Raw genomic sequence first — 72,089 nt, 5'->3', positions numbered from 1 at the left:
ATGGCTCAAGCGATGTCGACAGTCACGACTTCATCGACAAATCTCTCACAGTGGGCAAGGTCTTCATCAATCTCAACGATGATGTCACCAAATCCAACATAGATCTAAGTACAAAGTATCATCAGATTTATGCCATTGAAGATCAAGAGGAAACATCTGAGGCTTTCGACAGTTTGGGAAATCCATACGTCGATCCCACCAATCTGTGCCAAGGCCTGGGCAACAAATACGTCGGGCCAGAGCCGCGAGATAGAGTTCAACTTTCGCAAGCAGCGTGGGACAGAGCCGCGAGAGCTATGAACGGTACAGAACCAATGGCTACCACGGCCACACCAGAGGAATTACAAGCATATCAATATAGGCTCGCACGAGCTGCTGTGGAATTGGAAAACAGAGACGGTGAGTTGAACGAGGAGAAAGGAGGCGGCTTACGCATCCGAGCGGGAGAAGGGCAGATCTAAGTCGACAATCTAGAACTACGGGTGATAGCCACCGGGAGGCGCGGAACAGAGCAAGATCAAGGCTGCAACACATACCCGAAGCAGAAAGAGAGCACTTGGTCCAAAACCTCGACATGTCCTTTATGTCGATAGATACAAGAGGAAACATCATCCCTAAGACACCAGAGGCTGGGTATATGGCAACACATGCTTTTATCCTTGCATCTAAACCACCTCCAGGTGATCCAAGGGAAACACTGTACAATATGGCGGTAGCAGGAGTTTGAGCTATGGGGACAGCGTTTGTATCAACGCCTCCCGAAGGAGCGGCAAGGCAAAATAGTCCACGACTGCGGCGACAACGGCGGCAAGACCGAAGGACCAAGTGGAGCAAGAGACACAGCAGCACAAGCAAGGGTCGACAGAGCGCGGCAAAGCAGAAGGGATCATCGGCAATCTCCAGAACTTAATGACGAGGATATGTGCGGCTTACCATGCTTCACGAGGAGAGTCCGAAAAACTCGAGTCCCCTCAGGATTCAAGTTACCCGATAATTTCAAAAAGTTCGACGGCCTCCAAGATCCAGAGGATTGGCTAGTCGACTATCTGGAGACGGTGAAGCTGACAGGAGGAACCAGGGCAACAGCTATGCAAAGCATCCAGGTACATTTAAGTGGAGCCGCACGATCTTGGATAAAGAAACTCGCTCCAGGATCCATCGACAGCTGGGAAAGTTTCGAGGATGTGTTCGTCAAGAACTTCAGATCCACGTGCAAAAAACCCGCGTCGTTAGAGGAGTTGAGAGCATGTCGACAAAAGCCAGATGAGCCAATGAGAAAGTACATCCAAAGGTGGAATATCATCAAAAACTCGGCAGAAAATATATCTGACGAGAGAGCAATAGATGCGTTTGTCGCAGGAGTCAGGCGTGGAGATTTTGTCGAGGACTTGGGAAGGACCAATCCAAAGACAGTATCCGCGTTAATGGAGATAGCAAATAAATGGGCAGATGGAGAAGACGCTATCCACAACAAACGGCACAGGTCGCCAGAGGAGGACCGTGGTCGAAACTATCAACCGAGGCGAAGATTTCCTCGGCAGTACCAGAACTACGACGCTCCAGGACAAATTTCGGCAGGATTTCGGACAAATACAGGAGGAAGCAATAGAGATGATTACCAGAGAAGCAATGAACAGCGAGGTGATAACAGGGATGATTCACGCAACAGGCAAAATAGCGGGCCTAGGTTCCCAAGGCCTTTCGTGTCCCCTGAAGAGATGATGAATGGACCATGCCAGATGCACTTTTTCCTCGACAACAACGGTAAAAGACAGTCAGGGCACTTGCAGAAAGACTGTCGAAATTTTCAAGCAATGTTGCGGTATGCAGAGAACGCTAATGCGCGGGCAGCACAGAGAAATCCTCGAGAACCCAGAAGCGAGATTCACTTGCCGCCTCCTCCCGCGATCTGAGACGACAATCGGCATCGGCTCAGAATAGCGGCAGCACCTCCACCACCACCTTATGTTGATCCTAATTCCAACGGAGCGGTGTCGATGATTCGAGAAGGAAGGCCGTCCAATAGAGCTCGAGAAAGTAATCTCACGACGGTGTTTATGGCGGAGAAAATGCCTCCACCAACAGTTGAGTACCTTAATTGGTCGGGACAAGATATCGGCTTCACAATAGCGAGATCATCCGCAGCAAGTTCCTCGACCGGGCAGTCGGCACTTATTACGCGGCGATTATCGCGGGATTTGATGTCTCTCGAGTGTTCATAGACGGCGGCAGCAGCTTAAACCTTATGTATGCAGATACATTGAGGAAGATGAACATATCCTTAGTAAACTTGAAACCAACAGACACAAGGTTCCACGGCATCACACCGGAGAAACCAAGTTATCCATTGGGAAAGATCAATCTCGACGTTCAGTTTGGGACCCGAGAAAATTATAGAATCGAGAGGCTCGAATTTGAAGTCGTGGATTTTCCGTCGCAATACCACGCTCTGTTGGGACGACCAGCATATGCTAGATTTATGGCGGTGCCACACTATACATACCTGTTGTGGAGGATGCCTGGACCAAAGGGACCAATCACGATCAAAGGAAGCTTTGCCTTAGCCGATAAGTGCGACAAGGATTTTCACCGGTTTGTCGAAACCTTCGGGATGCAAGCTGAGTACTTGGCGTCAAAAAGCATGACTGATTACGACGTCTTGCCAGGACGTTGGAAGGCCAAACAAAGAATCAACTTTCGCATCGAGAAAAATTCAAAAGAGGTGCAGATTCACCCGACAGACCCGAAAAAGACGACATCTATCGCAAACGACATGGATATCGCATAGGAAAGCGCGCTCGTCGAGTTCCTCCGTGAGCACCGGAAAATCTTCGCATGGTGTCCAGCTGACATGCCAGGAGTACCAGGGAACTTGCCGAGCACCACCTAAACTTGGATCCACTAAGCGAGACCAATCAAACAACCTTTGCGGCGTTTTTGAACCAAACCGCAAAGCCATGCTGTCGAAATCAATCGACTACAAGAAGCTGGTTTTATCAAAGAGATATTCACAGAAGCCACATGGGTAGCAAATCCTGTCTTTGGTGCCGAAGAAAAACACTAAGGTCCTTCGCATGTGCGTCGACTTTACGTGTCTCAATAAACATTGTCCAAAGGATCACTTTCCCCTTCCGAGGATCGATCAAATTATCGACTCCACGGCTGGATGTGAACGTCTTTCCTTCCTGGATGCATATTCTGGTTATAACCAGATCAGATTGAAAGAAGAAGATGAAGTAAAGACCGCGTTTATTACACCTTACGGCGTGTTTTGCTACAGAACAATGCCCTTTGGTCTAAAAATGCGGGAGCAACATATCGAGAGGATGATGCGAAGTGTTTGGCGACACAGATTGGGAAGAACGTGCAAGTATACATCGATGATGTCGTCATAACATCAAAAAAGGGGCAACGCTGATCGAGGATCTCAAGGAAACCTTCGACAACCTTGATAAGTTCTGCCTCAAACCGAACCCGACGAAGTGTTCTTTCGGCGTCCCAAAGACAGGAGAACTTCGGGTTTCTAGTTTCAGCAAGAGGGCTCAAGCAAATCCCGATAAAATACAAGCTATCGTAACAATGAGGAAGCCAACAAAGTTGAAAGAAATACAACAGCTAAGCTGGCGAGTCGCAGCTTTGAGCAGATTCGTCGCTAGGCTGGAGTGAAAAAGCGTTACCATTCTACGCTGCGATAAAGCAAGGAGATAAATTCCAATGGAACGAAGAAGCCGACGAGCTTTCGAGGATTTAAAGCGCACAATCTCGACACCACCAATTTTGGTGGCGCCAAAAGAAAGGGAACCTCTCCTGCTGTATATCGCAGCCACGCCCCAAGTGGTGAGCACGGTGCTAGTTGTCGAAAGAGAAGAAGAAGGAAAACTCCACGGCGTGCAAAGGCCAGTATACTTCGTTAGCGAAGTTTTATCACCCTCAAAACAAAGGTACCCTCAGTACCAAAAGATAGCATATGGAGTGTTCACAACAACACGAAAATTACGCCACTATTTTTCGGCACACCCGATCATAGTGGTCAATGAAGCTCCCTTGTCAAATATATTGAATAACCCGAAGCTACGGGTCGTGTCTCCCTTTGGGGAATAGAACTTTCCTCGGGACATCACGTATGAAAAAGAAAAGCAATCAAGTCGCAAATCTTGCCGGACTTCATCGCAGAGTGGATGGAGTTGCAAAACACAGGACCCCCAGACTTATCGAGAACCTGGACCATGAACTTTGATGGGTCCAAGAGACTAGAAGGGGCTGGCGCAGGAGTAGTACTCATATCACCTGAAGGCGACAAGTTGAAGTACATCCTTCGGATGACGTTCCCTAACGCATCTAACAATGAAGCGAGAATATGAGGCTCTCATACACGGGATGAAGATGGCGAAAGCTGCGGTGCAACTCGACTAAAAATCTTTGGCGACTCACAGTTGGTGGCTCAGCAAGTTATGAACCAATGTGACGCAGTCAATGATAGCATGATGGCATACAAGGAGGTGTACAACGAGCTCGAGAAGTTGTTCGATGGATGCGAAGTAAATCATATTAGTAGATTGAGCAACGACGAAGCCGACGTTCTTGCAAACATCGGGTCGCAATGCCTTGCAGTCCCGCCGGTGTGATTGCAGGAAGAGATAACAGAAAGATCCACTAAGTCGACAAAATCAAAAAAGAAGGAGAAGAAATCCTCGGGGGCTACCAAGGAAAAGCAAGAGGAAGAAGAAGAAGATCAGGACCTGGTCATGGTGATACAGATACCGTGGATGCAGCCGTACATATCATACATCCTCAGGAAAGAAATACCCGACGATCCAGTTGAGGCAAGGCGAGTAATTCGACGCTCCAAAGCTTTCACGGTGGTCAAAGGAGAATTATATAAACGAAGTATTTCAGGCGTCTTGCAAAGGTGTGTCACACCGAAGATGGAAGAATAATTCGAAGGATGTACACGAAGGAATATGTGGCCACCACGCAAGTAGTCGAGCTATTGCAGCCAAGGTTTTCGGGCAGGATTCTCTTGGTTGACAGCAATCGAGGACGCCAAGGACATAGTAAGAACTTGCGACGCGTGTCAAAGGTTCGCCGCAAAACCTCATTCTCCGGCAGTGAGCTAGCACCAATACCATTGTCATGGCCCTTTGCTCAATGGGGACTTGATATGGTGGGCAAGTTACACAAATCCTGGCCGGGAGGAAAGGAGTATATGCTAGTAGCTGTCGACAAATTTACAAAGTGGATAGAAGCGAAGCCGATAAATTCACCAGACGGAGCATCCGCAGTAAAATTCATAAAAGGCCTCGTTTTCAGATTTGGAGTGCCCCACAGCATCGTCACAGACAACGGCAGTAACTTCACATCCCACGAATTCAAGGATTATTGCGAAGAGGTGGGTATCAAGTTGCACTTTGCGTCAGTTGCACATCCTCAAACCAATGGGCAAGTCGAGAAAGCCAATGGCATCATCTGCAATGGCATCAAGAAACGCTTGTTAGGACCACTGGAAAAAGCTCGGCATACCTGGCCAGAAGAATTACCAAGTGTGTTGTGGAGCATCCGAACAACACCAAACACAGCAACACAGGAAACTCCGTTTTTCTTGGTTCATGGAGCAGAAGCAGTACTACCAATCGAGATAGAGCACAACTCTCCACGCGTCGTCGAATATGACGAAGAAGTGTCGAGAAAAGCGCTAGAAGACGACGTCGACGCACTTGATGAAGCTCGAGACGAAGTATTATCTCGGGTAACCAAATACCAACAGGACTTGAAGAATTACCACAGTCGACGTTTGCGGCCAAGATCTTTTCAGGTGGGAGACCTAGTTCTTCGGCTCACGCAAAAAGTCATGAAAAACTCGAGTCACCATGGCTTGGCCCTTACATTGTCACGGAAGTAATCGGAGGAGGAGCATACAGGATAAAGGACAAGAAGACAGGGGTGGAGGAGCCAAACCCCTGGAACGTGGCGCAACTCAGGCGGTTCTACGCCTAGAGTCGAAATATAGTCCTTGTAAAACTTCAATGTACTGAAATGCCCGCGAGTTTTCAGACGCACTCTTTTCCTTTTTCGGGGCACCGAGTGGGGCCGGAGAAGGTTTTTAATGAGGCGGGCTCGCGGTGCTGCAATATAATAAAGATAGTGTCAATATACCTTTCTCTTTATCGACATGTTCAAAGTCTTCGCTCTGACAAATTTCAATATAGTTCATCAAAAAGAAAAAACCTTGCCTTGGTATTAAAATACCTCGTGAGTCAGTAAAAATACAAAATAGTACTCAATAAAGAAGCTCGGGGGCTCATATCCGACATAAATACATCAATGCCTTGGTTCAAAACCTCGCAATATGCAAATACGGTAAAGAGTCACCGAAATACTGGGGCTAGACAAACATACAAATATAATGATTGCTTCACAATATAATCACGGTCATGGGTCACAAAGAAGAATTATCTACGGAGGAAAATAACTAGTCTCGATTCGGTATGTCATCAAGGGTAACTCTGTTTTCTTCGGGAGCAGCGCCAAGAAAATCGGCATAGTGACCATCGGCAAAAAGTCGGCGTCCATCCGAAGAAGGTCTTCAATCATTTCTTCGGCTATAGGCGAAACCTTCGTGTTAATTCGGTCAATACCAACTCTTCGACGTTTTACCTTCGATGAACCTTCGCGACAACTTGGGTAAGGTCAAGATTTGAGTGGCAGAATCTGGAGCATGATAAGAGCAAATCTGGCGCCGGCTACCAATTGAACTTTGACAAAATCATGGATCTGCGAGCATCCTTGAATCTTTCCATCAATTCAGGAAGAGTTTTTGGTTGAATGTTCCGAGGAAACATGGAGTTATAAACCATGGACAAGGTCTTGGTACGAAGTCAAGGAAATCACGAGTTTGAGAGGTGCGATCCTGAAATCGACAATTTGGTGGGTCCTCTGCAGGGTAGCCCAAAACAAAGAACCATGGTCCGAGGAAAGGTTAACAAGGAGGTTCGTCCTAGCATTTACCCTCTCTTCCTCGGTAGCAGCATCGATAAAGGAACCTATCAAAACAACGAAGTAGAAACCTTTAAGAGACATAGCATGAAGATGAAAGATATCGGAGGATGAAACAAGCATACCCGACATATCTGCTGGCTTCATTCATCAATTCGAGCATGAAATTTTCTCGAGTAGTCGCCTTTTCAGCCTCGGAAGCAGCAATTTCCTTAGCAGCCACGGCCTCGCGAGCTGCTGAAGAGCAACTTTTCGGCTTCGGATGACTTACGAGATTGCTCCATCATCACAAGTGTTTGCTTCTTCGCATACTGAAGTTCTTTGTCGAAGTTCATCCAGTTCTTGCGACAAGGTATCGTCGACGGGTGCGATATCGACAAAAGCTCTCCTCGCACGAGAAGAAGAAGGCGAAACATTGGAAGGAGCGGAAGATGGAGTATAGTTATCAAATATCAACTGAAATTTAAACAAGACAACATCAAACAACAAGCAAAGACAGAGGTTTCATTAATCTCTTGGAATAATTACAAGGGCATTACGGTGGAGCTAAGGAAGTACGTGTCGCCAAATGACTACTTTGGCGACAAGAGCAAAAGAAACAGAAGAAAAAGCAGAGACATGCAACTAGACCTCCGGCCTTGACGAGCTAGGAGTCGACGCTGGTTTAATCCGAGATAGGCCAAGATCTTCTTTGTGTTGGGCTTGGCTGCCTTAATCAGCGACTTCCACCTTGATTGTTCTATCTGCTCGGTGTCGCCAACTTTCATCCGATCAATAGTCTGTTGGCATCGACAACCAACGCGACGGTGTTCTCAACGGCAACCTTCATATTTTCTTGGCGCATCTTCGGTCCAAGGTCTTCCGGTGAATTGAACATCTTGGCAAGGTTAAGGAAAGTCGCAGGCTCCTCTTTCTTCGGGAAGAAGTAGGGGAACAATGCCGACAATACTGCGTTAGCATTCGACACACCTTCACGAATCTCGGACCCATGAAGCTCCAGATAGGAAAGTGCGTCAAGGAGCGGGTCATCGACGAGATTCGTCAGATCAAAATCCTGGTTTGTTTGGGCTGTCAAGAAAACAAAGCATTAGTCAAAAGACAAGAAACAACGATTCTCATAAAAATCGAAGGGATCAGCAAAATTACTGAAAGTGCGGCGTCTTTGAGTTTTCAGCGCTTGAGGATTCCTTGTTCACGAGAAGCTTGCGCAGCTTTGTGCTCGTTTAAGGCGGATGTAGCATCCTCAAGTTTTTTGCGGTTCCTCGACACCAGCAGCTTTTGCCTTGGCTTCATCGGCTTCGGCCTTGGCTTCGCTAGCGGCGAGTTCGGCTTTCTTGCGAGCCGCCTCACTTTGCTCAAGTTTTTGAGCAAGTGCGTCGGCACGTTCGTTGGCCTCTGCAAGTTTCTCTGTCGAGATATGAAAAAGAGAGAGAAGAAAGATCAAAAATCGCGACAAACAACTGGAGCAAAAAGCCAAGGAAAAACGGCAAGCATAGAAGTCGTTACCTTCGGCTCTGTTCGCATATTCACGGTACCCAATAAATTGGGATCCGATGCGGAGAAGCTCTTTGATCATGGGCTGTTCAAGACGAACACAGCAAGAGAAACATCGGCATGAAAGAGAGCGAGAAGGCGTGAAAAAAGCAAAATAAAAAATATAGATATCGACAAACTTACATCATCTAAGAGCAGAGTCGACGAACTGCCCAACTGAGGGGCAGGTTCAACAATCTTTTCAACCCTTGACCTTTTTGGTGAAGGAGCAAGGGGGCTTGATGGTGGAGTAGTGGTGACGACATTTTGTTGAGGAGGTGAAGATTCTTCTCCTTCAACTAGTGTGTCTGAGGCAAGTACAGTGCGTGACGTGCTCGTTCGAGGAGCTACGTCAACAGTTGGTACTTCTTCCTCGTCATCACTGTTGATCAAAAAATCGGCAGCATAAAAAACAAGACAAGATAAATATTTCGAGTACAAAAAGAGGGAGAAGTAAAGACGACTTACGAGCTGACGAGGGATTCAATATAAGGATCATAAGCTGCCTTCGGATGGGAAGGAACAACTTCTTCAGCCTTAGAGGTGCCAGAATCCTCGGCATCATTCCTTTTCCTTTTGTTCCTTGGGGAAACAGCAGGAGGAAGGGATTGTGTCGACTCACCGGCAGGACTCAATTTCTTTTTCACGGGAAGCCGCATATTTGTGAGAACCCGCGACTTCACTTTCGGGAATAGCAGAACCTTGAGTATCTTCGGCAATGATAGCCTGTTCTTCGACTTCTCCACCCTCAGGAAGAGGAGGAAGGGAAGTCATAGTAGGATGGTTCTGTAAAAAATAGTGACAAAAGGAAAATTAAAGAAATGACAATACAATGAGGTGCAGAGAAAGTGCGGAACAAGATAAAAACTCGGGAAGACAAAATACCTCGGGGAGTGGATTGGCGGAGCTGTATGGTTCCACGCGACAAGAGGAAGGAATAGGATCCTTGCCCAGGCGAGAAAGTCTTCGAATCAACTTCTCCAAGTCCTTTGAGGAAAGATCACTGGAGATTCTGTTGGCGTCGTTTTCGCCAGAGTACGTCCAAAGGGGATTTTTGCGAGCCTGAAGAGGCTGCACTCTAATCCTAAGGAAGTAGGCGATGATTTGAACACCGGACAGCTCTTTGCCTCGAGTGTTTTGAAGCTGATGAATACGAGACATGAGTGCCTCTGTCGCCTTTTTCTCTTCTTCGGAAGCTTCGGCATCCCCGGGAGCGGCGACGCTGAATTCTGGCACTTCCGTCGAAAGGAATTATGTTGTGTTCAACAGAGTTGGCACTTTCTTCGTGAATGTAGAGCCACTTTTTGCGCCATCCTTGGACAGAATCAGGAAATTTGACGTCGAAGTAATCGACATTAGTACGGACACAGATAACAACGCCACCTATGTTATAAGTGACGTTGTGGGAGCCATTGCGGCGGAGGCAGAAAATGCGTTTCCACAGAGCCCAATTGGGAGGGATTCCGAGGAAGCATTCGCAAAGTGTGATGAAAATAGAAATGTGAAGGATGGAATTGGGGGTCAACTGGTGCAGTTGAATCCCATAAACGAAAAGAAGGCCGCGGAGGAAATCGTGAATTGGGGCCGAAAGGCCGCGGATGAGGTGATCAACAAAACTAACCCGGTACTCCATTGGAGGCTTGGGGTAGCTTTCTTCGCTGGGAAAGCGGATGGCGTCTTCCTTCTTCATGAGGCCAAGCCTCTTCAGCATGTTGATGTCCTGGTTGGAGATTTTAGATCTCTCCCACTCAAGATCCTCGGCGGCCATCTTGGATTCCGAGATCTTGTGGCGAGTGAGTCGCGTGCGCGGTGGCATCAACGGCAATGGGCAGAGCAATGCTCGTAAGTGCGGAAGATCAGAGAGAGTTGGGCGCAGGGGAAGCTTTTGCGAAGAGGAACAGATGAGCGGCGCAAGCGAGGGGATGAACGGAGGTTGAAGAAAGGTTTATATAAGAATCGGGTGAAGCAGTGTGCCTTTGGATGAAGAAATCGTGTGGTGCAAAAGATCTCCTAGATACAAGGGTAAAAAGGTATTTTTGCTGAGATAGGCGTTACCGTACGTGCGCCAGAAAAAGCGGAGGACGTGTGTCCCCCACTTGCCCGACGTGTCAACATGGTACAAACAATGGATCCACAAGGCAGAAAAATCAAGACTACTAACAGGGATGAAGCATTTTTCATTAAGGGAAGAATGTCGACAAGAAAAAAAAAAAAAGATTGGCGACAGGAGGAATTATTAAATACTTCGGGAGCCTTTGATCAAATACAAGTTTTTGCCCAAACGCTCGGGGGCTACTTCGACAAAAAGTAAAATTTCGAGTATGGCAATATAGAAATTGCGGGAGCCTACAACCAAGCACAAGTCCTTGGCTGTAGCCTCGGGGGCTACTCCCATCGGGAGCGCTGTTCGCGCACCCGAGAGATAAAAAAAAGAAGGAGAAAGAGATCATATTGGGAAATAATGACAATATAGCGACAAGGTGGACTAAAATGTCGAGCCTACATCCAAGCACAAGTTCTTGGTTGTAGCCTTGGGGGCTACTCCCATCGGGAACGCTGTTCGCGTGCCCGATGGAATTAACAAAGGAAAAATAGAAAAGCAAGAGAGTATATTTCGAGTTATAATTAACTCTACATATACTCCCATCGGGAGAGCAATATAAGTCATATTTGACTAGATAAAATGTGCCATTCCAACAGCCGGAAAAGCACTCGACAATATATTCTCAGAACGCCGAAGTTGCGATCAATTTCTGAATGCCGCAAATTTGCGAAGGTAAGACCCCAGATCCGTTCTGCTGGGCGTGGCATCGCCGAAGACTGCGCTCTGCTACTTTTATCCGTATCAACAGATACGAAGAAAAATCCTAACGGACGCGTTAGGTACCCGATAAATTTGACTGGAACTCGACAGAATGGTAAGACCTTAAGCGGCACCTGTCGAAGTTTACACCAGTATCCCGAGATCATGTCCAGGGACGTGATTTTGAAGTAGGTTTTTGCGGATTGCCACTAGAGCAGTTAACTAGTACCTGATCCGTCAGATGAACTAGCCCCAACTACCATTATCCCTGTACAATATAGAATTTTATGTGAAGAAATATAAAAAAAGTTAAAGCTTTCGAGTAAAAATAAACAGTGGAGATTTTCCCTGATTCTACGATTCAAGCAAAATCTCGGGGGCTACTGACATAGGCATCCCAAATGGGCCTGCCAAAGATAGTACCCGGGGTTTACTGAAGGCCCACTACCCGAAGAATAAGAAGATTCGGGAGCCCAAGATATACCAAGGAAAGTCAAGAGTTGTAATAGGAAGTGTTATTTGTAATCTGGCGGGATGAGTTAGAAACCGTCCCAGACTCTGTAATTTGTATAGCACGAATCCCTCGGCTCCACCTCCTATATAAAGGGGGAGCCGAGGGACGAAGAAATAATCGAATCATTGTCTACAAACCCTAGTTTTCATAATCGTCGAGTACTTTTCGGCTGAAACCTTCGAGATCTACTTACCCTCTACTTCCAACTAAACCCTAGCCTACAATCCATAGGCATTGACAAGTTGATACCTTGTCACCGGCCTAGCGTCTGGGGGCCCTGGGCCTCCCCCAGGCCTGCCCTTCTGGCTCCGTGATTCTTCTGGTAAAATAGGCCCTTTGGTATAAATTCCGAGGATTTTCCCGAAAGTTGAATTTCTGCACAAAAACGAGACACCAGAGCAATTCTGCTGAAAACAGCGTTAGTCCGTGTTAGTTGTATCCAAAATACACAAATTAGAGGCAAAACAATAGCAAAAGTGTTCGAGAAAGTAGATACGTTTTGGACGTATCAACTCCCCCCAAGCTTGGCTTATTACTTGTCCTCAAGCAATTCAGTTAACAACTGAGTGCGATAAAAGAACTTTCATGAACACATTTGTTCATATGATGTAAATATTCTCATGATATGGGCTAGCACTTAGGCAGTTCATAATAAGATACATGCAAATAAGATCATCTAATAGCTATGTCAATCATGGAAAGGTACCAACAATTAATAATAAGCATCATGAATCATGTCTATAAGCAGGATTGCAATGTTCATAAAAGGATATGATAAAGTGGTATCTCGCTTGCCCGAATTTGAACAGCAAAACATAAATGCCCAGGCACCTCTGAAGTTCATGGAAAGACTAGAAATAGAGATTGTCAAAGATAAAAGCATCAAAGTTATACCACAGTCAATCATATTTTGGGACAAGCATATTATACTAAGAATGACAGTTGTGCTCTCAAGAAAGTGCTCAAAGAAAGGATGGTGACACAACATGAAAGTAAAAGATTGGCCCTTCGCAGAGGGAAGCATGGATTAACATGCGCTAGAGCTTTTCATTTTTAAAACAGGAGTAAAATTATTTTGAGAGGTGTTTGTTGTTGTCAATGAATGGTAATGGGTACACCAACTACCTCGCCAACCAGACTTTCAAGAGCGGCTCCCATGAAGGACGTTATTTCTACCAGCAAGGTAGATGATCCCTCTTTTCTTTTGTTTACACACGTACTTTAGTTTTATTATGGGTGACACTCCCCCCAACCTTTGCTTACACAAGCCATGGCTAACTGAACCCTCGGGTGCCTTCCATCAATCTCATACCATGGAGGAATGTCTATTTGCAAAATTAAGTTGCTTACTGATGAATCAGAGCAAAACATGTGAAGAGAATTATTAATGAAGTTATTAATTGGGGCTGGGCACCCCGTTGCCAGCTCTTATTATGAAATTCCGTCAAAAGTAAATGACAAGGTTGAAAGATAAACACCACATACTTCCTCATGAGCTATAAAACATTAACACAAATTGAGAAGCATTTTGAAGGTTTAAAGGTAGCGCATGAGAATTTACTTGGAATGGTTTGAAATGCCATGCATAGGTATTTATGGTGGACACTTTGGAACAACTTGGTTTTCAGGGGTTTAGAAGCACGACCAGCGTTCCCGCTCAGTACAAGTGAAGGCTAGTGATACGTCTCCGACGTATCGATAATTTATTATGTTCCATGCCACATTATTGATGATATCTACATGTTTTATCCATACTTTACATCATATTTATGCATTTTCTGGAACTAACCTATTAACAAGATGCCGAAGAGCCAGTTGCTGTTTTCTACTGTTTTTGGTTTCAGAAATCCTAGTAAGGAAATATTCTCGAAATTGGACGAAATCAACGCCCAGGGGCCTATTTTCACACGAAGCTTCCAGAAGACCGAAGAGTCAACGAAGTGGGGCCACGAGGCGGCCAGAAGGTAGGGCGGCGCGGCCCAAGCCTTGGCCGCGCCGACCTGTCTCCTGGGCCCCTCGTGACGCCCCTTGACCTGCCCTTCCGCCTACAAATAGCCTTCGTCGCAAAACCCCCAGTACCGAGAGCCACGATACGGAAAACCTTCCAGAGACGCCGCCGCCGCCAATCCCATCTCGGGGGATTCAGGAGATCGCCTCTGGCACCCTGCCGGAGAGGGGAATCATCTCCCGGAGGACTCTACACCACCATGGTCGCCTCCGGAGTGATGAGTGAGTAGTTCACCCCTGGACTATGGGTCCATAGCAGTAGCTAGATGGTTGTCTTCTCCTCATTGTGCTTAATTGTCGGATCTTGTGAGCTGCCGAACATGATCAAGATCATCTATCTGTAATGCTATATGTTGTGTTTGTTGGGATCCGATGAATAGAGAATACCATGTTATGTTGATTATCAATTTATGTTTATGTGTTGTTTATGATCTTGCATGCTCTCCGTTATTAGTAGAGGCTCTGGCCAAGTTTTTGCTAGTAACTCCAAGAGGGAGTATTTATGCTCGATAGTGGGTTCATGTCTCCGTGAATCTGGGGGAGTGACAGAAACCTCTAAGGTTATGGATGTGCTGTTGCCACTAGGGATAAAACATTGATGCTATGTCCGAGGATGTAGTTATTGATTACATTACGCACCATACTTAATGCAATTGTCTGTTGTTTTCAACTTAATACTGGAAGGGGTTCGGATGATAACCTGAAGGTGGACTTTTTAGGCATAGATGCATGCTGGATAGCGGTCTATGTACTTTGTCGTAATGCCCAATTAAATCTCACAATACTCATCATATCATGTATGTGCATGGTCATGCCCTCTCTATTTGTCAATTGCCCAACTGTAATTTGTTCACCCAACATGCTATTTATCTTATGGGAGAGACACCTCTAGTGAACTGTGGACCCCGGTCCATTCTTTACATCTGAAATACAATCTACTGCAATACTGGTTCTACTGTTTTCTGCAAACAATCATCATCCACACTATACATCTAATCCTTTGTTACAGCAAGCCGGTGAGATTGACAACCTCACTGTTTCATTGGGGCAAAGTACTTGGTTTGTTTTGTGCAGGTTCCACGTTGGCGCCGGAATCCCTGGTGTTGCGCCGCACTACATCTCGCCGCCATCAACCTTCAACGTGCTTCTTGGCTCCTACTGGTTCGATAAACCTTGGTTTCATACTGAGGGAAAACTTGCCGCTGTACGCATCACACCTTCCTCTTGGGGTTCCCAACGGACGCGTGCTGTACGCGTATCAAGCTCTTTTTCTGGCGCCGTTGCCAGGGAGATCAAGACACGCTGCAAGGGGAGTCTCCACATCCCAATCTCTTTACTTTGTTTTTGTCTTGCATTATTTTATTTACTACTTTGTTTGCTGCACTAAATCAAAACACAAAAAAATTAGTTGCTAGTTTTACTTTACTTGCCATCTTGTTTGCTATATTAAAAACACAAAAAATTAGTTACTTGCATTTATTTTATCTAGTTTGCTTTATTTACTGCTGCTAAAATGGGTACTCCTGAAAATACTAAGTTGTGTGACTTCACAACCACAAATAATAATGATTTCTTATGCACACCTATTGCTCCACCTGCTACTACAGCAGAATTCTTTGAAATTAAACCTGCTTTACTGAATCTTGTTATGCGAGAGCAATTTTCTGGTGTTAGTTCTGATGATGCTGCTGCCCATCTCAATAATTTTGTTGAATTATGTGAAATGCAAAAGTATAAAGATGTAGATGGTGACATAATAAAATTAAAATTGTTCCCTTTCTCATCAAGAGGAAGAGCTAAAGATTGGTTGCTATCTCTGCCTAAGAATAATATTGATTCATGGACTAAATGCAAGGATGCTTTTATTGGTAGATATTATCCCCCTGCTAAAATTATATCTTTGAGGAGTAGCATAATGAATTTTAAACAATTGGATAATGAGCATGTTGCACAAGCATGGGAAAGAACAAAATCTTTGGTTAAAAACTGCCCAACCCATGGACTGACTACTTGGATGATCATCCAAACCTTTTATGCAGGACTGAATTTTTCTTCGCGGAACCTATTGGATTCAGCTGCTGGAGGTACCTTTATGTCCATCACTCTTGGTGAAGCAACAAAGCTTCTTGATAATATGATGGTTAATTACTCTGAATGGCACACGGAAAGAGCTCCACAAGGTAAGAAGGTAAATTCTGTCGAAGAAACCTCCTCCTTGAGTGATAAGATTGATGCTATTATGTCTATGCTTGTGAATGATAGGACAAATATTGATCCTAATAATGTTCCGTTAGCTTCATTGGTTGCTCAAGAAGAACATGTTGATGTAAACTTCATTAAAAATAATAATTTCAACAACAATGCTTACCGGAACAATTCTAGTAACAACTATAGGCCATATCCTTATAATAATGGTAACGGCTATGGTAATTCTTATGGGAATTCTTACAACAATAATAGGAACACACCCCCTGGACTTGAAGCCATGCTTAAAGAATTTATTAGTACACAAACTGCTTTTAACAAATCTGTTGAAGAAAAGCTTGGGAAAATTGATATACTTGCTTCTAAAGTCGATAGTCTTGCTGCTGATGTTGATCTTTTGAAATCGAAAGTTATGCCTCATGAAGATCATAATAATAAGATTGTTACTACAGCAAATGCCATCCAAATTAGAATTAATGAGAATATAAGATTGATGGCCGAATTGCGTGCTAGGTGGGAAAGAGAAGAAAATGAAAAATAAGATAATATAGCTAAAGTTTGGACTATTACCACCACTAGTAATGCTAATGCTACACATGTTGCTGCACCTCCTACTATTAATAATAAAAGAATTGGTGTTAGCAATGTTTCCACTTCTAATACAAAGCGCGAAAAACTGCCTGAAACTGCTAAAACTGCTGAAACTGCTTGTGATAAAACTGCTGAATTTTTTTCCAATATTGGGAATGATGATCCCATTGCTTTAGATTCTAATGGTTTAAATTTTGATGATTGCCACATCTCTGAAGTTATAAAGTTCTTACAAAAACTTGCTAAAAGTCCTAATGCTAGTGCTATAAATTTGGCTTTCACGAAACATATTACAAATGCTCTCATAAAAGCTAGAGAAGAGAAATTAGAACGCGAAGCTTCTATTCCTAGGAAGCTAGAGGATGGTTGGGAGCCCATCATTAAGATGAAGGTCAATGACTTTGATTGTAATGCTTTATGTGATCTTGGTGCAAGTATTTCCGTTATGCCTAAGAAAATCTATAATATGCTTGACTTGCCACCATTGAAAAATTGTTATTTGGATGTTAATCTTGCTGATAACTCTACAAAGAAACCATTGGGGAGAGTTGATAATGTTCGCATTACCATTAACAATAACCTTGTCCCCGTTGATTTTGTTGTCCTGGATATTGAATGCAATGCATCTTGTCCCATTATATTGGGAAGACTTTTTCTTCGAACTGTTGGTGCTATCATTGATATGAAGGAAGGTAATATTAAATATCAATTTCCTCTCAAGAAAGGTATGGAACACTTCCCTAGAAAGAGAATGAAGTTACCTTTTGATTCTATCATTAGAACAAATTATGATGTTGACACTTCGTCTCTTGATAATACTTGATACACACTTTCTGCGCCTAGCTGAAAGGCGTTAAAGAAAAGCGCTTATGGGAGACAACCCATGTTTTTACTACAGTACCTTTGTTTTATTTTGTGTCTTGGAAGTTGTTTACTACTGTAGCAACCTCTCCTTATCTTAGTTTTGTGCATTGTTGTGCCAAGTAAAGTCGTTGATAGCAAGGTTCATACTAGATTTGGATTACTGCGCAGAAACAGATTTCTTTGCTGTCACGAATCTGGGAAAAATTCTCTGTAGCTAACTCAGAAAATTATGCCAATTTATGTGAGTGATCCTCATATATGTACGCAACTTTCATTCAATTTGAGCATTTTCATTTGAGCAAGTATGGTGCCTCAATAAAATTCGTCTTTACGAACTGTTCTGTTTTGACAGATTCTGCCTTTTATTTCGCATTCCTGTTTTGATATGTTCGATGGATATTTCGATTCCATTGACTTTCAGTAGCTTTGTGCAATGTCCAGAAGTGTTAAGAATGATTATGTCACCTCTGAACATGTATATTTTGATTGTGCACTAACTCTCTAATGAGTTGTTTTGAGTTTGGTGTGGAGGAAGTTTTCAAGGATCAAGAGAGGGAGATGATACAACATGATCAAGGAGAGTGAAAGATCTAAGCTTGGGGATGCCCCGGTGGTTCACCCCTGCATATATCAAGAAGACTCAAGCGTCTAAGCTTGGGGATGCCCAAGGCATCCCCTTCTTCATCGACAACATTATCAGGTTCCTCCCCTGAAACTATATTTTTATTCCGTCACATCTTATGTACTTTGCTTGGAGCGTCGGATTGTTTTTGTTCTTGTTTTGTTTGAATAAAATGGATCCTAGCATTCATTGTGTGGGAGAGAGACACGCTCCGCTGTTGTATATGGACAAGTATGTCCTTAGGCTTTACTCATAGTATTCATGGCGAAAGTTTCTTCTTCGTTAAATTGTTGTATGGTTGGAAACGGGAAATGTTGCATGTGGTAGTGTATAATAAAATACTTGTAGAACATTGAGCTTTGATAACTTGATTCTTTGCAAATGTTTTGAGGTATTTAGATGGTAAGGCTTGCTGGATAAATAAATTAAAATTAGTAGTGGATTGTTGTCTTTAAGCTTGTGTCGTACTACAAACTCTATTTAAATAGTTGAAGGCGTAGTTGGACTTGATAGCTTTCCATGTCTGAGAGTTCATCGTAATAACTAAGTTGTGCTGAAGGTCGAGGGAGCTAGCGGGGTACTTGTGCCACCGTGAACGGCCCTCCTTGGAGTAAATTTTAATCATGCTCTTAATGATGAACCTGCTAGTTGTTTGCAATAAGCTTGTGAGTTCTTTTTGACTAATGTTAAGCTACGGTTTTTGGCACTTCCACCATCCAAATTTGCTAGCCTCTTCGGTACTGTGCATTGCCTTTTGCTCACATTGAGAATTGTGCATACTTCGCCAGTACATCCAAACCCGTGGGAGGACTTTCTCTTGTTCTCCTACACATAAGCCCATACATCTCCTCAAAACAGCCACCATACCTACCACAGCATTTCCATAGCTGTTCCGAGATATATTGCCATGCAACATCCATTTTACATTACATGCCATGTTGTCATTTATTATTTATATATTGCTTTGCATGATCATATACAGCTGATGTGTGGTTTACCCATGTTACGCTAGATCATTGCACATCCTGCTACACTGGCAGAGGCATACAGTTTCATACATCATGTTTCATTCATTATGAGTTATTTGTACCAAAAAGTGTGTTGTCATATTAGGATGTTGCCCCTAAAAATGAAAAGAGCCGTGGAGGCCATCAAAAAAAGAAAAAAAAAGAAGAAAGAAACAAAATAAAAAGAAAAAAAAAGAAAGAAAAAAAAGAAAAAAAAAGAGAAGAAAAAAAGAGAGAATAAAGAAAAAGGGGGCAGCATTACTATCTTTTATCCACACTTGTGCTCATGTTTTACACTCGCATTATTCATAGTCATCATTTGTGCTCATTTTTAGCACCTACATTCATATGAGAGAGTTTTCATGTTTTACTAGTATAACTATGTGGGGAATTTACACTATAGAACTTGGGTTGTATATTCCAATGATGAGCCTCCTCAAAAGTGCTATAGGTCTTCGTGAGCAACCAAGTTGGATGCACCCCCACTAGTTCCATTGGAGTGCTTTCATACACATATAGCTCTATGTGCATCCGTTGCATGGCAATCACTACTCCTTGCATAGCTTCGATCATAAGGCTTCCTCTTGTCTAATGGTCATTTACAGCTTTGCAAGCCTTTCTTCCATTTGGCCTTCAAAACCCCCATTAACGTTCTTTATGCCATAACATCCTGGTGCTAATACCAAATGCTTGCGCTCACCGGTTGAGTAGACTTCGAAACAGTTGATTCATGACGTTCATGTTTATGTTTACTTGACTGAATCCTTCTTATGTTGTGAAAATTTACTTGATGCTTGGAATGAAGGATAGAATTTCTATGCTGAATACTTAATAGTACATCTTTAATGAACTTTGTACGGTTGCATGTCTTTAAAGCAATAGTTCATGAAAACTTCTAGCTTGTCTAACTCTTGCATTATCATCTCTTATATCAATATAGACACTTGCTTTGAATGATTTGATCTCAACTCATATGCTTTACAATAGTATGATCAAGGTTATGATGGCATGTCACTCCAGAAATTATCTTTTTTATCGTTTACCTGCTCGGGACGAGCAGAAACTAAGTTTGGGGATGCTGATACGTCTCCGACATATCGATAATTTCTTATGTTCCATGCCACATTATTGATGATATCTACATGTTTTATGCATACTTTACATCATATTTATGCATTTTCTAGAACTAACCTATTAACAAGATGCCGAAGAGCCAGTTGCTGTTTTCTACTGTTTTTGGTTTCAGAAATCCTAGTAAGGAAATATTCTCGAAATTGGACGAAATCAACGCCCAGGGGCCTATTTTCACACGAAGCTTCCAGAAGACCGAAGAGTCAACGAAGTGGGGCCACGAGATGGCCAGAAGGTAGGGCGGCGCGGCCCAAGCCTTGGCCGCGCCGACCTATCTCCTCGGCCCCTCGTGACGCCCCTTGACCTGCCCTTCCGCCTACAAATAGCCTTCGTCGCGAAACCCCCAGTACCGAGAGCCACGATACGGAAAACCTTCCAGAGACGCCGCCGCCACCAATCCCATCTCGGGGGATTCAGGAGATCGCCTCCGGCACCCTGCCGGAGAGGGGAATCATCTCCCGGAGGACTCTACACCGCCATGGTCGCCTTCGGAGTGATGAGTGAGTAGTTCACCCCTGGACTATGGGTCCATAGCAGTAGCTAGATGGTTGTCTTCTCCTCATTGTGCTTAATTGTCGGATCTTGTGAGCTGCCGAACATGATCAAGATCATCTATCTGTAATGTTATATGTTGTGTTTGTTGGGATCCGATGAATAGAGAATACCATGTTATGTTGATTATCAATTTATGTCTATGTGTTGTTTATGATCTTGCATGCTCTCCGTTATTAGTAGAGGCTCTGGCCAAGTTTTTGCTAGTAACTCCAAGAGGGAGTATTTATGCTCGATAGTGGGTTCATGTCTCCGTGAATCTGGGGGAGTGACAGAAACCTCTAAGGTTATGGATGTGCTGTTGCCACTAGGGATAAAACATTGATGCTATGTCCGAGGATGTAGTTATTGATTACATTACGCACCATACTTAATGCAATTGTCTGTTGTTTTCAACTTAATACTGGAAGGGGTTCGGATGATAACCTGAAGGTGGACTTTTTAGGCATAGATGCATGCTGGATAGCGGTCTATGTACTTTGTCGTAATGCCCAATTAAATCTCACAATACTCATCATATCATGTATGTGCATGGTCATGCCCTCTCTATTTGTCAATTGCCCAACTGTAATTTGTTCATCCAACATGCTATTTATCTTATGGGAGAGACACCTCTAGTGAACTGTGGACCCCGATCCATTCTTTATATCTGAAATACAATCTACTGCAATACTGGTTCTACTGTTTTCTGCAAACAATCATCATCCACACTATACATCTAATCCTTTGTTACAGCAAGCTGGTGAGATTGACAACCTCACTGTTTCGTTGGGGCAAAGTACTTGGTTTGTGTTGTGCAGGTTCCACGTTGGCGCCGGAATCCCTGGTGTTGCGCCGCACTACATCTCGCCGCCATCAACCTTCAACGTGCTTCTTGGCTCCTACTGGTTCGATAAACCTTGGTTTCATACTGAGGGAAAACTTGCCGCTGTACGCATCACACCTTCCTCTTGGGGTTCCCAACGGACGCGTGCTGTACGCGTATCAGCTAGCAATAGACTGGGGAGCGACAATCAAGAGAGCAGTCACTGTCATAATCATGCTTGCGGCAAAATAAATTAACTGAGGCATAAAAGTGATACAAGAACTCTGAGGCAAAGTAAATCATCAAGGCTTAATTGACTTTTGTTCAGTCATATGCATGCGTGAGCATGTGCCAAGTCGATTCAAATGAATTATTCAGAGGAGGATACCACAATGTCATACCTATTTATGAATAAAACAATGCACGCAAACATCCATGACATGCTACTCATATTAATAAATTGGAGCTAAACATGAGAGATCATGAACTACTAGACTTTCTTAAATGACATATACCTCACATGAACCAACTAAGCATGCTCACATGGATGAGTATATGTACAAAAATGAAAACAAATAGAGTTCATACCAGCCTCTCACCACAGTCGAATTGTCGTAGATCGTCATTATTGCCTTTCACTTGTGTAGCTTGGGTAATATGAAATGAAAACCACGCTCCAGCCACCAAAGACCATTGAACTCATAATGAAATTTACAAAACCAAATAAGAACAGCAAATATTTTTGGTGTTTTCGAATTGGAAACAAGAACAAAAGGAAACAAGCAAACAAAGCAAAATCTTTTTGGATTTTCTTATAGCAAACCAATGATAGCAAATAAGCAAAATAAATGCATGAAACCAAAATAAACAAATGGTGAAGAGAAACAACAAAAATATTTTTGGTCTTTTTGTGTTTTAGGAAAGAAACAAAGCAAAAACAAGAAAATGAAAACTAGAAAAGTCACATAAACACAAAGCAGCAGGAATTCGTCCAACTTGACAGCAGTACAGTAATCAATTTTTAAGAAATTCTTCTGGTACTCAGCTCGAAAAGAGTTCAACTAATGAAAGTTTTATAACAACCTGGGGAACATGCACAAAAATTGGCTTCGCAAAATAACGTTCTGGCTGTTTTTGAGAATTTTTTTGGTAACAGTCCAGAATCTGTTTTCAGGAAGCACTTCCTCAAATATCATCTCCCTCTTATTAGAAAACCACTTAAAGAAACTAAACAAGTATATACAAGTATCCAGCAACTATAATATGCAAAGAATGAGTGATGCCGGTATACCTCCCCCCAAGCTTAGGCTTTTGACTCTTCTTGATCACATTATATCACCCTTCTCTCTTGACCCTTGAAAACTGCTGCCACACCAAACTTCTCATAAACTTCATTAGAGGGGTTAGTACTCAAAAACTTTAATCCACTTTAGTCCTGTAGTGATACATTGCAAGAACTCAATAAAACATTAGCTACAGCTCTCCACGTCTAGAAGGCCTTATTTAAAGTCCACAAGAGACAATGCAAAAAACACAGATAGAATCTGCCAAAACAGAACAGCCAGTAAAGACAAATTTTTAAGAGGTACTTCCGTTGCTCAAATCAGAAAACTCAAAACTAATGAAAGTTGCGTACATATCTGAGGATCACTCACGTAAATTGGCAGATTTTTCTGAGTTACCTACAGAGAATCATAACCAAATTAGTGACAGATAGAAATCTGTTTCTGCGTAGAAATCCAAATCTAGCATCAACCTTCTATTAGAGACTTCACTTGGCACAATATTGCAATAAAATAAAGATAAGGAGAGGTTGCTATAGTAGTAACAACTTCCAAGATACAACAAAACAGTAGCAAAATAAAGACATGGGTTATCTCCCAAGAAGTGCTTTCTTTATAGCCATTAAGATGGGCTCAGCAATTTTAATGATGCACTCGCAAGAAATAAGAGTTGAAGCAAAAGAGAGCATCAAAAAGCAAATTCAAAACACATTTAAGTCTCACCCACTTCCTATGCATAGAAATCTTGTACACAAATAAATTCATGAAGTAAGAAGATAAAACAAGAGTAACCTCAAAATTTTCAGCATGTAGAGAGGTGTTTTAGTACCATGCAAATTTCTACAACCATATTTTCCTCTCTCATAATAATTTTCAGTAGCTTCATGAACAAACTCAACAATATAACTATCACATACGGCATGCTTTTCATGATCCACAAACATATAATTTTTATCAAGCTCAAAAATAGTGGGATTAAAACTTTCGAACCCACTTTTATCAATAATATAACATGATGATTGATCAATCTCAAAAGATATGGGACTCTTAGATAAAGTCATGACTTCTCCAATCCCATTTTCATTAATAGTACAATTAATATTATCAAGTAACATAGGACCATCATCTAGAGCTTTATCATAAACATTTGCTAAGCAAAATTCTTTAGTATCATTCATTTCGACATCAGGCACAAACAAAGCATTATCATAAGATTTATCAAAGTAGCTTGGATTATCATAAATAACAGTAGCATAATTATTCTCACAAGTTTTACTCATAGGGAGTATGTCAAGAGAATCCACAGGAACATAACATTCAACTTCCTTTGGTAAGCATGGAGGACAATCAAATAGTGTAAGAGATAAAGAGTTACTCTCATTAGAAGGTTGGCATGGGTAGCTAATCCATTCTTCCTCCTTTTGTTCATCACTCTCCTCTTCTTTTTCATCTAATGAGCTTTCAGGTTCATCAATTTCCTCCTCTTTTTCATCCAATGAGCTTTCAGGTTCATCAATTTCTTCTTCCACAGATTCCTGCAAATTGTGAGTGCATTCTTGTGCATTAATGAGTCTCTCTTTATAATCAATGATATAAGGATTATTGCTGTAACTTTCTATGCAAAAATTAAGGATAGAAGAGACATAATCTTTAAGGTCCTTACAAACAACACAAGTTTCATAATTTTTAACCATGAAGGATTCGATCTCAGAAGCTCCCATAAATAAGACAAATTGTTCTACCTCTTCGAACCCAAGATGAATATAGTTATTCCAATTATAGTTCTTAATTAAAAATTCTTCACTAAAGCAACATTGAAATTTCAGATGTTTAGTATCCTGTTTAGAGGAACAGTTTATATCATGGCGTTTAAGCAAGATTTTAGCAATTGTATTCAGTTTTTCTATGACAGCACTCATCACTTCACCCGCTCTTGATTCTCTATAATTATTATATAATTCTATAAGCTCCAACATGGTTATGCGTTCTTCCATAACAACAGTTTTTAATTTTTAGGTTTTTCAAATTTTTATGGATTTTCGGGTATATAAGAAAAGTAAAACAAGACAAAAAGAAACTAGACAAAAGTAAACTAAGAAAAATAAAACAGGGCAGAAATAAACTAAGCACAAATAAACTAGGCAAAAGTAAACAAAGCAAAACAAAATAAAATAAAACAGAGAGAGAGGTAGAGTGTACTCCCCAGGTGAACTTATGAGTAGAGCTATGCCTCCCCGGCAACGGCGCCAGAAAATAGTCTTGATAACCCACAAGTATAGGGGATCGCAACAGTCTTCGCGGGAAGTAAAACCCAATTTATTGATTCGACACAAGGGGAGACAAAGAATACTTGAAAGCCTTAACAGCGGAGTTGTCAATTCAGCTGGACCTGGAAATAGACTTGCTCGCAAGAGTTTATCAGTAGTAACAGTTTTATAGCGTAGCGATGGTGAAATAACAATGACGGTGAAATAAAGACAGCAGTAGTGATTATAGTAAACAGCAGGATTAAAATACTGTAGGCACAGGGATGGATGACGTGCGTTGCATGGATGAGAGAAACTCATGTAACAATCAAAGTAGGGAATTTGCAGATAGTAATAAAACGGTGTCCAAGTACTAAACAATCCATAGGCATGTGTTCCGTATATAGTCGTACGTGCTCGCAATGAGAAACTTGCACAACATCTTTTGTCCTACCAGCCGGTGGCAGCCGGGCCTCTAGGGAATCTACTGGATATTAAGGTACTCCTTTTAATAAAGTACCAGAGCAAAGCATTAACACTCCGTGAACACATGTGATCCTCACATCACCGCCTTCCCCTCCGGTTGTCCCAATTTCTGTCACTTTGGGGCCTCGGGTTCCGGACAGCGACATGTGTATACAACTTGCAGGTAAGATCATGAAACAATGAATATCATCATGAAACAATAACATGTTCAGATCTGAGATCATGGCACTCGGGCCCTAGTGACAAGCATTAAGCATAACAAGTTGCAACAATATCATCAAAGTACCAATTACGGACACTAGGCACTATGCCCTAACAATCTTATGCTATTACATGACCAATCTCATCCAATCCCTACCATCCCCTTCAGCCTACAGCGGGGGAATTACTCACACATGGATGGGGGAAACATTGTTGGTCGATGGAGAGGCGTCGGTGGTGATGATGGCGATGATCTCCTCCAATTCCCCGTCCCGGCGGAGTGCCAGAACGGGGTTTCTGGTCCCGAGACGGAGTTTCGCGATGTGGCGGTGTTCTGGAGGGTTTCTGGCGACTTCGACTTTTTTCCTCGCGTTTTTAGATCGAAACCTTTAAGTAGTCCAGAGGAGGGCGTCAGAGGGCAGCCGAGGGGGCCACACGCTAGGGCGGCGCGCCCCCCCTCCAGGCCACGCCGGCCTAGCGTCTGGGGGCCCTGGGCCTCCCCCAGGCCTGCCCTTCTGGCTCCGTGATTCTTCTGGTAAAATAGGCCCTTTGGTATAAATTCCGAGGATTTTCCCAAAAGTTGAATTTCTGCACAAAAACGAGACACCAGAGCAATTCTGCTGAAAACAACGTTAGTCCGTGTTAGTTGTATCCAAAATACACAAATTAGAGGCAAAACAATAGCAAAAGTGTTCGGGAAAGTAGATACGTTTTGGACGTATCAATCAACATCAAGAGGAGTGTAGGAAGATATCAATGGAATTGAGTCTTCTTGACTAAAGAGAGTAAGGCGACGAACTTCATCAAGCAGCTCCTTTTCCGACAGTTCAGCAACATTGATCCTGGTCTCATCTTTTGGACCCATATACAACCACATTGGACGAACTCTTGCCATGACTGGTTGGACCCGACGTTTCAGGAACACCGCTGCTACCTCTGTGCCGATCATGGTTTGACCATCGGCCTCTTTGATTCGAAGGAATTTGGTGAATAATTCATCGGCTGCCGCCCTTTCGTCGGGAGAAAGAATGTTCTTCCAAGAATCTTTCGGCTTAGCTTCAAGAACATCGGCAAAACAAGGAAGCTGGGACTCGGTTGTTAGAGAATCTTTGACATAAAACCATTTCAGTCTCCATCCTTGCACAGATTCCCTCATTGGGAAACTGAAATAGTTAACCTCCGAGCAAGCCACAAACCCCACGCCTCCAATGACGAAAGATCCATTGCTACTACAGTACCGCTTAACATAGAAGATCTTCTTCCACAACCCGAAATGAGGCTCAATGCCCAAAAATGCCTCGCAGAGGGTGATAAACACAGCAACGTGAAGGATCAAGTTGGGAGTGAGTTGCCACAGTTGGATTTCATAAGTCCGTAGAAGACGAAGAAGGAACTCATGGGCAGGAAGCGAAAGACCCCGATATAGGAATGATAGGAACACCACGGTAAAACCAGCAGGGGGATTGGGCCGAGAAATCGCACCTGGAAGTATCACGTTCCCCTCATCAGGGGAGACTAATCCAAGGCTTCGGGCCCTCTTCTCATCACGTTTCGTGATGGAGGACGCTAGCCAATCTCCTGGCTTGGCCATGGAGCCTGGCGGCGCCGGAGCTGAAGGAGGAGCGTCTGAAGAAATCTTCTTTGGAAGAGTGGAGGAAGATTTGGCGGCGGCGCCACCGGTTGTGGAGCTACCGGCGGCAGTAAGGTTGTTCTTCTTCACCATTGTGAGATCTGGGGAAGATTGGAGAAGCGGTGGTGGCGACGCAGCAGTTGCGGAAGGAGGAAGAAGAAGAAAGGCCAAAGAAGATGAGGAAGAAGATTAGGGATTTTTCGTCCTTTGGAGATCTTAAGAAGAGGAGAACTGCGTGGGCACGTGTCGTTGATGCCAGTTTGTCAAGTGGACCTTTTTCCAATTGATGGCTGCGGGAATCGAGGAGACGCCTTGGTAACTGTGAGAGAAGGGCAGAAATTTCTTGAAAATAGGACCAGACAGAAGAGAGAAAGGGCCCAGCGGGTCGCGTCTTGTCAGTCAAAATCAAGACGCTGGTAAAACGTCATCAATGACGTCATAAGGAATGCTTGAAGCACTCGAAGGAATAAAAAGTTATCGGATGGTGGACTCGAGTCTATGCACAGATTGCAAAGCATCTGCGCTTAGACTCGGGGGCTACTCCCATCGGGAGCGCTGACGCGCACCCGATAGATTGAGGACTCGAAGAAAAAAGGGGATGAAGAAAAAACCTTTTGCTCAGCTCTAGTCTGCACCCGATTGCAAGCACCCGTGCCCAGACTCGGGGGCTACTCCCATCGGGAGCGCTGGACGCGCACCTGACAAAATTTTTTGCGCTCCAGGATCATGCCCGGGAACTTGATTCTGCGTAGGGTAACGTTGTTTTACCATCGGTAGTTAACCAACAAAAGTTGGGCACGTTACTCATAATCCCTTGCAAGCGGAAAATATATCGGATGACCTGTGAAGACCTGCAGAAAACTTCGGCAGAGAAGAATGTTCGAGTGGTACAACTTGAGTCTACGCACGGATTGCAAGCATCCGTACCTAGACTCGGGGGCTACTCCCATCGGGAGCGCTGACGCGCACCTAACAAACAAGGATGATGCTGATTCAAGATGAACAAGAACAATCAAAGAGAAGAACATCAGAAGAAGACATGCTTCAGTCTCTACCCGAACAATGTTCGGCTAGACACTCGGGGGCTACTGACGTGGGCATTACCCTTCGGGTAACCGACATTGCCCTATCCTGTATTGACTAACTGGAGGCCCATGAAGACACTCGGAGGCGAGATGGGCCACCTGGGCGGCGCACCAGAGGAATCCTTGACGGGCAAGACAAGGAAGCAGCCGAACACGGGAAGAATAGATCTGAAATTGCTGTAAACCTAGTCGTACTCGGTTAGACCTCTTGAGACCTGGCCTCCTATATAAAGGCCAGGAGAGGGGCTGCCGAGGGACACAACCAATCTTAGCAGCCATAGCCACCAAAAGTCTAGAGCTAGGTCACCGCAGCACTTAGCCTCTCGACGAGATCTCAGCCGAACTATTCGGCACCCCATTGTAACCCATTATCTTCATAATCAAGAACAGGCAGGCAGGACGTAAGGGTTTTACCTCATCGAGGGCCCCGAACCTGGGTAAATCGCTCTCCCCGCTTGTTTGTGAACCGATGTCTCGTGTTAGCTTGCAGGATTCCGTCAACCCTAAGCCCCAAACGGAGGGCATTGCCGAGGAGTACCCTCGACAGTTGATCCTAATAATGTTCCTTTAGCTTCATTGGTTGCTCAAGAAGAGCATGTTGATGTGAACTTCATTAAAAATAGTAATTTCAACAACAATGCTTATAGGAATAATTCTGGTAACAACTATAGGCCATATCCTTCTAATAATAGTAACGGTTATGGTAATTATTATGGTAATTCTTACAACGTACCCTCTGGTCTTTAAGCCATGCTTAAAGAATTTATTAGTACACAAACAGCTTTTAACAAATCTGTTGAAGAAAAGCTTGGTAAAATTGATGTTCTTGCTTCTAAGGATGATAGTCTTGCTGCTGATGTTGATCTTTTAAAATTGAAAGTTATGCCTAATGAAACTAAAGATATTAAGTCATTTGCTACAGCAAACGCTATCCAAGTTCGAATTAATGAAAATATTAGATTGATGGCTGAATTGCATGCTAGGTGGGAAAAAGAAGAAAAATTTGCTAAAGAGAATAATGTAGCTAAAGTTTGGACTATTACCACCACTAGTAATGTTGATGCTTCACATGTTGCTAAACCTCCTACTATCAATGGTAAAATAATTGGTGTTGGCAATGTTTCTACTCCTAATGCAAAGCGTGCAAAACTGCCTGAAACTGCTAAAACTACTGAAACTGTTTGTGATAAAAGTGCTGAAATTTTTCAGAACATTGGGGATAATGATCCCATTGCTTTAGATCATAATGGTTTAGATTTTGATAATTGTCACATATCTGAAGTTATTAAGTTCTTACAAAAACTTGCTAGAAGTCCTAATGCTAGTGCTATAAATTTGGCCTTTACAAAACATATTACAAATGCTCTCATTAAAGCTAGAGAAGAGAAATTAAAACTTGAAACTTCTATTCCTAGGAAGTTGGAAGATGGTTGGGAGCCCATCATTAAGATGAAGGTCAATGATTTTGATTGTAATGCTTTATGTGATCTTGGTGCAAGTATTTCTATTATGCCTAAGAAACTCTATGATATGCTTGACTTGCCACCATTGAAAAATTGTTATTTGGATGTTAATCTTGCTGATAATTCTATAAAGAAACCTTTGGGGAGGATTGATAATGTTCACATTACGGTTAACAATAACCTTGTCCCTGTTGATTTTGTTGTCTTGGATATTGAATGCAATGCATCTTGTCCTATTATTTTGGGAAGACCCTTTCTTCGAACTGTTGGTGCTATTATTGATATGAAGGAAGGGAATATTAAGTATCAATTCCTCTTAAGAAAGGTATGGAACACTTCCATAGAAAGAGAATGAAATTGCCTTTTGATTCTATTATTAGAACAAATTATGATGTTGATGCTTCATCTCTTGATAATACTTGATTCACACTTTTTGCGCCTAGCTGAAAGGCGTTAAAGAAAAGCGCTTATGGGAGACAATCCATTATTTTAATTCTGCAATTTTTGTTTTATATTTGTGTCTTGGAAGTTGTTACTACTGTAGCAACCTCTCCTTATCTTTATTTTATTGCATTGTTGTGCCAAGTAAAGTCTTTAATAGTAAGGTTGATACTAGATTTGGATTTCTGCGCAGAAACAGATTTCTTGCTGTCACGAATTTGAGTAGATCTCTCTGTAGGAAACTCAGAAAAATCTGCGAAAAATCATGAGTAATCCTCAGATATGTACGCAACTTTCATTCAATTTGAGCTTCTTCGTCTGAGCATGTTAAGTGCCTATAAAAAATTCGTCTTTACGGACTGTTCTGTTTTAACAGATTCTGCCTTTTATTTCACATTGCCTCTTTTGCTGTGTTGAATGGATTTCTTTGTTCCATTAACTTTCAGTAGCTTTGTGCAATGTCCAGAAGTGTTAAGAATGATTGTGTTACCTCTGAACATGTGAATTTTTGATTATGCACTAACCCTCTAATGAGTTTGTTTTGAGTTTGGTGTGGAGGAAGTTTTCATGGGTCAAGAGAGAAGGATGATACAATATGATCAAGAAGAGTGAAAAGTCAACTTATCAGGTCACCTCTAGTGAAACTATATTTTTATTCTGTCACATCTTATGTGCTTTACTTGGAGCGTCTGTATGTTTTTATTTTTGTTTTTGTTTGAATAAAATCGGATCCTAGCATTCTTTGTGTGGGAGAGAGACACGCTCCGCTCGTTCATATGAACACTGGTGTTCTTAGCTTTACTTTTAATGTTCATGGCGAAGGTTAAAACTGCTTCGTTCATTGCTATTTGGTTGGAAACAGAAAATGCTTCATGTGGTAATTGGTATATGGTCTTGAATAATTTGATACTTGGCAATTGTTTTGAGCTCTCAAATAGATCATGTTTAAGCTCTTGCATCATGTACTTTGAACCTATTAATGAAGAACTACCATAGAGCTTGTTGAAATTTGGTTTGCATGGTTGGTCTCTCTAAAAGTCTAGATATTTTCTGCTGAAGTGTTTGAACAACAAGGAAGACAGTGTAGAGTCTTATAATGCTTGCAATAGGTTCTTATGTAAGTTTTTCTATACCGGTTCATACTTGTGTTTGCTTCAAACAACCTTGCTAGCCAAAGCCTTGTACTGGGAGGGAATGCTTCTCGTGCATCCAAAACCTTGAGCCAAAACCTATGCCATTTGTGTCCACCATACCTACCTACTATGTGGTATTTCTCTGCCATTCCAAAGTAAATTGCTTGCGTGCTACCTTTAAAATTTCATTCCTTGTCTTTGCAATACATAGCTCATGGGAAAGTAGACTTAAAAACTATTGTGGTAAAGAATATGTAGCTTATGTATCTTATTTCTTATAAGTTGCTTGTTGAGCGGTAACCATGTTTCTGGGGACGCCATCAACTATCACATTTTTGTTGAATAGCATGCGAGTTGCTATGCATGTTCGTCTTGTCTGAAGTGAGGGTGATTTATCATGATCAAATGGTTTGAGTATGCATATTGTTAGAGAAGAACTTTGGGCCGCCAACCAAAGCCATGTATCATGGTGGAAGTTTCAGTTTGGACATTAATCCTCAATCTCTTATGAGAATATTATCTATTGTTGAATGCTTATGCATTAAAGAGGAGTCCATTATCTGTTTTCTATGTTGTCCCGGTATGGATGTCCTCGATTTGAGATCTATCAAAAACGAGAAATCAAATGCGATCTATCTCCTTGGACCTTTGTACAGGCGCATAGAGGTGCCCCTTTGTGACACTTGGTTGAAACATATGTGATGCAATGATAATCCATGGAAATCCGAGCTAATTAGGACAAGGTGCGAGCACTATTGGTATTCGATGCATGAGGCTTGCAACTTATAGGATGTCTTATGCATAACACATATGAATTATTACTACCGTTGACAAAATTGTTTCTATGTTTTCAAAATAAAAGCTCTAGCACAAAAATAGTAATCTCTGCTTCCCTCCGTGAAGGGCCTTTCTTTTACTTTATGTTGAGTCAGCTTACCTACTTCTTTCTATCTTAGAAGCAAACACTTGTGTCAACTGTGTGCATTGATTCCTACATACTTGCTTATTTGCATTCATCATATTACTTTGTGTTGACAATTATCCATGAGATATACATGTTGAAGTTGAAAGCAACTGCTGAAACTCATATCTTCCTTTATGTTGTTTCAAAACCTTCTACTAAGAATTTATTGCTTTATGAGTTAACTCCTATGCAAGTCTTATTGATGCTTGTCTTGAAAGTACTATTCATGAAAAGTCTTTGCTATATGATTCAGTTGTTTAGTCATTGTCTTTACAATTGCTTTGAATCACTTCATTCATCTCATATGCTTTACAATAGTATTGATCAATATTATGATAGTAGCATGTCACTTCAGAAATTATCATTGTTATCGTTTACCTACTCGAGGGCGAGTAGGAACTAAGCTTGGGGATGCTTGATACGTCTCAAACGTATCTATAATTTCTTATGTTCCATGCTAGTTTTATGACAATACTCACATGTTTTATATACACTTTATATCATTTATATGCATTTTCCGGCACTAACCTATTAACAAGATGCCGAAGCGCCAGTTCCTGTTTTCTGTTGTTTTTGGTTTCAGAAATCCTACACAGGAAATATTCTCGGAATTGGACGAAACAAAAGCCCACGGTCTTATTTTCCACGGAGCTTTCCAGAAGACCGAAGGAGATACGGAGTGGGGCCACGAGGTGGCGACACCACCAGTCGGCGCGGCCAGGAAGGGGCCCGCGCCGCCCTAGGGTGTGGGCCCCTCGTGCGCCTCCCGACTCTGCCCTTCCGCCTACTTAAACTCTCCGTCGCGAAAACCCTATTACCGAGAGCCACGATACGAAAAAAGTTCCAGAGACGCCGCCGCCGCCAATCCCATCTCGGGGGGATTCAGAAGATCGCCTCCGGCACCCTGCCGGAGAGGGGAATCATCACCCGGAGGACTCTACATCACCATGATCGCCTCCGGACTAATGTGTGAGTAGTTCATCCTTGGACTATGGGTCCATAGCAGTAGCTAGATGGTTGTCTTCTCCTCTTGTGCTATCATGTTTAGATCTTGTGAGCTGCCTATCATGATCAAGATCATCTATTTGTAATGCTACATGTTGTGTTTGTTGGGATCCGATGAATATGGAATACTATGTCAAGTTGATTATCAATCTATCATATATGTGTTGTTTATGATCTTGCATGCTCTCCGTTGCTAGTAGAGGCTCTGGCCAAGTTGATACTTGTGACTCCAAGAGGGAGTATTTATGCTCGATAGTGGGTTCATGCCTCCATTGAATCTGGGACAGTGACAGAAAGTTCTAAGGTTATGGATGTGCTATTGCCACTAGGGATAAAACAACAATGCTCTGTCTAAGGATATTTGTATTGTTTACATTACGCACAGTACTTAATGCAATTGTCTGTTGTTTGCAACTTAATACTGGAAGGGGTGCGGATGCTAACCCTAAGGTGGACTTTTTAGGCATAGATGCATGCTGGATAGCGGTCTATGTTATTTGTCGTAATGCTCTAAGTAAATCTCATATTATTCATCATGATATGTATGTGCATTGTTATGCCCTCTCTATTTGTCAATTGCCCAACTGTAATTTGTTCACCCAACATGATATTTCTTATTGGAGAGACACCACTAGTGAACTGTGGACCCCGGTCCATTCTTTTACATCTGAATACAATCTACTGCAATCATTGTTCTCTACTGTTCTTCGCAAACAAACATCATTCTCCACACCATACGTTTAATCCTTTGTTTACAGCAAGCCGGTGAGATTGACAACCTCACTGTTAAGTTGGGGCAAAGTATTTTGATTGTGTTGTGCAGGTTCCACGTTGGCGCCGGAATCCCTGGTGTTGAGCCGCACTACACTCCTCCACCAACAACCTTCACGTGGCCTTCATCTCCTACTGGTTTGCTAACCTTGGTTTCTTACTGAGGGAAAACTTGATGTTGTACGCATCACACCTTCATCTTGGGGTTCCCAACGGACGTGTGCTTGACATGTCATCAGGGCGACATGGTATGAAGCGGTAAGGTGGTTAGCTGGGCTATATGTGCTCAGGTGATGCTTAGCCTAGCCATATGCTCGAACTTGATTGCTAGTATGCCAATTCGGTTCCCTATGCTAAAGCAATAATAAAACACCTTTCACCTTCGGATGCCTCACTAGACAACAAAGTATCCAAAATTTAAGCCAAGACTAAGTAACCATTTGGTCTTGAGATGCAACCTTGGTCACCCAACCAAACTAGAAATGTGTGTCTTATCTCTTCCTTCACATTTTTTTTCCAAATTCAACAATAAGTTTTCATCAGTTGTCCAAGGTTAGTGCATCCAAGGAGTGATTTTTTCTTTGAAAACTTGTGGTGACCCAGTATACCACTGCATGGTGTAGTATGCAAGTCGTTGGACATAACACCAGTGAAACATCGTTCCACTAGTATTACATCACTCAGAGTGGTACAACAGAAACATGTGCGGGTCCAAGGCATGTCTATAGAATTACACAAAGACTCTTTATAGAAGATCAGCACAGCCTCCTACTTTACAATGAGGTAAAACTGCATATAAACTCCTCGGCCTTCGAGTTGCACTGTAGATCCTCCTTCGATGCCTCCATATCTAAGCAGGGGATTTAAAGAGGGATGAGTATGAGTGACATAGGAATCCCCAATGGGCCTGCCAAAGGTGGTACCCGGGGTTTACTGAAGGCCCACGACTCGATGAATATGAAGTTCGGAAGCCCAAGTTAGTACTGAGGAAAGCTAGAGTTGTATTAGGAAATACATACTTATAATCTTACGGGATGAGTTAGAAACCCTCCCGGACTCTGTAAACTTGTGTATTACGAATCCCTCGGCTCCGCCTCCTGTATAAGGGGGAGTCGAGGGACAAAGAAAGGATCGATTCATTGTTTCACGCAACCCTAGTTTTCACACCGTTGAGCACTTTTCGGCTGAAACCTTCGAGATCTACTTGCCCTCTACTTCCGACTAAAACCCTAGTCTACAATCTGTAGGCATTGATAAGTTAATCCCTTGTCAACGAGCGTACTCAAAAAGTTCATTATAGGAACGAGGTGTTTAATGCACTAGCTATAGCCATGGACCAGAAAGTCCAAGGCAATCAGGTTTTCGTAATCATTTCTTCAAAAGGTTGCTTTTATTCTGAAGAGCTATGTCTGTTAGCCTTCACGGGGTGTTTATAACTTCATGGATTCCTTTCCGGCCGCGTTCGCAGTTCCATAACCAGGAACAGGGAGTGACAGGTCACGATTTGATACACTCTGTAGAGGTGTGTTGCTTTACCCATAAGAGATCTTAACCTTGATGCCAACCGGGCGATCTTTCCCGTCCACACTTCTGTGGTGTGAGGCCCGGTATAAGGTCCTAGCGAATCATTGCATTTCTCCGCGACCCCCCACACCCACCATTTTGTTGCAGTTCCGACCTTGGGTCCTCGTCGGTCAGCGTATCCATTGGATACCATCCAACCTCGACTAATATAGGGTATCACGACCTCGATACCTTCGCCGGTCTGCTGCAACCCATCATAGACCGCATTACTGTGGGGACTTAAAGGTTCCCCACCCCTCCGGTTGTTCTCACAAGATACAACTGCTACGGTAAGCGCATCCGTTGATGTACGAGAGGGAGAAACAAAACTGACTGCTCTGTCCCACTCCAGATCTTATGGTTAACACGGGTCTTACGGCACAAGAATCACTTGACGACATTTGTTGTTAATCCTAGATGGATATAAACCCATTGCAATGGAACCTCCACCATACTCATACCATGGTTCCATTGCCCACCACATAGTCATATTCATAGTTATGAAAATAGTATTTTCTTATTTTCATGCAAGAGTGATAGGTATAGTACTTTGCAAGTAATTTGATAAAAAAAATATTCAAAATGACATGAGCAAACGATGAACTTACATTCTTTACTGCAAGATTATGCAGGCAAGGTCTTCGATAGGCAATAACTCTAAATTTTGAAATAGCATCATCGTCCGGTAAGGACGATGTTTAAAAGATTGGCAAATATGATATAATGCATAAGTATGAGATGCAATCGCTCTAAATGTGACCTAACCCCGATGATTTAGGATTAGTGAGTTGGTATTATTGGTTTAGGGTGTGTTGCACTTTAGAGTGATTCACAAACAAAGTTCTTATAAAGGTTTTGATTAACTTGTTAGTATAAACAAGTAGTGCAATATATCACAACAATAACATTACTAGCACACAACAATAACATTTGGTATAATCCTAACATGTAATGAACAGTTATTGATTTTAGTACTATATGACATGGTTAATGATTACTTATCATATACTTCAACAATAACTTTTGAAGAACATGATCCTTAATAAAGAACAAGTATGACAATTAGGGGTGTGGAGTTCTATGGTTTACTATGGTTCTAATTAGTTTCTTGAGTAAAGACTAGGAAAATACCCGCGCGTTGCAGCGGTACCTTCCAACCATATCCTAATTTTCTCATTATATAATTGAATTTCTAAGAAAATATATTCGTGCTTTGCAAATGAAAATAAAAAGCTGCGCTATGGAGACAATAAAAAAGTAAACTCTCACTTGTACAATTCAGTTGTGTCGGAAAATCACCTCAATCGATCTATCACCCGCTTTTGCAGAGACAACGCCGAGGGTTTCATCGATGAATCCTAACTATGTACACATGCATAAACATGCACATTTCACCTCTTATTATTAAATACAGTAACCACATAAGCATGCATCTTAACTACTTCCATATCCTAAATTTGTTGTCTTAATTTTATCTAGATTCGCATGTATCTGTAGACACTGAAGAGGCTAGAGAACTGGTGATGACTAAGGTGCATGGTTGTGACACAACCGTGAAAACTATATTAGGGATACTAAAAAAATATCACACTATCTGAAATCATATATAAACATGCATCAACTACTGAAATTTCACGCTATCTGAAATCATATAAACATGCACTAACTACTGAGATTCCACACTCTCTGAAATCGTAGTTCACCAAAGACAGTATTTACCAGTTCTACGTGTAACTGCATGTGCAAGCAAACAACAAAAGCAACTGTATATGAGGTCGCGTTGTTTAGTCTTATTCCATCAGTACTGCACACCACAATTAAATCCCCAAATTTGTAGCATTGCTATCTGCGGTGGGGCACTAATCTTGTTTTAGCGTTAAGTAGCAGAAGAAAACATCACGTATGTTCGGGGTTTAGCTCTGGTGGCATGAGAAATCAGTTCACATAGCACTTGAGCAGCCTGCGGTTGGCGCTGACAACTGCTACACTCGTGCACCAGTACCACTTAGCACACCGTAGTTAGGCAATTGCGACACGCTGACCAGGGGGCGGAGTGGATCGGGAGGCCGGCATCAAGCTCCTGTCTAGGCTGGCAGCGAGCAGATCGGGAGGTCGGGCCGCTAGGGGCGACCTCTGTCCAAGCCGGCGTTGAGTAGGTAGGGAGGCTAGGGGAGTTGACGGCCGGCTGCACGCTTCCGGTTTCGGGCAGAGTTTGGCCAGATCCGGCCTCGAAAGTTTACTGCAAACACATGAACATCCAATCTATTTAGTTCAGTTTTACACATGTACATAGCAACTGGAATTGTTATTCAGTCATCTCTACTATATTAAAGCTCTAGCGGTGGTGTCCCGTGGTACGTCGTCCGCTCCAACCCCCTATGCGAGAAAAAATAGAATCTGAACGGCCTACATTCAAAACCATCAAGAATCGAGACAACGCACAAAAAAATCCAAAATGAGAACATGGAGCGGCAGTTGTATCATCACCGGTTACCACGCACGACTCTCCTTATGAAAACATGGAGCGGCAGTTGTATCATCACCGATTACCACGCACGACTCTCCTTATGAGAACATGGAGCGGCAGTTGTATCATCACCGGTTACCAGGCCCTTGAAATCCTCACTGAAAGCAAAATGCGCCCACCACTTTTCCCCTACGTCAACTCCCTTTCCTCCAGCTCTCAAAAAAAAAAAAAAACTCCCTTTCCTCCGCTCCGTCCCCATCCCTCCACCGGCGATTGCTCCTGCGCAGCGCTAGAACTGCAGCGTCGAGCATCGCCACCATAGTGCGCTCACACCAGTGGGCTGCTGCACGGCTGTCGGGCGGTGCCCCCGCCGATTTAAGCGGCTGCGCTTCGGGAGGCGTCGCCTCGAGGAGCAGCAACGAGCAAAATGCCAACGTGTGCTCTGTGCAGTAAGCCATCTCCGCCAATTCACCATGGCCTTCACCGCCTCGATCTGAGGAACGCCGCGCCTCTTCCGCCTGACTGCAGCGCCAGGAGCAGTCGAGACGAAGGCCATGGCCACGGATGCTGGGGCCGAAGGCAGCGTCGCATCTGTTGGTCCTGGAGAGGACAAGAGGGGAACCGCTGGTAGAGTGCTACCTCTGTTTCCTCTCGGCCGTGGCCACCGGTCCCGCGCCCGACGCCAACGTTCAAGCTTTATCCATTCCGTAAGCACATCTACCTCTAATTTCAGTGGAGATGAAACTGTGGCCCTTGCATCTGTTTCCTCTTTGAATGGTTCTAAAATTTAGTATAGAATATATTTATTTGCAACCCTATTGCTAGAATCACATGTTTGACTAGGGCTCTTACGGTTTTTATCTGTTGAGAATGTGTTTATTCCTTCAACAAAAAATCCAAAACTTCGGAGCAGAAATACCAAAAGTCACATGACCCTAAAACCAGGGAGAAGTGAAGAACAATATTGGAAGCCATCCAGTTAGCAAGCATATGTGGACTAAGGCTAAACCTCTGATTTATGTCAACATGTGCAGTAACAACAACGGATTATGTATGTTAGGCCTTTGTATGTTCGTGATGTAGTATCTGATTGAGCTATTAATGAGGCAGTGATTATAATTACGTTCAGTAGTCCTTTACACTACATGTCCCCTTTTAGTCCTTTTCTCTTTCAGGGAGAAGCTTCTAACTTGTCAAGAGTTGATGTTCTTTTTTTCAGGAACATGCAGAGACAATATATGATGTTTCCCTGTTCACTTGCATGAGATTATTCAGATTTTGTTCAGTGGCAATTGTTAATTTGTTATGACCATAGTATGAATGTACGGGAGACTGGCCTTTCACTTATTCAGTTTTCAGGTCTTTTGAAGCTCATAATTGGATATAGAAAAGAATGAAGGTACTAAGTTTATAGCAGCTCATACTGAAGGTAGTACCGGATTTTATGATGCCCAGGTAAAGATATGCCCTTTAAAAAATAACTGTATTGAACTATTGTGTTTCTTAGATGCCCCATAACTAATAATTCTATATACAATTTCATAGAAGCCCGGCCAATCATCTCTTTTTAATACACATGAAAACCCACTTTCATAGATGCTCATAATGAGGATACCGATTTCATAGATGGACTATGATATTCCAAACTTTGATTTGTTGTTCATTTTATCCACTTCATATGAAAACTATTAATTTTCTTTGTAAAATTTGGGTCATTGATGAGTTCACAACCAGTGTTTTTTCTCAAAAAGTATTTAATTATCCCTTGCCTGCTGACAGAAATCTGAAACATTGCATCAGCTATCAACTCCCAGATTACGGGCTCAAGGCTGTTTCTTGGCCAATTTCTTCGCTATAGAAATTGACAATCACATTTCATTTCCATGGTGCACATTTGACTGTTTTAGTACCTCGATGGATCGAGGTATGATTTAAAAGTTAGTTTGTGGTTACACATAGGAGCATGGTAGCTCTCTGTTTGGTCAGACAGTTAAAACCCCGTATGCTTCATATGCCTTCAATTATGTTGTCAAATCCAGTCATTTACTTGCTTATGTTATCATGCAGGATAGTTAACCCCGTAAATGATCATAGCAAATGTCATCAAATTGATAATTTAAGAAGTGTGTACTACAATGGGGAGCTCCCGTGACTAAATTTCTCAACTTGTACAATATGCAGTTGTAGGAAATTTCAGCTATCCAGGCCCATCCTTAGCTTAGTCTAGATGGTGATAAACCTTGTGCTTGTACTGCACTTGAAACGATTAAGAATTTTGTTGTATTAGCCCATTTATTTGAGGTATTTTTTGTGTCAACTTATCAACTCAGTTTACTGCATGCCTAAAAAAACTTCATAAAACATGACTATTTGTGTCCTTCTGCAGCTGAAACATCTCTAGACATTCTGACCATTCTTTGGACAGCGGGTTGACTCTCCTCATCACTCATCGGATACAGTAATATTCTGTAATTTCACGAGCAGGTGAGCTGGATAGAACATGCATTGAAATGGTGAAGCAAGACAAACGAGTGTGGCAGTTGTTCTTGGCCCTAGGGAGCTTGGTATGCCATCTTGCTTCACCTGTACAAAGCTGAATATGTGTATCTGGTTTTCCCTCAATATCTATTAGTTGTAGACACTGTTCTAGTTCTTTCATATGATTACTTCTTACACTCAAGTGCCCAACAGAGGAGCTGTTCAGTTCAGTAGTGTATTATGTGTAGTTTATTCGGTTGGAACATGGATTTTTTGTAATCACTTTTGCAGTGTCTCTTGCTCTACGCAATGCATGCAAAGTGGTTAATGCATTACTTCTTTCTACAAGTTATGCAGATGTTTTGTCTTGCATTTTCTGACATCGTGGGATTGAGGCGTTCATGTGTTCTGGGCTTCGCATCAGACGCTGATCCTTGTTCTTTGGACCGACCCGCCGTTCCAGACTTGGAATTTGTTACCAATAGGGAACAGGCTGTTCACTGTATTTGAACAAAAAGGTTCATTTGCATCCGCAATGTTGTTCCCCTCGTTGTTTTCTCTCTCTGCTGTTTAGCGTTTGTAATTATTTTCATTCACAATTTCAAAGAAAAGCGTGCCAAATTGTCAAATATGCTTTATTGCGAGATGAATGATGCATTGAATTTGAAAAATTGTCAGATGTTCCAAGTTCAGTACATGAATTATTTCACAGTGAAGTTGCTAGCGGATGAATTATATTAATCTATGTTCGCAAATTCTTAGTATACATCAGCTGGTTTTATTTTTTGTGAAAGTCCTGCGAGATAGATTTAATGAAAATTGCCCGCTTGTCTCACTGCAAAATAAACACATCCTCAAGCTTAAGGAATAAACATCTGCCTGACAATTGGAGAGCATCTCTTTTTCCAAAAGTGGAACTTACACTCAAACTTGCTGGATTGGAGAGGTGTACTCATGGTTATGTCAAGCTCATTCCTAAATTTACATGTGGATAAGTAGTTAACTGTTTTCCATTCTATCTTGTCTATTGGATTGTTCATTCAAAATGATAATACTCAGCCTTTGGGCTTTGAAGCTGATTGTTGTTTGTGTAAAACCTTATGAGTTGATTCCTAAGGCCTTTGTTGCAAGGAAATTGGGTCACATTTTTTATGACACAAATTTAACAATACAACATCTCTGTACAAACATTACATCTATGTAAATCAACTAACAAATGTTTATCGCAGATCTAAATAAATTATAATGATCATTCCTAATAACTTAAATAGATATTGTAATTCCATAATCTTGCATGGTATGTAGCTCTATAATGTTTAAACGTGTGGTAGAAAACAAATGAGAAGACTCGTAGCAACGCATGGGCATTCAACTATAAGTCATAACATCCAATCACAGCAGCAACGCTCAGATCTTTCCTACAGTTCTGAATTCAGTTAATTAACAACAATGACTCGTTTGGCCGCTTCTTGCACTTTGCAATTTCTTGCAGGCTGTTTGCACTTGCGGTTCAATTTCACATTCAGTTTACCATGAACAGTGGCCAACAGAGGATCAGCACGGGCTGCACGGCGGCCACGAAATAAGACTCGTGCTCCTCTTCTTAGAGGAGGCGGCCGGCTTGCTCCAGTGCAGCATGAGCGCAAAGGTCCAGCACAGCGACACGGGCTCCTTGACTTCCCTCCTCCTTTCTCTCAGCTTCTTGGTCCTCTTCACAGTTCGGCAGACTCGGAGCAGTAAAAAAGACCCACCCCCAAAATAGAACTGCAGGAGGGTCTCGAGCAGTCGTGGAGACGCTCCCTTCCACAGTCGAAGAGGCGGGAGAAGTCAGCTGAGCTCCAAATCGACTGGCTGCCGATTCCGCGGTCTACAGCCCTCCATGGACGACGGCGAGATGGTTGGGCACCGGGGACGGGGCAGGGATTCAGGGAAACGGCCGTTTCCTTCCCCTGGCCGGAGGAGGGCGAGAATACGAATACCACAACGCCGTTGCTGTTGTTGACCGCCGGTCACCTCAGCACCCAGGCGCGCGGGAAGGTCATGTCCTGTACCAGAGCGCGACGAGGTATGAAAAGGGCAGGGACGGGGCATAGTAGTACATCGAGGCACCGATCAGGACATAGACTGGCGGCGACCAGGGAGGTGGCGGCGCGTAGCGAGCCGGCGAGGAACGGGTCGCGGCGGAGCTTCCCGGCGACCAGAGCGCGCTCGGCCAGATCCACACGAGGGCGAGGCCACAGCGTACAAAACGCTTAATGAACCGTTTTATTGACTTGCGGTGGCAGAGGCCTGTAATTTGAACGAAAATCAGGGGTAATGAAAAACGGACGAACAAGAAGCCTTATTTTCTTTATTATTAGGTATAGATAGATAGATTAGATTGATCACAACAAGGTTGGATTCATCGGCAACTAGGGATTGTATGGTTTTAATTAAGCATACGCATCTTAAGCAATTAATTATACCTGGTTTCTATCATGGTTAGTTATATCTTACTGGTGATAGATAGCTATGGTTTATAGGTCCTATTAGGCAGGGTTGATGGCTACTCCTTATTTACTTCAAAAAAATAACTTTTAAATAACATATTACTTAAGTAATAAGAAGTATTTCAATTAAGGCTGAGGTTGTCTAGGGTTTGCTATTGGATCCACTAAGTAAGAAATAGTTGGTTTCTAAATAGGATGGTTCATGACTCTTTAGTACTTGTAGGGTTTAGTGGAGGATGGGAATGTAATGTAAATTATTGGACATAGTTGCTATTAGAGTTCATCACAATGGTGTGATACTAAATAAGGATAATTAAGGATGATGACTTTGGTAATAGGAACTAGGGTTTACACTTAGTTGACCTTACTTGATCAACTGGTTTTATTTGGATGAGAACATGAAATACCAATTTATTAGTGATAGGGCTCCTATATTTTATGTGGACATGTACATGCATTTAATTGCTAATTATGGATCTAGGAATGAAAATAAAGTAACATGACCATATTTTTATAACCTAGGTTTTAGGTTACATAATGTTTAAGGGAAAGCACAATAGGGTTCACAAATACGATTTAAGGTTTTAGGGTTTCACATAAAATGATGAAGTTATAATTTTATTTAATATGGAACTAGGGTTTGATACAATTCTTAAATTCACGGCTTGATGATGAAGTTGGATTATAAATAACTGTGAAATAAGAATAATAGTAGATTTGACATTCTATTATTTTTAGAAGATTAATAATTAGTATAAATACCATTTAGGGTTTAAATCCCTATAATTAGGATTTAATAAGTTAATGATAAAGGAAAAATAGTTTTAATGTTTTCCTTACTTACTTATTGGTTTTTATTTATTTTAGAAGGTTTTCCTAATTATTATATTTTTAATTGAATTTATGATAAAATAAAAGGCTTAAATAATAAAGGTTAAACAATTAAATCTGTATTTAAAATAAAATTTTCATATTATATTTTTATTGTGTAGAGTTTACTTTTATGAGCATTTTGATATCTCATTTATATTTTTCCGAATTGAAATGAATTTTATATATTCATGCAAGGTTTCCGTAATTTCCTGGATTTTAATTTAAATACAAATGCTAATTATACCCGGACTAGATCTACCCACACTCGCTGACCAGTGGGCCAGAAGCCAGGTCAGCTGCCACAAGGGCTTGACCAGGTCAAAATAGAGGTGGGGTCACTAGCCACGTCACCTCGTCGGTCAATTCAATGCCGGCGAGTTAGCAAACGATGGTGCCGCCAATTTACGGCACCTCATGACGTGCGGCTAGACTCTATTGAACCCCCTCGACACGTTGAGTACCGTGGTGGTGGTGGTTTTCTGAATGGATCACCGGAGCATCGCCAGAGAACAAGCCCGCGGTGGAGCAACTCCGGCCAAGTATCTATACGGATAGGGGTGGACACAAAGCTCGAGGCTCGAGGCTCGGCTTGTGCTCGACGAGGCTTGGGTCGAGCTCGACTCGGCTCGAAGGTCGAACAAGCCAAGCCTAAATCTTCCGATCAAGGCTTGAGGCTCGACAAGCCCGCTCGATGAAGCTCGCAAGCCGGCTCGAAGGCTCGATCTAATAAAAAAATTGCCATGACCTTTGCTAATAATGTAACATTTCACAATTATAAACAACAATTGAGCATTGACACATCCATTAATGAGTTATAGAAAGTACCAATGACGATAATAATAGCATACATCACAAGTTCTGAACACGAAAGTTCAACAGATAGTCTCATACGTCATAAAGACATGCATTTCGTTCGACAAATAAAACATTAGTTCAACTAAACAACAAGTCTTAACATGAACTTCAACAGCAAAAGAACCATCCCTCCATCATCCCATCTCCCTGAACTGTTCAACCACAAAAGAACCATTGCTCCATCTCCCTGGACCCTTACAACACCCTTACAGTCATGACAAATCTGGATCACACAATGAAAAGAAAATAATCATTCACTATTATTACAACAGTTTGTTGTTGTATAAACTATTTCAGCAACTTAAGAGAACAAAGAAATCACTACATACTGTATTTTGCATCAGCTATGTTGTTGTACAAATAGTTTCAGCAAATAAAGAGACCAGATAGTATTAGTTACTCACTAGTTGCTTCCAGCCACGCTTTTTGGAAACGGAATAGACTCCACATCATCCCCATCATCTGGTTCCTACAAGAGTGAAAATGATAATGTTAGATATGAATAAGAAAGACAATAGAGAAATGAATCATTACAAATATGAGCACATACTGGACCCAGCGAAACTTTGTTGTCATTGTAGGCACCCTTAAGCCAGCTAGAAGCACACACCAATGCTTCCACCATCGCCGGCTTTAGAGAACTCCTATAGTCATCTAGAACTCGACCCCTGGTGCTAAAAGTTGACTCCGAAGACACTAAAGTGGCTGGTGACAAGGTATTAACTTATCAATGCCTACGGGTTGTAGACTAGGGTTTAGTTAGAAGTATAGGGCAAGTAGATCTCGAAGGTTTCAGCCGAAAAGTACTCGACGATATGAAAACTAGGGTTTGTGAGACAATGATTCGATGCTTTCTTTGTCCCTTGACTCCCCCTTATATAGGAGGTGGAGCCGAGGGATTCTTGATGGACAAGTTACAGAGTTCGGGAAGGTTTCCAACTCCTCCCGTAGTATTACAAGTGTTCTTTCCTAATACAACTCTAGCTTTCCTTAACTAACAAGTTGGGCTTCCGAATTCTTCTTATCCTTCGGGTCGTGGGCCTTCAATAAACCCCGGGTACCATTTTTGGCAGGCCCATTGGGGATGCCTATGTCAGTAGCCCCCGAGATTTTGCTTGAATCGTAGAGTGAGGGAAAATCTCCACCTTTATTTTTATTCGATAACTCTAAACTTTATCATATATTTTCGCATACAAATTTCTATATTGTACAGGGATAATGGTAGTTGGGGCTAGTTCATCTGACGGATCAGGTACTAGTTAACTGCTCTAGTGGCAATCCGCAAAAACCTACTTCAAGATCACGTCCCTGGACATGATCTCGGGATACTGGTGTAAACTTCGACAGGTGCCGCTTAAGGTCTTACCATTACGTCGAGTCAGTCATATTTATCGGGTACCTAACGCGTCCGTTAGGATTTTCTTCGTATCTCGTTGATACGGATAAAAGTAACAAACCGACGTCGGAGACGGCGCCACGCCACTGAACGGATCCGGGGTCTTACCTTCGCAAAGTTTTGCGGCATTCAGAAATTGTTCGCAACTTTGGCGTTACGAGAATATATTGTCGAGTGCTTTTTTATTTGTTGGAATAGCACATTTTATTGAGTCAACGGATGACTTATATTTCTCTCCCGATGGGAGTATATGTAGAGTTATGTATATAACTCGAAATATGCTCACTTTTTCTTCTTCTTTTTCTCTCTCTTTTTTATAATTTCATCGGGCACGCGAACAGCGTTCCCGATGGGAGTAGCCCCCGAGGCTACAACCAAGGACTTGTGCTTGGGTGTAGGCTCCACGTCTTATGTCGCTATATTTTTCACCTGTCGCATAATTTTTCAAATCTCTCGGGTGCGCGAACAGCGCTCCCGATGGGAGTAGCCCCCGAGGCTATGAGCAAATATTTGTATTTGATCATAGGCTCACGCCGTTTCTATTTTGTCTTTTCTCGAATTTTTTCATTTTTCCAAAGTAGCCCCCGAGCATTTGATCAAAAACTTGTATTTGATCAAAGGCTCTCGAAATAATCAATATTCTTCTACTGTCGTCCTTTTCACGAAGTTGCATAGTCGAGTTTTTCCTTTATCCAAATGACATCATTGCTGATGATAGCCACGACCAATTTTCTCTCTCTCTATCTTGCGGGCCCAGAAACTTCATCAGTTTGACACGTCGTGCAAGTGGGGGACACACGTTCTCCGCTTTTCCTGGCGCACGCACTGTAACGCTTGTATGCCGAAATTACTTTTTTACCCCTGCTCCACGTGTGCACCATCTGCCTCACACTTTTTCCATCCAACGGTGCACCGATTCGCCGCACCTCTATTTAAGGTCTTCATCTTCTTCCTTCCGCACTTTCGCTCGCGCCGCTCCTCTGCTCTCCTCTGCGAAAATCTCCTCTTGCGCCCCATAGCTCCTTGAGCTCAACCGCTCTCACGCTGTACTCCCGCGCCATTGTTGATGCCACCGCGCAGATTGACCAGGCACAGCACTCCTGAATCGAAGATGGCTTCCGCAGATCTGGGGAGCGCTGAGTGGGAGAGATCCAAAATCTCTGCCCAAGACATTAACCTGCTGAAGAAACTGGGGATCAGCAAGAAGCCAGATGCGCTACGCTTCCCCAGCAAAGAGAGCTACCCAACCCCTCCAATGGAGTATCGGGTTAGTTTTGTTGATCATCTCATCCGTGGCCTCTTCCCCCATTCACAATTTTCTTCGGGGGTTGCTTTACATTTACGTATTGCAACTTCATCATCTCACTCCCAACTCTATCCTCCATATTTCCATCTTCATCACTCTTTGCGAATCCTTCCTCGGTGTCCAGCCTAACTGGGTGTTATGGAAACACATCTTTTTGTTTCGCCGTAATGGCTCTACCAATGTCGCCTATAACATAGGCGGTGTTGTTATCTACGTTCGCCCTGATGTCGAATACTTCGATGTCAAATTCCCTGACTCAGTTCAAGGGTGGCGCAAAAAGTGGCTTTACATCCATGAGGAGAATCATGGGTCTATCGAAGACAACATTCCTCCTTTTGATGGTGCCAAAAAAATCTATCGCCGTCGGTCCTGGGATGCAGAGGCTACCGACGAAGAAAAAATGGCAACGGAGGCACTGATGACTCGCATCCACGAGCTTCAAAGTACCCGCGGTCAAAAACAGTTGGGTATCCAAATCACGGCATATTTCCTTAGGATCAGAGTGCAGCCTCTGCAAGCTCGCAAAAATCCCCTCTGGAAGTATGCTGGCGACAAGGATGTGGATCGCCTGTCGGTGGATTTACCGGTCAAGGACTTAGAAAAACTTGTCCGAAAAATCTCTTCCCTCAGCAAGAAAGATTCTATCCCCTCTTCTTGTCGCGTAAAACCATATAGCGCCACCAATGCGCTCCCCAAGGTAACCTTTGTGTAGACTATTTTTCGACTTGCTCATTTTTGTTTGTCATCCTTTGCATAACTCTTTTGTTGACATCCCCCCTTTTTTTTATAGAACCATCCAGATCTTGTTTCTCTTCCTCCCCTTCCTGAAGGTGGAGAAGTCGAAGAATGAGCCGTTATCACCGACGACAACCAGGGTGCTTCTCGCCCTGAGAGTGAAGCCGCGGGTTCTCGAAAATCTGCGGTATCCTCTGAAAAGGATATTGGATCCGAGGCTACCGGATCGGCACACTCTCCTCCTCCCGCTGTTTCCCCAAGGAACAAGAGGAAAAGGGATGAGGTTGTCGACTCTGGCCCCTCCAAGACCAGCACTCATGCTAACGAAGAAGTTGTTCCTACTGAAAAGAGGACAACTTTTGACCCTTACGCCGATGCTCTCATCAGCTCGTAAGTTCCTATCGCTGTTTTATTGCTCACCATTGATTACTTTGACTATATTGATTAATGTCCTGCCGCCTTTTTTGTAGTGATGACGAGGATGAAATTCAACCTGTTGACGCGACTGCTCGAACGAGTACGTCTCGTACTTTAGTTATTTCTGAAGCTCATCCTGATGGGGATGAATCTTCGCCTCCTCCTCAAGATGCAAAGCATCCAACACCAGTCGCAAGCCCCCAAGCCTCTTCACCGAAGAGGGCTAGGACAGAACTATCCACGGACCCTGTCTTGGTGGCCAATACGTCCGCGACTCCTTCACTGGATGACGTAAGTTTTTCTCTTCTTTCTTTTCATCTCGACGTTTGTCAATATTTGCCTCTTCCCTCTGTTTTATTTTAATTGCTGTCGAATTTTCACCTTCTATATTGACTTTTTTTTCCTTTGGTTTGCTCTCCAGCCCGTGATGCAATCATTTATTCGCCTCGGTACCCAATTCATCTGGTATCGTGATCATGCGAATAAACTGGAAGGTACTGTTTTTCCCTTGCCCTCTTTGCTGCATACTCCTTTAGTATGTTTGTCGTGACATTTTACCGTTGTTTGTTTTCTCTAGAAAATCTTGCAGAAGCCAACAAACGCGCTGACGCTCTTGCAATTAAATTAGAGCAAAGCGAATCAGCTCGTAAGAAGGCTGAAGCAGATGCTGCCCCTGTCGAAGACCTCCGAAAAAGGCTTCATGACGCTGAAACTTCTTTGAGCGAGCATATAACCGAACAATCTGCTCGTGAAAAAGCAATTATTAAGCGCTTGGAATCGCAAAGCCGTCGCTTTGTCAATAAGTGCCCGAGCTATTTTGCAGTCCTTGGACTTGCTTTTCTTTACTCATTTGTTGATCAATAAATTTTTGCCTCGACAGGGAAAACGTCTCAAGAATATGAACTTGAAGATCCCGACAATGATCCCCTTCTTGACGCACTTTCTTTCCTTGAGTTTCACGGAGATGAAGCACGCGAAGGCCTTACTGAGGCTAGGGAAGGATTGTCGCGGCTCTACCCTTACTTCTTCCCGAAGAAAAAGGAACCCGCAACTTTTCTTGCTCTTGCCAAGTGCTTCAATCCCCCAGAAGATCTTGGACTTAAACTTCGCCAAGAAAATATGAAGGTTGCCGTTGAAAGCACTATTGCCCTGGTTGCTGACAGCCAGCAAAACGTCGACTGGACCAAAGTTGGCGACACACATGAAATGGAGACCACGGAGTGGCAATCACTGATCAGGGCTGCAAAGCCTAACTCAAAGAAGATCCTCGCCTATCTTGGATGCAAGCCGACTCCTGCTCCTAGCTCGTCGAAGCCGGAGATCTAGTAGAATGCCCTATCTTCTTCTTTTTTATTATTTTTATTTTTATTTTTACTGTCTCCTTTGATGTTGTCATCACAATAGCCTTGGCGACAAATGTCGTAGTAGTTCTTTTGAAGACTCTTTCTGTAATAGCTGTGTAAATTTTCCGAAGATCAATGGAATTCTGTTTTGCATGATCATTGATACTGAAATTTTCTTTTCCAGTTGATATTTGATAACTACTCCGCAAATCCTCATCCTGTCGGTACTTTTCCTGCTTCCTCCTTCTCGAAGAAAACACTTGTCGATGATAACCTTATCGAAGGTTCTTCGAGTAAACACTTCTCGCAAGATTTGCAAGAACTTCGCCAACAACTTCAATCCATGAAAAAGCAAACTCTTGCGATGATGGAGCAATCCCGCAAAGCATCCGAAAGATAGAAAATTGCCCTTCAACAAGCTCGAGAAGCCATAACTGCCAAGGAAGCTGCTGTTTCTGAAGCTGAAAAAGCAACCACTCGAGAGAATAGTATGCTCGAGCTAATGAATGAAGCTAGTGTGGATATGTCAGGTACGCTTTTTTCAACCCAGAACTTCTTCTATCTTTTTGCTGTATCCCCCCCCCCCCTTTTTTTGAATTTCTCGTTCTGTCGCTCAATAGGTTCTTTTCTCGACGCTGCTGCTGAAGATGAAAGAGTGAATGTAAGGACGAATCTCCTCGTTAACCTTTCTCTTAACCATGGCTGTCCATTGCAGGCCACTCGGAGCGGACCCGACAGATTGTCAGGTTTCAAGACCGCGCCTGTCAGGTTCGCGAATTCCTTGATTTCTGCACTAGAACCTTGTCCCTTGTTTACAAGACTATGTTCCCTCGAGATGAAGCTCCCGATACTCTTCTTGGCTTGATGGAAAAGTTTCGAGGTGCCCCTCGTATTCATAACTTTGTACGTGCTCAGTTGACTGCTGGAGCAAGATTCGCCATGATCATGATACAAATCTGCCATCCAAAATTAGATCTGACGAAGATTGTCTCCGAGTGCTTGGCCAAGAAATCAAAGCGAAAAAGTAACGTCGACGAAATCAATGATGTTGTGACTCCTGTAGCCGAAGAGATGATGGATGAACTTCTTCGGATGGATTCTGAATTCTTTGTCAAGGGGAGCTATGCTGATCATAAGACGACTGCTGCAAATAACAAAGGTCTATCCATAGATAGTATATTAGGCATTGACTAAATTGTGCTATATTGTGAAAAATTATGTCTATATTTTTCGTCGAATTCTTTGTATTGATGAAGTTGTCTATATTGTGAAGTGTAATCTATATTGCGAAGCCCCCGAGCCTTTGGCCGGAACTTATACTATTTTTTCGTCTCGAAGATTTTACTGTTTTGCGGGAGTATACGTATTTTGCTGTCGTGGGTTATGAGCCCCCGAGCCTGTCGAAGGAGAAGATGTATGTCATCACTATTTTTTACTATATTGCAGCACCGCGAGCCTGCCTCATTAAAAACCTTTTCAGCCCCACTCGGTGCCCTGAAAAGGAAAAGAGTGCGTCTGAAAACTCGCGGGCGTTTCAGTACATTGTATTTTTACAAAGGAGGACTATATTTCGACTCTAAGCGTAGAACCGCCTGAGTTGCGCCACGTTCCAGGGGTTTTTCTCGGGAACCCCTGTCTTCTTGTCCTTGATCCTGTATGCTCCTCCTTCGATTACTTCTGTGACGATGTAAGGGCCAAGCCATGGTGACTCGAGTTTTTCAGTACTTTGTTGATTGAGTCGTAGGACTAAGTCTCCGACCTGAAAAGATCTTGGCCGCAGTCGTCGACTGTGGTAGTTTTTCAAGTCTTGCTGGTACTTGGTGACCCGCGATAGTACTTCATCTCGAGCTTCATCGAGTGCATCGACATCGTCCTCCAATGCTCTTCTTGAAGTTTCTTCATCATACTCTGTGACTCTTGGGGAATCATGCTCTATTTCGATTGGTAATACTGCCTCAGCTCCATGGACCAAGAAGAACGGAGTTTCCTGTGTCGTTGTATTTGGAGTTGTTCGAATACTCCACAAAACACTTGGCAGCTCTTCTGGCCAAGTATGTCGAGCTTTTTTCCAGCGGTCCAAGTAAGCGCTTCTTGATGCCGTTGCAGATGATACCATTGGCTTTCTCGACTTGACCATTGGTTTGCGGGTGCCCAACTGACGCGAAGTGCAATTTGATGCCTACTTCTGCGCAGTACGCCTTGAATTCCTTGGATGTAAAGTTACTGCCGTTGTCTGTGACGATGCTATGAGGTACCCCAAACCGAAAAACAATGCTCTTCACGAATTTTATTGCTGACGCTGCGTCTGGTGAATTTATCGGCTTTGCTTCTATCCACTTGGTGAACTTGTCGACAGCGACAAGCATATACTCGTATCCTCCTGGCGAAGCCTTGTGCAATTTTCCCACCATATCAAGACCCCATTGAGCAAAGGGCCACGACAATGGTATTGGCATCAGTTCAGCTGCCGGAGAGTGTGGTTTTGCTGCAAATCTCTGGCACGCGTCGCAAGTTCTTACTATCTCTTTTGCGTCCTCGATTGCTGTCAACCAGTAAAATCCGGCTCGAAAAACCTTGGCCGCAATAGCTCGACTGCTCGCGTGGTGACCACATATTCCCTCGTGTACATCCTTTAAGATTATCCTTCCTTCTTCGGGTGTAACGCACCTTTGTAGCACGCCCGAAATACTGCGCTTGTATAACTCCCCTTTGACCACTGTAAAGGCTTGGGATCGTCGAATAACTCGCCTTGCTTCAACTGGATCGTCGGGTATTTCTTTCCTTAAGATATACGATATGCACGCTTGCATCCATGGGACTTCCACCATCATCACCAGCTCCTGGTCCTCTTCTTCTTCTAGTGCTTCTTTGAGAGCCGTCGAAGTTTTTCCCTCCTTCTCCTTCTTCTGTGCCTTCTTCGGTTTGGTGGACCTCTCAGTTATCTCTTCCCAAAACACACCTAGCGGAATTGCAAGGCATTGCGACCCGATGTTTGCGAGAACATCGGCTTCATCATTGCTTAACCAGCTAATGTGATTTACTTCGCATCCATCAAATAACTTCTCGAGCTCGTTGTACACTTCCTTGTATGCCACCATGCTGTCATTGACTGCATCACACTGGTTCATGACTTGCTGAGCCACCAGTTGCGAATCGCCAAAGATTTATAATCGGGTTGCACCACAAGCTTTCGCCATCTTCATCCCGTGTATAAGAGCTTCATATTCTGCTTCATTGTTAGATGCGTTTGGGAACGTCATCCGTAGGACATACTTCAATTTGTCGCCTTCAGGTGATATAAGTATCACGCCTGCACCAGCTCCTTCTACCCTCTTGGACCCGTCGAAGTTCATGGTCCAAGTTCTCAACAAATCTGGGGGTCCTGTATTCTGCAGCTCCATCCACTCCGCGATGAAATCTGGCAGAATTTGCGACTTTATTGCTTTTCTTTTTTCATACGTGATGTCCCGAGGGGAAAGTTCTATTCCCCAAAGGGAGACACGTCCTGTAGCTTCTGGATTGTTCAGTATATTTGATAGAGGTGCTTCATTGACCACTATTATCAGGTGTGCCGAAAAATAGTGGCGCAATTTTCTTGCTGTTGTGAACACTCCATATGCTAACTTCTGGTACTGCGGGTACCGCTGTTTTGAAGGCGATAAACCTTCACTAATGAAATACACCGGCCTTTGCACACCATGGAGTTATCCTTCTTCTTCCCTTTCAACAACTAACGCCGTGCTGACCACCTGAGGTGTGGCTGCGATGTATAACAGGAGAGGTTCCTTCTCTTTTGGCACCACCAAGATTGGTGGTGTCGAAATTGTGCGCTTTAGATCCTCGAAGGCTCTATCTGCCTCTTCGTTCCACTGGAATTTCTCTCCTTGCTTGATTAAAGCGTAGAACGGTAACGCCTTTTCTCCTAGTCTGGCGACAAATCTGCTCAAAGCTGCGACTCGCCCAGTTAACTGCTGTATTTCTTTCAACTTTGTTGGTTTCCTCATTGTCACGATAGCTTGGATTTTTTCGGGATTTGCTTCAATCCCTCTCGCTGAAACTAGAAACCCTAGAAGTTCTCCTGCAGGGACACCAAAGGAACACTTCGTCGGGTTCAACTTGAGGCAAAACTTGTCGAGGTTATCGAAAGTTTCCTTCAGATCCTCGATTAGCGTTGTCCCCTTTTTTGATGTTATGAAGACATCGTCGATGTACACTTGTACGTTTTTCCCAATCTGTGTTGCTAAGCACTTATGCATCATCTTTTGGTATGTTGCTCCCGCATTTTTCAGACCAAAAGGCATTGTTCTATAGCAAAACACGCCATAAGGTGTGATGAACGCTGTTTTGACCTCATCTTCTTCTTTCAATCTGATCTGGTTATAACCAGAATATGCATCCAGGAAGGAAAGACGTTCACATCCTGCCGTGGAGTCGATAATTTGATCGATCCTCGGGAGGGGAAAGTGATCCTTTGGACAATGTTTATTGAGACACGTAAAGTCGACGCACATGCGAAGGACTTTAGTGTTTTTCTTCGGCACCAACACTGGGTTCGCTACCCATGTGGCCTCTGTATGCAGCTCCTTGATAAAACCAGCTTCTCTCAGTTTCTGACAGCATAGCTTTGCGGTTTGGCTCTGAAAAACACCGCAAAGGTTGTTTTATTGGTCTTGCTAATGGATCCAAGTTTAGGTGGTGCTCGGCAAGTTCCCTGGGTACTCCTGGCATGTCGGCTGGACACCATGCGAAGATTTTCCAGTACTCACGGAGGAACTCGACGAGCGCGCTTTCCTATGCGAGGTCCATGTCTGTCGCAATGGACGTCGTCTTTTTCGGGTCTGTCGGGTGAATCTGCACCTCCTTAGAATTTTTCTCGGTGTTAAAGGTTGATTCTTTGTTGGGCCTTCCTACATCTGGCAGTACATCATAATCAGTCGTGAGCCTTGACGCCATGTACTCTGCTTCCATCCCGAAGGTTTCTGATAGTCGATGAAAATCCTTATCACATTTATCGGCTAACGCAAAGCTTCCTTTGACTGTGATTGGTCCCTTAGGTCCAGGCATCCATATGTGTAATGTGGTACCACCATAAACCTGGCATATGCTGGTCGTCCCAACAAAGCGTGGTATTGTGATGGGAAGTCCACAACTTCAAATTCCAGCCTCTCTATTCTGTAGTTTTCTCGGGTCCCAAACTGGACATCGAGATTAATCTTCCCTAACGGATAACTTGGCTTCTCCGGTGTGATGCCATGAAAACGTGTGTCAGTTGGTTTCAGATTTGCTAGAGATATGTTCATCTTCCTTACTGTATCTGCATACATAAGGTTTAAACTGCTGCCTCCATCTATGAATACTCGAGATACGTCGAATCCTGCGATTACTGCTGGTAAGATGAGTGCTGACTGCCCTGGTCGAGGAACTTGCTGTGGATGATCCGATATTGTGAAGCCAATGTCTTGCCCTGACCAATTAAGGTACTCAACCGTTGGTGGAGGCATTTTCTCTGCCATGAACACCTGTCGCGAGATTACTTTCTGAGCTCGGTTGGATGGCCTGCCTTTCTGAATCATCGAGACCGCTCCGTTGGAATTGGGATCAACATAAGGTGGTGGTGCAGGTGCTGCCGCTATTCTGAGCTGGTATCGATTTTTGTCCGTAATTGTGGGAGGAGGTGGCAAGTGGATCTCACTCCTGGGTTCTTGATGATTTCTGTGTGCTGCCTGGGCATTGGCGTGCCCTGCCCACCTTAACATTGCTTGGAAATTTCAGCAATCCTTTTGCAAGTGTCCTGACTGTCTCTTTCCGTTGTTGTCGAGATAAAAATGCATCTGACACGGCCCGTTCATCATCTCCTCGGGGGACACGAAAGGTCTCTGAAACCTTGGCCCAGTATTTTGCCTGTTGTTTCGAGAGTCATCTCTATTTTCGCCTCGCTGCTCGTTGCTCCTCTGATAATCATCTCTATTGTTTCCTCCGGTGCTTGCTCGAAAGCCAGCCGAAATTTGCCCAGGGGCATCATAGCCCGAGTACTGTCGAGGAAATCGTCGCCTATTTTGATAATTTTGACCGCGGTCCTCCTCTGGTGACCTATGCCGTTTGTTGTGAAGAACATCTTCTCCATCTGCCCATCTGTTTGCTATCTCCATTAATGCGGATACTGTCTTTGGATTGGTTCTCCCTAAGTCCACGACAAAATCTCCCCGCCTGATTCCTGCAACAAACGCATCTATCGCTCTCTCGTCAGATATATTCTCTGCCGAGTTTTTAATGATATTCCACCTTTGGATGTATTTCCTTATTGATTCGTCTGGCTTTTGTCGACACGCTCTCAGTTCCTCTAACGATGCAGGTTTTTTGCAAGTGGACCGGAAATTCTTGACGAACACGTCCTCGAAGCTATCCCAGTTGTCGATAGATCCTGGAGGAAGCTTTTTTATCCAAGATCGCGCAGCTCCACTTAAATGCACCTGGATGCTTTGCATAGCTGTTACTCTGGTTCCTCCTGTGAGCTTCACCGTTTCGAGGTAATCAACTAGCCAATCCTCTGGATCTTGCAGGCCGTCGAATTTTTTGAAGTTATCAGGCAGTTTAAACCCCGAAGGGACTCGAGTTTTTCGGACTCTCCTTGTGAAGCATGGCAAACCGCACATATCATCGTCGTTTAATTCTGGGGAATGCCGATGTTCTCTTCTATTTTGCCGTGCTCTGTCTACCCTTGCTTGCGCTGCTGTGTCTCTTGCTCCACTTGTTCCTTCGGGAACTGTTGCTGCTGCCGCAGGTCGTGGACTATTTTGCCTTGCTGTTCCTTCGGGAGGTGTTGATACAAACGCTGTTCCCATGGCCCCGACTCCTGCCATCGCCATGTTGTACAATGCCTCCCTTGGATCTCCTGGAGGTGGCCTGGATGCAAGGATAAAGGCATGTGTCGCCATATACCCAGCTTCTGGTGTCTTGGGGATAATGTTCCCTCTCGTGTCTATCGACATAAAAGACATGTCGAGTTTTGAACCAAGTGCTCTCTTTCTCCTTCAGGTATGTTTTGCAGCCTTGATCTCGCTCTGTTCCGAGCTTCCCTGTGGCTATCTCCTGAAGTTCCTGATTGTCGACTTAACTCTGCCCTTCGTCTGCTTGATGTGGAGGCTGCCTCCCTTCTTCTGTTCAGAGCAGCTGTCTGTTTTTCCAATTCCCTTGCAGCTCGCGCGAGCCTATATTGATATGCTTGCAATTCTTCTGGCGTGGCTGTTGTGGCCATTGGTTCTGATCTTCGACATCTTTTCCACGATGGGGTATCTATGTGAATTCAGCTTCCACCACAATAGCACATCAAAGTTTTTGTTTAGCAAGCTCTCATTCGCCTCATCAAGATACTTGTCAAGCTCATTCTTTGATGTCTCCAAATTAGTTTCGCTTAAGTACGAGGTAAACTCGCTAGCACTTGAGGGTAAAGAGGAACTATCCACAGTTGTAGATGAGGCTGCACCTGAACTGTAATTATCAGCCTTCTCATGACGGTGATACATATCATAAGTCTCATACAACTTTGCAAACTCAGTATCTATAAAATTATATTCAGCAGTAGCTTTCTCATGTGCATAGATCCGTTTAAAACCCCACTTAATGTCAAGAATAGTAGCAATCACCATGACATTATTCGGTTCTTCCCAATACTTGTTGAATTTGTCCATCATTGCTTGCCCCACAGCTTTCAAATCTGGATTGGTGGATTCAAATGCCTCTCTAAGTGCAATCTTGATATTGATAATGTGAGGATAAAATATATTGGAAGTAGGATATGTAGAGCCAGAGAATGCAGTAGAAACCTCAGCCAAACGAGCAAGTATTGGTGTAATGGTATTAAACAATTCCCATTCAGCATTTGTAGGCTTCCATTTATAGTTTGCATCGGTGTCCGCATAAGAATCTAATGCATCCTTATAGGAAATGGCTGTTTTCAACATGTTGTATGTTGAATTCCATCTTGTGGTCACATCAAGTTTCAGACCCTAGATTGTTGTATTGTTGTAATCACGTCTCTTTCCTTGCATTGTATGCTTCATCTGACGTGCCTGCGATCCTTCAGTATCCCTTCTGTGTTGCATCTTCAACAGCAACAACTAGCCGGTAATCTAGCAACTACAAATACAGGGCAGAAAATAATTATAACTTCATGAATCATGAACCAACGGGTAGTCTGGTACTATGGACTAGAACTACAATAACAACAAAATATTTATAGAAGTTTACTAGGAAAGAAAATAAATGAAGAGAGGTACTACTGATGATAGGGCAAAGGTGACGATCTTACGATGAGATGTGGATAAATCGATTTGTTGGTGGAGTTCGTGCTTGACGATCCGACTACACGTGCAAAGCTCGTGCGCCAATGCAATCGCTAGGACAATCTCCGGGAGTTACTGATCTTGCGGATGCGCGATCAGCCTGACCAGCGAGGGTCTTAATTCCTACCTGAAATCGAGAACAAGTAAGAACTAAAGATGCAATCAGAATATTGCGAATATAGATGAAAGCTTTATTGAATAAGGTGGGATTCTGAATAGTCGGTCTTGTTCTGGGCGTTGGCCTCAAAAGAAGTACAGGAAGTTGCAACAATTGGCTAACTTTTAATCTAATCAAAATCCGAGTCTAAACGTGACGGCTATGGGGGTATTTAAAGGAGGAAAAGGTGGGGTTTTGATCAACCATACGTATGGTGGCCGAACCAAACCCTAGAAGGCCTTTCCCCCTTCAATACGGACTCTAAAAAGTGGCTGACTGATACGCGTACAGCACGCGTCCGTTGGGAACCCCAAGAGGAAGGTGTGATGCGTACAGCGGCAAGTTTTCCCTCAGTAAGAAACCAAGGTTTATCGAACCAGTAGGAGCCAAGAAGCACGTTGAAGGTTGATGGCGGCGAGATGTAGTGCGACGCAACACCAGGGATTCCGGCGCCAACGTGGAACCTGCACAACACAACCAAAGTACTTTGCCCCAACGAAACAGTGAGGTTGTCAATCTCACCGGCTTGCTGTAACAAAGGATTAGATGTATAGTGTGGATGATGATTGTTTGCAGAAAACAGTAGAACAAGTATTGCAGTAGATTGTATTCGATTAAAAGAATGGACCGGGGTCCACAGTTCACTAGTGGTGTCTCTCCCATAAGATAAATAGCATGTTGGGTGAACAAATTACAGTTGGGAAATTGACAAATAAAGAGGGCATGACCATGCACATACATGATATGATGAATATTGTGAGATTTAATTGGGCATTACGACAAAGTACATAGACCGCTATCCAGCATGCATCTATGCCTAAAAAGTCCACCTTCAGGTTATCATCCGAACCCCTTCCAGTATTAAGTTGCAAACAACAGACAATTGCATTAAGTATGGTGCGTAATGTAATCAATAACTACATCCTCGGACATAGCATCGATGTTTTATCCCTAGCGGCAACAGCACATCCACAACCTTAGAACTTTCTGTCACTGCCAGAGCCTCTACTAATAACGGAGAGCATGCAAGATCATAAACAACACATAGGTAATAGATTGATAATCAACATAGCATAGTATTCTCTATCCATCGGATCCCAACAAACACAACATATAGCATTACAGATAGATGATCTTGATCATGTTAGGCAGCTCACAAGACCCGACAATGAAGCATAATTAGGAGAAGACGACCATCTAGCTACTGCTATGGACCCATAGTCCAGGGGTGAACTACTCACTCATCACTCCGGAGGCGACCATGGCGGTGAAGAGTCCTCCGGGAGATGATTCCCCTCTCCGGCAGGGTGCCGGAGGCGATCTCCTGAATCCCCCGAGATGGGATTGGCGGCGGCGGCGTCTCTGGAAGGTTTTCCGTATCGTGGCTCTCGGTACTGGGGGTTTCGCGACGAAGACCTTAAGTAGGCGGAAGGGCGGAGTCGGAGGGCTGACGGGGGCCCCACACGCTAGGGCTGCGCGGGCCCCCTGGGCCGCGCCGCCCTAGTGTGGCGGCGCCCCGTGGCCCCACTTCGTCTCTCCCTCGGACTTCTGGAAGCTTCGTGTGAAAATAGGCCCCTGGGCGTTGATTTCGTCCAATTCCGAAAATATTTCCTTACTAGGATTTCTGAAACCAAAAATAGCAGAAAACTTGACAAGCGGCTCTTCGGCATCTCGTTAATAGGTTAGTGCCGGAAAATGCATAAATATGACATAAAGTATGCATAAAACATGTAGATATCATCAATAATGTGGCATGGAACATAAGAAATTATCGATACGTCAGAGACGTATCACTGACTTAATTCCTGCGAAAATAACATGGGCCTGGCCCAAAACTAAAGGTGACGCAGTACCATAATATGCTATGGACGAAATTATGAAGTGGGAAACTCTATATTTCGTCCATGTCTTCATCTCTTCTTATGGTGGCTTCAAAGTTCTGAAATCTCCACTTGCGGCGTCATCTTCAATCCTCAAATGCTTGCTGCCATCTCCTCCATGCTTGATCATGCTCCAATGCTTGTCCTTCTCATCCATGCTTGGTCCATCATTCCTAAGAGTAACAAACATATCTGATTTAGGCAGCATCATATTCTCATGTATGTGAGGAATAGTTCCAAGAAACGAAAGTACCTGATAGTTAAGTTGTTTGGCACGAGCTCGAGTGATTGGTCCTTGTATTTGTGTGGCTGTAGGTATAGCGGTTGTATCAAGAGATGGGATGTCCTAATCATGCCCCCCTTCTTGAATTGAAGTCGTCCTCGACGAAAGCTCCTCTTCTTCACCAAAGTAAGGCTTCAAATCTGCAATGTTAAATGTAGGACTAACTGGACCTAATTCTGCAGGAAGCTCAAGTTTATATGCATTATCATTTATTTTCTCTAACACCTTAAAAGGACCAACAGCGCATGGCATTAATTTAGACTTGCGCAATTCAGGAAAACGATCTTTGCGCAAATGCAACCAAACAAGATCACCAACATCAAACACAACATGCTTTCTTCCTCTATCCCCAGCAATTTTATACTTAGCATTCATGCGTGCTATGTTGTCTTTAGTAGTCTCATGCAATTTTAGTATCAATTCAGCACGGTCTGTAGCATCCAAATTATCTTACACAGAAGATGGTTAAGGCAACAAATCAATAGGTGCACGTGGTACAAAACCATAAACAATCTCAAATGGGCACATCTTAGTGGTAGAATGCAGCGAACGATTGTAAGCAAATTCAACATGAGGTAAACATTCTTCCCACAATTTTAAGTTCTTCTTCAAAACAGCCCGCAGCATAGTAGACAAAGTTCTATTTACTACTTCAGTTTGTCCATCAGTTTGGGGATGACATGTAGTACTAAACAGCAATTTAGTCCCCAACTTAGCCCATAAACATCTCCAAAAGTGGCTAAGAAACTTAGTATCACGATCAGAAACAATAGTATTTGGCACACCATGTAAACGCACAATTTCGCGAAAGAACAAATCAGCAACATGTGTAGCATCATCAGTTTTGTGACATGGAATAAGTGTGCCATCTTAGAAAACCTATCCACAACAACAAAGATACTATCCCTCCCCTTCTGTGTACGAGGCAAACCCAAAACGAAATCCATAGAAATATCCTCCCAAGGTACACTAGGAACAGGAAGAGGCATATATAAACCATGTGGATTAAGTTGAGACATAGCTTTTTGACATGTAGTGCAGCGTGCCACAAATCTCTCAACATCTCGACGCATACGTGGCCAAAAGAAGTGTGTAGCAAGTACATCCTCCGTCTTCTTCACACCAAAGTGTCCCGTCAATCCTCCTCCATGCGCCTTGATACGTCTCAAACGTATCTATAATTTCTTATGTTCCATGCTACTTTATTGATGATACTCACATGTTTTATACACACTTTATGTCATATTTATGCATTTTCTGGCACTAACCTATTAACGAGATGCCGAAGAGCCAGTTGCTATTTTCTGCTGTTTTTGGTTTCAGAAATCCTAGTAAGGAAATATTCTCGGAATTGGACGAAATCAACGCCCAGGATCTTATTTTTCCACGAAGCTTCCAGAAGTCCGGAGGAGATACGAAGTGGGGCGACGAGGCGCCCACACAACAGGGCGGCGCGGCCCTGGCCCTGGCCGCGCGGCCCTACTGTGTGGTCCCCTCGTGGCGCCCCCTGACCTACCCTTCCACCTACTTAAGCCTTCGTCGATAATAGTTCCAGTTCGAGAGCCACGATACGGAAAACCTTCCAGAGACGCCGCCGCCAATCCCATCTCGGGGGATTCAGGAGATCGCATCCGGCACCCTGCCGGAGAGGGGAATCATCTCCCGGAGGACTCTTCACCGCCATGGTCGCCTCCGGAGTGATGTGTGAGTAGTTCACCCCTAGACTATGGGTCCATAGCAGTAGCTAGATGGTCGTCTTCTCCTAATTGTGCTATCATTGTTGGATCTTGTGAGCTGCCTAACATGATCAAGATCATCTATCTGTAATGCTACATGTTGCATTTGTTGGGATCCGATGAATAATGAATGCTATGTTATGTTGATTATCAATCTATCATCTATGTGTTGTTTATGATCTTGCATGCTCTCTGTTATTAGTAGAGGCTCTGGCCAAGTCGTTACTTGTAACTACAAGAGGGAGTATTTATGCTCGATAGTGGGTTCATGCCTCCATTAAATCTGGGACAGTGACAGAAAGTTCTAAGGTTGTGGATGTGCTGTTGCCACTAGGGATAAAACATCAATGCTATGTCTAAGGATGTATTTGTTGATTACATTACGCACCATACTTAATGCAATTGTCTGTTCTTTGCAACTTAATACTGGAGGGGGTTCGGATGATAACCTGAAGGTGGACTTTTTAGGCATAGATGCATGCTGGATAGCGGTCTATGTACTTTGTCCTAATGCCCAATTAAATTTCACACTACTCATCATAACATGTATGTGCATTGTCATGCCATCTTTATTTGTCAATTGCCCAACTGTAATTTGTTCACCCAACATGCTATTTATCTTATGGGAGAGACACCACTAGTGAACTGTGGACCCCGGTCCATTCTTTACGTCGAATACAATTGATACGTCTCCGACGTATCGATAATTTCTTATGTTCCATGCCACATTATTGATGATATCTACATGTTTTATGCATACTTTATGTCATATTTATGCGTTTTCCGGAACTAACCTATTGACGAGATGCCGAAGTGCCAGTTCCTGTTTTCTGCTGTTTTTGGTTTCAGAAATCCTAGTAAGGAAATATTCTCGGAATTGGACGAAATCAACACCCAGCATCTTAGAATCCCTGGAAGCTCCCAGAACACCCGAGAGCCACCAGATAGGGGCCACAGGGGGCGCACACATGGGGCTGGCGTGGCCAGGCTAGGGCCCGCGCCCCCCTGTTGTGTGGAGGCTCCGTACCCCCTCCGACGCCGCCTCTTCGCCTATTTAAGTCTCCTCGACCTAAATCTTCGATACGGAAAAGCCACGGTACGAGAAACCTTCCAGAGCCGCCGCCATCGCGAAGCCAAGATCTGGGGGACAGGAGTCTCTGTTTCGGCACGCCGCCGGGACGGGGAAGTGCCCCCGGAAGGCTTCTCCATCGACACCGCTGCCATCTCCACCGCCATCTTCATCAACGCTGCTGTCTCCCATGAGGAGGGAGTAGTTCTCCATCGAGGCTAAGGGTTGTACCGGTAGCTATGTGGTTAATCTCTCTCCTATGTACTTTAATACAATAATCTCATGAGCTGCCTTACATGATTGAGATTCATATGATGATGCTTGTAATCTAGATGTCATTATGCTAGTCAAGTGGATTTTACTTATGTGATCTCCGGAGACTCCTTGTCCCACGTGTGTAAAGGTGAGAGTGTGTGCACCGTGTGGGTCTCTTAGGCTATATTTCACAGAATACTTATTCACTGTTATGAATGGCATAGTGAAGTGCTTATTTATATCTCTTTATGATTGCAATGTGTTTTGTATCACTACTATTGATCTATGTGCTACTCTAGTGATGTTATTAAAGTAGTTTATTCCTCCTGCACGGTGTAATGGTGACAGTGTGTGCATCGTGTAGTACTTGGCGTAGGCTATTGATACGTCCAATTTGCATCACTATTTTATATCATAATTTGCTGTTATTCATTGATATATTTCATATATGGACATAATACTTATGTTATTTCATCTATTTTGCATGTTTCATGATTATTGGAGGATCAAGCACCGGAGCCAGGATTCTGCTGGAAAAAGCACCGTCAGAATGCAATATTTCGGAAGATCAACAGTTGACGGAAGTTATACCAAAAATCCTATTTTTCCAGATGACGAAGAGAGCCAGAAGGGGGAGCTGAGTGGACCCGAGGTGGGCCCACCCCATAGGCCGGCGCGGCCCAAGGGCTGGTGATACGTCTCCGACGTATCGATAATTTCTTATGTTCCATGCCACATTATTGATGTTATCTACATGTTTTATGCACACTTTATGTCATATTCGTGCATTTTCTGGAACTAACCTATTAACAAGATGCCGAAGTGCCGATTCTTTGTTTTCTGCTTTGTTTTTGGTTTCAGAAATCCTAGTAAGGAAATATTCTCGGAATTGGACGAAATCAATGCCCGGGGGCCTATTTTTCCACGAAGCTTCCGAGAAGTCCGAAGACGAAGCGAAGTGGGGCCACGAGGCGCCCGGACTACGGGCGGCGCGGCCTAGGGTTTGGCCGCGCGGCCTGTCATACGGGGCCCTCGTGTGGCCCCCTGACTTGCCCTTCCGCCTACTTAAAGCCTCCGGTGACGAAACCCCCGGTGCACCGGGAGCCACGATACGGAAAACCTTCCAGAGACGCCGCCAACGCCGATCCCATCTCGGGGGATCCAGGAGATCGCCTCCGGCACCCTGCCGGAGAGGGGAATCATCTCCCGGAGGACTCTACGCCGCCATGGTCGCCTCCGGAGTGATGTGTGAGTAGTCTACCCCTGGACTATGGGTCCATAGCAGTAGCTAGATGGTTGTCTTCTCCCCATTGTGCTATCATTGTCGGATCTTGTGAGCTGCCTAACATGATCAAGATCATCTATCTGTAATTCTATATGTTGCGTTTGTTGGGATCCGATGAATAGAGAATACTTGTTATGTTGATTATCAAAGTTATATCTACGTGTTGTTTATGATCTTGCATGCTTTCCGTTACTAGTAGATGCTCTGGCCAAGTAGATGCTTGTAACTCCAAGAGGGAGTACTTATGCTCGATAGTGGGTTCATGCTGCATTGACACAGGACGATGTGAGAAAGTTCTAAGGTTGTGTTGTGCTGTTGCCACTAGGGATAAAACATTGATGTTATGTCTAAGGATGTAGTTGTTGATTACATTACGCACCATACTTAATGCAATTGTATGTTGCTTTGCAACTTAATCTTGGAGGGGTTCGGATGATAACTTTGAAGGTGGACTTTATAGGCATAGATGCATTTGGATGGCGGTCTATGTACTTTGTCGTAATGCCCAATTAAATCTCACTATACTCATCATGATATGTATGTGCATGGTCATGCTCTCTTTATTTGTCAATTGCCCAACTGTAATTTGTTCACCCAACATGCTGTTTATCTTATGGGAGAGACACCTCTAGTGAACTGTGGACCCCGGTCCAATTCTCTTTACTGAAATACAATCTACTACAATACTTGTTCTACTGTTTTCTGCAAACAATCATCTTCCACACAATATGGTTAATCCTTTGTTACAGCAAGCCGGTGAGATTGACAACCTCACTATTTCGTTGGGGCAAAGTACTTTGGTTGTGTTGTGCAGGTTCCACGTTGGCGCCGGAATCCCTGGTGTTGCGCCGCACTACATCCCGCCGCCATCAACCTTCAACGTGCTTCTTGACTCCCTACGGTTCGATAAACCTTGGTTTCTTCTTGAGGGAAACTTGCTGCTTGTACGCATCACACCTTCCACTTGGGGTTCCCAACGAGCGTGTGCTTTACGCGTCATCAAGCTAAATTTCTGGCGCCGTTGCAAGTGGAGATCAAGACACGCTGCAAGGGGAGTCTCCACTTCTCAATCTCTTTACTTTGTTTTTGTCTTGCTTAGTTTTATTTACTACTTTGTTTGCTGCACTAAATCAAAATACAAAAAAATTAGTTGCTAGTTTTACTTTATTTGCTATCTTGTTTGCTATATCAAAAACACAAAAAAATTAGTTTACTTGCATTTACTTTATTTGATTCATCATGTTTCCTTTTAATTTTACCACAAAAGACATACCGGTAGGACGTGGGTCTATAGTTGGGAGAAATAATATAGAAGAATTTTTCAATCATGTTAGTACCATTGAAAATTTTGAAGATAGACACTTGGTAGACCTTGCGCCTACTTATGAAATTGCTGCCGCGCATTTAGTTACTTTGTTGGAGACTAAATTTGTTAATCTTAATCCTATAATCCAACACATGTTTCTCACACTTGGTGATATGGAAGAAGGGGAAAAGAAAGATTTTGTTTTAGAAACCCTTCTTAGAGAATTTGGTGGTCTAGCAAGAGAAGCTAGAAAGGTCTTTGCTAAATTTAATATGCTTGGTTCTCATACTAATTTTGTTAGTCTCCTTGAAAAGATGGACATGGATAGAATAAGATACACTAATAATATTGATGATGGTGGGGAGATCAAAGCACCAATACCATGTAAACTCTTAGCTATGAATGATGCACTAGAAAATAACTATGCTTGGCTTGTTCATGAAAATTTGTTTGATGAGAGTAGCACGCCTAAGACTAATGAAAAGGGAGATGCTAAAACTTATGTATCTAATATATTATGCCTGGTTGAGAAAACTCCACACCCCGCTGAGAATGCACCACCCTTTGATAACACTTGATACACACTTTCTGCGCCTAGCTGAAAGGCGTTAAAGAAAAGCGTTTATGGGAGACAACCCATGTTTTACCTACAGTACTTTGTTTTTATTTTGTGTCTTGGAAGTTGTTTACTACTGTAGCAACCTCTCCTTATCTTAGTTTTGTGTTTTGTTGTGCCAAGTAAAGCCGTTGATAGAAAAGTAAGTACTAGATTTGGATTACTGCGCAGTTCCAGATTTCTTTGCTGTCACGAATCTGGGTCCACCTCCCTGTAGGTAGCTCAGAAAATTAAGCCAATTTACGTGCATGATCCTCAGATATGTACGCAACTTTCATTCAATTTCAGCATTTTCATTTGAGTAAGTCTGGTGCCATTTTAAAATTCGTCAATACGAACTGTTCTGTTTTGACAGATTCTGTCTTTTATTTCGCATTGCCTCTTTTGCTATGTTGGATGAATTTCTTTGATCCACTAATTTCCAGTAGCATTATGCAATGTCCAGAAGTGTTAAGAATTATTGTGTCATCTCTGAATATGTTAATTTATATTGTGCACTAACCCTCTAATGAGTTGTTTCGAGTTTGGTGTGGAGGAAGTTTTCAAGGATCAAGAGAGGAGTATGATGCAACATGATCAAGGAGAGTGAAAGCTCTAAGCTTGGGGATACCCCGGTGGTTCACCCCTGCATATATTAAGAAGACTCAAGCATCTAAGCTTGGGGATGCCCAAGGCATCCCCTTCTTCATCGACAACATTATCAGGTTCCTCCCCTGAAACTATATTTTTATTCCATCACATCTTATGTGCTTTTTCTTGGAGCGTCGGTTTGTTTTTGTTTTTGTTTTGTTTGAATAAAATGGATCCTAGCATTCACTTTATGGGAGAGAGACACGCTCCGCTGTAGCATATGGACAAGTATGTCCTTGGTTTCTACTCATAGTATTCATGGCGAAGTTTCTCCTTCGTTAAATTGTTATATGGTTGGAATTGGAAAATGATACATGTAGTAATTGCTATTAATGTCTTGGGTAATGTGATACTTGGCAATTGTTGTGCTCATGATTAAGCTCTTGCATCATATGCTTTGCACCCATTAATGAAGAAATACATAGAGCATGCTAAAATTTGGTTTGCATATTTGGTTTCTCTAAGGTCTAGATAATTTATAGTATTGAGTTTGAACAACAAGGAAGACGGTGTAGAGTCTTATAATGTTTTCAATATGTCTTTTATGTGAGTTTTGCTGCACCGGTTCATCCTTGTGTTTGTTTCAAATAAGCGTTGCTAGCCTTAACCTTGTATCGAGATGGACTACTTCTCATGCATCCAAAATACTTGAGCCAACCACTATGCCATTTGTGTCCACCATACCTACCTACTACATGGTATTTTCTGCCATTCCAAAGTAAATTGCTTGAGTGCTACCTTTAAAATTCCATCATTCACCTTTGCAATATATAGCTCATGGGACAAATAGCTTAAAAACTATTGTGGTATTGAATATGTAATTATGCACTTTATCTCTTATTAAGTTGCTTGTTGTGCGATAACCATGTTCACTTTGGGGACGCCATCAACTATTCATTGTTGAATTTCATGTGAGTTGCTATGCATGTCCGTCTTGTCTGAAGTAAGAGAGATCTACCACCTTATGGTTAAGCATGCATATTGTTAGAGAAGAACATTGGGCCGCTAACTAAAGCCATGATCCATGGTGGAAGTTTCGATTTTGGACATATATCCTCAATCTCAAATGAGAAAATTATTAATTGTTGTTACATGCTTATGCATAAAAGAGGAGTCCATTATCTGTTGTCTATGTTGTCCCGGTATGGATGTCTAAGTTGAAGAATAATCAATAGCGAGAAATCCAATGCGAGCTTTCTCCTTAGACCTTTGTACAGGCGGCATAGAGGTACCCCTTTGTGACACTTGGTAAAAACATGTGCATTGTGATGATCCGGTAGTCCAAGCTAATTAGGACAAGGTGCGGGCACTATTAGTACACTATGCATGAGGCTTGCAACTTATAAGATATAATTTACATGATGCATATGCTTTATTACTACCGTTGACAAAATTGTTTCATGTTTTCAAAATCAAAGCTCTAGCACAAATATAGCAATCGATGCTTTTCCTCTATGGAGGACCATTCTTTTACTTTCAATGTTGAGTCAGTTCACCTATTTCTCTCCACCTCAAGAAGCAAACACTTGTGTGAAGCTGTGCATTGATTCCTACATACTTGCTTATTGCACTTATTATATTACTCTATGTTGACAATATCCATGAGATATACATGTTACAAGTTGAAAGCAACCGCTGAAACTTAATCTTCTTTTGTGTTGCTTCAATGCCTTTACTTTGAATTATTGCTTTATGAGTTAACTCTTATGCAAGACTTATTGATGCTTGTCTTGAAGTGCTATTCATGAAAAGTCTTTGCTTTATGATTCACTTGTTTACTCATGTCATATACATTGTTTTGATCGCTGCATTCACTACATATGCTTTACAAATAGTATGATCAAGATTATGATGGCATGTCACTCCAGAAAATTATACGTGTTATCGTTTTACCTCTCGGGACGAAAGCAGAACTAAACTTGGGGATGCTGATACGTCTCGACGTATCGATAATTTCTTATGTTCCATGCCACATTATTGATGTTATCTACATGTTTTATGCACACTTTATGTCATATTCGTGCATTTTACGGAACTAACCTATTAACAAGATGCGAAGTGCCGATTCTTTGTTCTGCTGTTTTTGGTTTCAGAAATCCTAGTAAGGAAATATTCTCGGAATTGGACGAAATCAACGCCAGGGGCCTATTTTTCCACGAAGCTTCCCGGAAGTCCGAAGACGAAGCGAAGTGGGGCCACGAGGCGCCCGGACTACGGGGCGGCGCGGCCTAGGGTTTGGCCGCGCGGCCTGTCATCTGGGCCCTCGTGTGGCCCCCGACTTGCCCTTCCGCCTACTTAAAGCCTCGTGACGAAACCCCGATGCACGGGGAGCCACGATACGGAAAACCTTCCCGAGACGCCGCCAACGCCGATCCCATCTCGGGGGATCCGAGGAGATCGCCTCCGGCACCACTGCCGGAGAGGGGAATCATCTCCGGAGGACTCTACGCCGCCATGGTCACCTCCGGAGTGATGTGTGACTAGTCTATCCCTGGACTAAGGGTCCATAGCAGTAGCTAGATGGTTGTCTTCTCCCCATTGTGCTATCATTGTCGGATCTTGTGAGCTGCCTAACATGATCAAGATCATCTATCTGTAATTCTATATGTTGCGTTTGTTGGGATCTGATGAATAGAGAATACTTGTTATGTTGATTATCAAAGTTATATCTACGTGTTGTTTATGATCTTGCATGCTTTCCGTTCCTAGTAGATGCTCACGGCCAAGTAGATGCTTGTAACTCCAAGAGGGAGTACTTATGCTCGATAGTGGGTTCATGCTGCATTGACACAGGACGGTGACGAGAAAGTTCTAAGGTTGTGTTGTCTTGTTGCCACTAGGGATAAAACATTGATGCTATGTCTAAGGATGTAGTTGTTGATTACATTACGCACCATACTTAATGCAATTGTCTGTTGCTTTGCAACTTAATCTTTGGAGGGTTCGGATGATAACCTGAAGGTGGACTTTTTAGGCATAGATGCAGTTGGATGGCGGTCTATGTACTTTGTCGTAATGCCCAATTAAATCTCACTATACTCATCATGATATGTATGTGCATGGTCATGCTCTCTTTATTTGTCAATTGCCCAACTGTAATTTGTTCACCCAACATGCTGTTTATCTTATGGGAGAGACACCTCTAGTGAACTGTGGACCCCGGTCCAATTCTCTTTACTGAAATACAATCTACTGCAATACTTGTTCTACTATTTTCTGCAAACAATCATCTTCCACACAATACGGTTAATCCTTTGTTACAGCAAGCCGGTGAGATTGACAACCTCACTGTTTCGTTGGGGCAAAGTACTTTGGTTGTGTTGTGCAGGTTCCACGTTGGCGCCGGAATCCCTGGTGTTGCACCGCACTACATCCCACCGCCATCAACCTTCAACGTGCTTCTTGACTCCTACTGGTTCGATAAACCTTGGTTTCTTACTGAGGGAAACTTGCTGCTGTACGCATCACACCTTCCACTTGGGGTTCCCAACGAGCGTGTGCTTTACGCGTCATCAGCTGGCCGCGCCGCCCTGTGAGGAGGGGGCCCACAGCCCCCTCTCGCCTCCTTTTCTTCGCGAAATCCTTCGTCCCGAAGACCTAAGCTCCAGAGGGTACCTCACGAAGAGTTACAGCTGCCTCTGCGGGGCGGAGAACACCAGAGAGAAAAGAGCTCTCCGGCGGGCTGAGATCCACCGGGGAAATTCCCTCCCGGAGGGGGAAATCGACGCCACCGTCACCGCCATCAAGTTGGACATCATCTCCATCACCATCAGCAACATCTTCACCATCATCACCGCCGTCTCCACCGCTGGACATCGTCACCACCGTAGCAATTTGGGTTTGATCTTGATTGTTTGATAGGGGAAACTCTCCCGGTATCGATTTCTACTTGTTGTTGATGCTATTGAGTGAAACTGTTGAACCAAGGTTTATGTTCAGATTGTTATTCATCATCATATCACCTCTGATCATGTTCCATATGATGTCTCGTGAGTAGTTCATTTAGTTCTTGAGGACATGGGTGAAGTCTAAATGTTAGTAGTGAAGTATGGTTGAGTAATATTCAATGTTATGATATTTAAGTTGTGGTGTTATTCTTCTAGTGGTGTCGTGTGAACGTCGACTACACGACACTTCACCTTTATGGGCCTAGGGGAATGCATCTTGTACTCGTTTGCCAATTGCGGGGTTGCCGGAGTGACAGAAACCTAAGCCCCCGTTGGTATATCGATGCAGGAGGGATAGCCGGATCTCAGAGTTTAAGGCTATGGTT

General features: G+C 43.2%; 1 long non-coding RNA gene across 2 annotated transcripts; it reads left to right on the top strand.

Moving 5' to 3' along the window:
• The first annotated feature begins 38,592 nt into the window (after positions 1-38,592).
• LOC127301085 (uncharacterized) lies at positions 38,593-41,260 on the top strand. 2 transcript variants are annotated; one of them, XR_007851840.2, is made up of 4 exons: positions 38,593-39,072; positions 39,585-40,289; positions 40,752-40,929; positions 41,193-41,260. It is a non-coding gene; the product is annotated as an uncharacterized lncRNA (long non-coding RNA). The 2 variants fall into 2 exon arrangements; XR_007851839.2 differs by having other exon boundaries at positions 39,585-40,929.
• The last annotated feature ends 30,829 nt before the right edge of the window (positions 41,261-72,089 follow it).

The sequence above is a fragment of the Lolium perenne genome, chromosome 7 (genome assembly GCF_019359855.2).
Source record: "Lolium perenne isolate Kyuss_39 chromosome 7, Kyuss_2.0, whole genome shotgun sequence".
NCBI classification, from domain to species: Eukaryota; Viridiplantae; Streptophyta; class Magnoliopsida; order Poales; family Poaceae; genus Lolium; species Lolium perenne.
The sequence above is the reverse complement of the archived record's forward strand: the minus strand, read 5'-3'. Positions and strand labels throughout refer to the sequence as shown.